Source organism: Camellia sinensis, chromosome 9 (genome assembly GCF_055761805.1).
Source record: "Camellia sinensis isolate YWXY chromosome 9, ASM5576180v1, whole genome shotgun sequence".
In the NCBI taxonomy this organism is placed as follows: Eukaryota; Viridiplantae; Streptophyta; class Magnoliopsida; order Ericales; family Theaceae; genus Camellia; species Camellia sinensis.
In genome coordinates this window covers 32,605,052-32,677,140 of record NC_138969.1, presented here as the reverse complement: position 1 = coordinate 32,677,140, position 72,089 = coordinate 32,605,052, and the positions used below count along the sequence as shown (strand labels likewise).

General features: G+C 38.2%; 4 protein-coding genes across 7 annotated transcripts in view; all 4 read left to right on the top strand.

Moving 5' to 3' along the window:
* Positions 1–22,616: 22,616 nt before the first annotated feature.
* On the top strand, positions 22,617–36,733 carry LOC114265527 (cyclic phosphodiesterase). 4 transcript variants are annotated; one of them, XR_003630394.2, is made up of 6 exons: positions 22,720–24,148; positions 32,868–32,922; positions 34,565–34,770; positions 35,465–35,537; positions 35,807–35,878; positions 36,562–36,733. XR_003630394.2 is itself a non-coding variant. In XM_028206347.2 (4 exons), exons 1-3 carry the CDS (start codon positions 23,867–23,869, stop codon positions 34,768–34,770), a joined length of 543 nt encoding a protein of 180 aa, XP_028062148.1. In that variant the 5' UTR covers positions 22,617–23,866; the 3' UTR covers positions 36,562–36,733. The 4 variants fall into 4 exon arrangements, 1 of the variants encoding a protein (XP_028062148.1); XR_003630393.2 differs by lacking the exon at positions 35,465–35,537; XR_003630395.2 differs by lacking the exon at positions 35,807–35,878.
* A 6,328-nt stretch (positions 36,734–43,061) lies between these two features.
* Positions 43,062–45,110, top strand: LOC145799335 (uncharacterized). Its single transcript, XM_082888892.1, has 2 exons — positions 43,062–43,778; positions 45,087–45,110. The coding sequence occupies exons 1-2, from the start codon at positions 43,062–43,064 to the stop codon at positions 45,108–45,110; spliced, it is 741 nt and encodes a 246-aa protein (XP_082745018.1).
* Positions 45,111–53,149: 8,039 nt separating this feature from the next.
* LOC114265526 (serine/threonine-protein kinase 12) overlaps positions 53,150–72,089 on the top strand; it is a 19,639-nt gene continuing 699 nt past the window's right edge. The window contains exons 1-11 of the mRNA XM_028206346.2: positions 53,150–53,830; positions 54,959–55,033; positions 55,174–55,269; positions 56,635–56,720; positions 56,812–56,932; positions 57,478–57,557; positions 58,502–58,564; positions 58,849–58,967; positions 59,516–59,601; positions 60,564–60,685; positions 62,471–62,582. Coding sequence (XP_028062147.2) covers positions 53,501–53,830; positions 54,959–55,033; positions 55,174–55,269; positions 56,635–56,720; positions 56,812–56,932; positions 57,478–57,557; positions 58,502–58,564; positions 58,849–58,967; positions 59,516–59,601; positions 60,564–60,685; positions 62,471–62,582 — 1,290 coding nt within the window. The 5' untranslated portion in view covers positions 53,150–53,500. The remainder of the gene's footprint in view (positions 53,831–54,958; positions 55,034–55,173; positions 55,270–56,634; positions 56,721–56,811; positions 56,933–57,477; positions 57,558–58,501; positions 58,565–58,848; positions 58,968–59,515; positions 59,602–60,563; positions 60,686–62,470; positions 62,583–72,089) is intronic.
* LOC145798536 (uncharacterized) lies at positions 63,530–64,118 on the top strand. Its single transcript, XM_082886494.1, has 2 exons — positions 63,530–63,908; positions 64,000–64,118. The coding sequence occupies exons 1-2, from the start codon at positions 63,530–63,532 to the stop codon at positions 64,116–64,118; spliced, it is 498 nt and encodes a 165-aa protein (XP_082742620.1).

Below are 72,089 nucleotides of genomic sequence, written 5' to 3'. Positions count from 1 at the left end.
ATTCTCCTTACTTTTATATAAGATTTTTTTTTTTATAAAAAATTACAAAAGTTAACTAAAATAATCACTGGCTAAACATGCTCTGAATATTTGATAATTCAGAATCCATTAACATTTGTCCTCAAATTTTTTTCTGAACGCTCACATTTCAACGTTGACCTTCATGTAATGTATCATGTGATCCCACAATCTTGTCGAGATAACTTAAGAAACTTTACAAAATTTATCAAATTTTTTTACTAAGGCTCGTTTGAGAATATATTTTTTTAATAATTTTTTAATTTTTTACAAATGGATGTGTAAAAAATAAAGAAAAAATTGAATATTTGACTTTTTAATATAGGTGGTTGGCTTTTTGATCTTTTTAGTGACTTTTTGACTTTTAAACTAAAGCGTGATGTTGCCAAACAAGGCCTAAATGTTGAAAAAGTCTACAATGAGCATCTCCAATGGATGGCTAAATCAGTTGCCAAAGCCATAATATAGCAGCTTGGGCAATCTTGGCTTCTCCAATGGCAATCTTGGCTTCTCCAATGGCATGCTATAACAGCTGCCAAATTTGGCAACTGCCAAATCATGTGTTGCCAAATTTGTGCCAAATCTGCTAAGTCACCCAAAATTAAACTATTTTCTTCCTTTCCTCCTTCCCTTTCAGTTGGGATTTTCTAGAATGCTTGAAGTTTTTTATTAAAGAAATGAAATTCACCATGCTGTTTAAAACAGAAATCATCACAAATTAATCAGAATGAACAAGAATTTCAGCAAATTCATTAACATTCATACCAAATTCATCAAGGATTTCAGCAAATTCATCTTTAAAAATTTCTCCAATATTCACAAATTCATCAATATCAATTTCTCCAATATTCCAACATTCACAAATTCTCCAATATCAATATTCACAAATTCATCAAGAAAAATACCTGGATTTGAAAGCCGAATTTACACTAATTTCTCCATTATTCATATTCTTCAGAAAAGCCAAATTGAAGTACTGTGACCATTGAGGTTGGAGAAGAGGGTTGAAGATGGGGGCTACGGCTTCGAAGGATAGGTGGATGGGGGGGTTAGGGTTTCGAGGGATAGGGATAGGTGGATAATCTGGTGGTGGTTCTGGAGAAGGAGAGAGAGAGAGAGACAGCTTCGGGTGAGAGAAGATGGGGGGTGGATGAGAGTTGGTTGATCCGAAGATGAAAATAAGAGAGTTTCATTAATTCGAAGATGAAGATGAGAGAAAGTCTCATCGATCTGAAAATCATTGATCCGAAGCTCTCTCTCTTTGATCTTCACTGATTCGAGAAATAGGGGGAGAGAGAAGGCGAGAACCAGCCGTTGATTAATGGGCAGAAGTGTTTCGAAGTGATGTTCACTTATCCGAAGTGTTTCGAAGCTCTCTCTCTCTCTCTCTCTGATCTTCTCTGAAGTTTATTTGAAGTGTGCTATTTTGTTCAATGGGCAGAGACACAGAGATGAGAGGATAGAGACACACAGACACATGATTGATCTCAGCCGTTGATTAATAACAATCCAACGGTTGAGATCCAAGTGTGCTACTTTATTCATTCAAAAAAATAAAAATTAAATAAAAACATAAGTGAAACATATCTACAACGGATATAAACGGTCATATTTTTATGTTAAAACGGCTATAAAAAAACGGCTCTTTTTTTTCCCCTATAAATACAAACCTTCTCTCCTCTCTTTTTACTCAATTTCATTTCACAACAAACTTTCTAAATTACATTTTTATTTATATTTTCTTTACACAATCGGTATGGAAGGTTCATCAAAAATAAAGAGAGGAAAATCATTCACCATTGCTGAAGATATGGCACTTTGTAAAGCTTGGTGTCACATTTCTGAAGACCCAATTGTTGGCAATTCACAATCTTATACTCACTTTTGGGGGAGAATTTATGAAAATTATTGCTCCCTTCAGAATGATCAGTCAAGAACACAAGTTTCTATCCAATCTCGACGGGATACAATCATGAAATGTTCTAACAAATTTCATGGATGTTTAGCGCAAGTCGAAAATCTACACCCAAGTGGGATGTCTCAAGTTGATCTAGTAAGATTTCATCTTCATTTATTACGTTAGTTTTTTATTTTTTTTATTTCGTCTCATATAAAAATTAAATAATTACTTAATTTAATATTTTATTGATACAATGCTTCAAGTAAAACTTTTATACCATCAAGATGAAAAGAAACATTTTGCTTTTGAACATTGTTGGTCAATCTTGCAAAACAATATCAGGTGGCAAGACATAGCTCCTATGAATACGGTGAAGTCAAGGATATATACACCATTTTCCCCTGATTCAGCCCCCGATTCCCCTATGGATAACTGCATTTCTCTTGAAGATGACACCAGTCCAAGTGTTGGTAACAATCCAACTATCGGTGAGGGCAGTGGCTCTGCAAGGGGTAAAAGGCCTATGGGTAGGAAAGCTTCAAAAGAATTATTTCAGAGAAATCAAGTGGTTGAAGCTGAAGTCCAAAAAATGAGCATACAATTTGAGACATTTAACCAACACCTTGCTGAGAAGGAAAAGAAAAAAGATAAAAGAGAAGAAATAAGGATTCAAGCACTGCAGGAAATGAAAGAACTTGGGATCAGAAAAGAAGAACATGAGATAATGACTACGACATTTCTCTTTTGGACCCTCAGACAAAAGCATATTACACAATGTGAAAAAATGAGATTTTTGCCAAGTGGTCCTCAAATGTCAACAGCCCAAATTACTATTTCCCCATGCCTCCTGATAAATAATTACGAGATAATGTATTTTTAAATTTAGCAATGTCATTTAATTTTAATTTGGATGGTTGTTGGTGGGTAATTGGTGATTGTTTATTTTGTATGTGTAGTTAAAAAAATTTATTAAATATATAGTAATATATTTTTTGGTGGGGTGAATTAATCAAACAAATTTTTTTTTTTCCAATTTTTCATTTTTTTTTATTTTTTATATTTGTCTAATTGGGAATAATATAAATATATAAATTTTCTAACAAACATGTTAAAAAATGTCACAAAAGACAAAAAATAAACAAAAATAAAATCACAAAAAAACCTATATCCAAACAACACTTACAAACTTGGAGGGAAAGTTGGTTGAGATTTGCCAAAAATAGTAAATGACCATTGGAGCACTATTGCTATAATTTGGCAAAATAATACTATTCATTGCCAAATTATAGCAATAACAATAGCGTTATAGCAATAATGGTTGGAGATGCTCTAAAAGGGCATATGATATGTATTTATTGTGTGATCCATATTGTGTCACTTCATAAAAAGTAGGGTAAATTACACTTACACCCCCTGAGGTTTGGGTTTAATATATATCACCCCTTGACGTTTGGGAAGTTACACTAACCCCCCTGTCATTGTAATTATTTAGACAGAATGAAGACATTGAACTCATGCTCTCTCTCTTTTTTTGTTTTGCTTTACTTTCTCTTTTTTTTTTTTCCGTCTTTCCTTTACTTTTTTTTAAAATATAATTTCCTCTGTTTTTCTACTAGGAGTTGTTACCTTTTATATAAGCAGAGGGGGGTTTGTGAAATGAAACTATTAACCACATGGGTGGAAATATAATTTCCAAAATGTCAGGGGGTGGGTAGTAATTGGACCAAACCTCAAGAGGTGTCAATGTAATTTACCCTAAAAAGTAACTTGCTAAACAGGTCATTTAACACGTTACATGAAAGAATTATAATTTTTTTTAAAATATCATAACAATTACTATAATGAATCATAGCAATGTCATAATATACATTACGGTGTCATAACAAAGATACTATCAATCATAACAATATGACAACAACTCTTAACAAATGTAGTTATTTCTAACAAATTATCGCAATATTTGAATCGTAACATTTTTTTATTATGATTCACCATAACAAATCATAACTTTTGGTTGTACAAATCATAACTTTTACTAATGAATCATAACCATAACACATTGATTGTAATTTGTAACTTTTTTTCCCACAATCATAACGATATTAACAAAATATCATAACTTTTACCAATGAATCATAACATAGTACATTGATTGTAATTTTGTTCCGAAAATCATAACAACATTAACAAAACATCATAACTTTTAAAATTTCAAACACAATTAATTGTGTAATCAATTGGTATAGCATATAAGAGTGAATGAAAAATCATAACTGATTGCAAAATCGATTTGATTCAAAGACCACAATTGATTATACAATCAAATTAGTAACTAGGGATTTGAACAATCACAATTGATTGTACAATCCATTAGAATATAAGGGAGATTCAAATATCACAATTAATTGTAGGGATCCTTGATATAATAAACATAATGGATTCAATAATCAATTAGTTTTTATACGCTACACTAAACCAATTAATTTCCAACTTATTCACAGTTCCCAATTAATTAGTAAAAGCCTAATCATTACTATCAATTTAGTTAAGATTCAAATAGTAATTGATTGGTTGATTGGTCACAATTTTTATGTAATTATGTTGTTGTGTTGCCATTATCTCAAACATTATCACTAACAAAAACGCATGACACTCCAACTAAGTTTTTCGCTCTACGATTCTCTCTCTCTCTCTCTCTCTCTCTCTCTCTCTCTCTCTCTCTCACACACACACACACACACGCATTATCTTCAATGTTAATGTTACCTGAAATGTTGTTGTTATGACTATCTCATCGACTCTCACTCTTTCTTTCCTTGTCATTATTAGTCAATTAGACAACAATGTTATTGTTACCAACTTCAATTAATCACACCCTTTGATCCACTGAAACACAACCATCATCATCGACTTAGACCACTATAATAGCATTGTTGCCGCTACTAGTGTCATGTTGTCTTTATGTCGAAATGATGACGTTGGCTATAAATCACTTTAACACATTTATGACTCTAGCACATACCAATATTAGTCCTTTTTAAAAAATAATAAATTGTATTTTCATTCTTAGATATATATTGTTTGTCATTGTACCCACCTTAGTCCCTATATTATTTGTCTTTTCTTATTTTGGTCCAATTGCTAACTTCTTAGGGTAACTTTAGAATTTAAAAAATTAACTTTCCTACTTTGATCACTTAGAAAACTTTATTTTCCCACTTCAAAATAGATAGGTCATGGCAAGTGGTAAATGGAAGTGTTCTACGATGGAGGATTGCATGTTGATGTGGTCTATAGCGGAGGTTTTCATACAAATGAAGGTGAACTTGACCCATGCCACATTTGTTACAATTTGGACTAAAGTGAAAAGAATATAATAGTTTTGAGACCAAAATGAGAAAGTATTCATAGGTAAACGGGGTGAAGGTATAATTTACCATTTTACAAAATATTAGCCATGCCCTAATCTGTGAAGAAATTGTTGATGTAATCAATATCATAATAATTAATATTTATTATTAGAAAATTTACTAACATAATTTAATATGGTGATTTAATAATTGTAATAAAGGTAAAAGAGGAAATATCATTTTGCCCCTCATACTATCATTGAAAAATTATATTAACCTCTGTTATTTTAATAATATTAATTTTACGCTTAGTTTATTTGATTTTGGATTAATTCTACCCCCTTTGTTAGCTTCTGTTTATAATCCAACAAAAGTTGTTGACATGGCAATGAAATTTGAAATTTCATTTTACCCTCCAAACTATCTATAAAATATCAATTAGACCTCCAAACTTCATTTTATTCAGAGAAATAATTGATATTTTCGGTGCCACATGAGCAACTTCTATTTGATTATAGACCGTAATTGATGGTGGAGTATGATTGATGCAAAATCTAATAGTTTAGATATAAAGTAGATGTTATTAAGAGAACAGTAGTTGAATTTTTTTTTGAGTTATAGTTTGAGGGAAAAATGATGTTTCTCAAAGTGAACTTTCAATAAAAAGTTTTTAAAAAAAATATAGTTTGAGGAAAATAAAAAATAAAAAGATATTCATAAATTTGCATAATTTTTTGACCTCACCAAATTTAAAATGGTGGATTACCTCGAGCCCCCATAATTTTGATTTGAGGGCATTGTTTGGACCCGTAGGGCCCATCACGGGTTCTATGTTGAATCCAAACCATTAATTTTGTTGGGTATTTTGTGTATTTCATTTACACAAAAAGATAAAGCAATTTGATAATCGTAACATATTCAATTTATATGTTTGTCACCAAAAAATGAACAAAATTGGTGTTTTTAAAATTTAATCATCAATTTTTGTAATGACAAACACGATAATTTGAAAAGGTTATGATTATTTGATCAACCTAAGTTTTTTGTGTGAATAAAATACATAAAAAAATAAATAAAGGGTTCTGACTATCGAAATGGGATCAATGGTTGCCCCCAAAAGGTCCAAACAATACGGTCCAGTCCAGATTGTGGACTGGAGACAATCTACCTCCATTAAAATAGTCATATATTTTGTTTCCAAAAAAATAATTTAAAACTTCCTAAAAACTCAACACATGCTTAATTTGGCCACCCAAAAACTGGAGTTTTGGAATAACACTCTTGTCTCTCACGTTGCTGGTCTCATATTCTCTCTTTCTCGTCTCATATTCTCTTTGTATCGGCCACTGTTTGATCCCACGATAGAGCTGCTGCTGCCACCACAACTATTAGCCAACACCTTTATGCTATGGAGACCTAGGGTATGTTTGTTTTTATTGTTGATATTGTGTAAGTTTGTTTTAGTCTAGGGTTTTATGTTTTTTTGGAGACTTAGTTGTTTTTGATGAGTTATATATGATGAAATACTCATGTTTTTGTTCATATTGTATATACAATACCCATTCGAATAAGAAAATTTTCAACTTCAAAATCTTCTACTATCCCTTTCTTTCTTTTCTCAATAATAGGTAGGTTAAAGTTTTAAATTTCTCTCTCATTGAGAAGTGAAGGGAATTTCAGTTTGTGCACTAAAAAAATAGGGGAAAATAGAGAAAAATGAAAAAAGAAAAAAGAAAAAAAAAGAAACTCCACACAAAAGATGGGGGAAAACATAGGAAATAAAATCCTAATTTCTGCTATGAGAGTCATTGATTATAGTCTTACCCCATCTTGTCAAATTTGTCACAGTATAACTACAAACTCTCAACTTAAGAAATAGTGAAACCATCATATTTTCCTAATTTTTACCACCAAAATGGAAAAATTCTTATGTTCTAATAATTAGTAGACTTAAAAAATAAAATAAAAAAATGAAAAATAAAAAAAGCTACGAAGGGAGAGACTAGTTTACAGAAAAACAAAACCAAATCGGAAGGAGAACTCATTGTTGCTGGAATAGTTATTTTTTAAATTTTATTTATGAAACCCATTAATCTGTACAATCCTTGAATTGAAAGAGAATGATTTGGAGTTTAAAAATGAGAGCAAGAGAGGACCTCAGTAAAGGGGGGTGATTGGGAAATTTGGTTGATTGCTTATTCTATTGGGAGTTGAAATGGATGACTCTTTGTTTCTATGATTTCTCTCTATCTCTGCAATATGTAAGTAATTAAATGAGTTAACTCAATATATTTAAAATTCAAGGGTTATATCTTCAAACAGTCTATATATTCAACTAGGAATAAAAATCCATATAATTTATTGATGTAATATCACCAAAAGAAAGACTAAAACCTAATAACAAACAACAAGAATTCAGCCAAGAACACCATTGATCGGATTCATCACATCATTTCGAAACAGAAACAACCTGTATAGCAGCAGCAACCATCACTAGGATCATAAACAGATCTTCAATCTATGGTTTTCTTGTTGCATTCTTTGGATTTTGTGTGTTTATTTGTTTGACTCATTTTTAATTTTTTTTTTTTTATAATCAATGTGTAGGTGAACAGTTTGTGTTTATTATTAAGTTTCTTTTGGTGTGTATACTTTTCTTGCACTGACTAACTTGATTTAATTTTGTCTCATATGATTATTTCACCTTTACTATGTAGATAATATATAACAATACATAATGAGCGAAGAAAGCAACAAACCTTGCATACACAAACGATTTACACCAGCATTTTTCTTCTACAAGTATTATTTCTTCACACTATTCAATGTATTATTTTAATTACATGTTTTATGTTGGGTTTAAATATTAGCCCTTATTATCCATTTGGTTGAACCTGTAGCCAAGATGAAAACAAAATCATGCAGGAAGCACAAATGAAAGTTACCGACACGATTTGCACATTGCCTACCTACCACATATTGTTTTCATATTTTATGTTCTCTTTATCTTTTATGTTCTACTTGCATCACTTATATTTACTTTTGAGGCAAATGTAGATGAAGAAGGACATAGGACATCAATGGAGAACCCGTGACGGAAGGAGGACAAGGAGTACAAAGAGATGGACAGGTGGACTATTGATAAGCAAGCCAAGTTGAAAGGTCCCCTTCCCACAAAACCAAGAAAGGTGAAATACAAAGAGAGCAAAAACTTATTGTTTCAATATGACATACTTCACACATTGTAATAACAAGTTTGAATTTGCATATTCTCACATAAATTGATTCACACACTATTGTTAAGTTATTGAAAGTGTCTTCTTAAATTATTCTAATACCCACTATATTCTTTTTCAATGGCATTTCCAAACGCGAATTGCCTTGAGATCAATTGTTAAAATAATAAAAAGATTGAGCATGGAACAACATGATGTAGTTACTAGTAGTGGGTTAGGGGGGCTCTTGAATCTCAGATGTACATACAAAGCTTGATCATCACCTTTGCAAATGGATGGTTCAAAAATTTGATCCCAAAACTCGTTCCTTGAATGCTCATGGGCGACAACTCCTCATTACTGAACTAGACGTTCACAAGTTATTAGGCATTCCTACCGAAGGAAAAACCATAGAACTAAAAAAATCTTCACAAGAATTTCCCAAGCTATTTGAAGAACTTAGAGTTGTCCAAGGAGCTATCAGATTGAATGCTTTGAGAGAGTATTTGACCAAAATAGAGGGAGCTGGAGAGGAATTTACAAGGATATTTTCCCTATACATATTAGGTGCCTTCTTATGCCCAACCACAAAGGATGTTGTTAAACAATCCTTCATTCACCTTATTCGGAATGTGGATGGCATGAAGGATTATAATTGGGCGAAGTTCACTCTTCAATTCTTTGTTCGTGATTTATGCAAGTACAATTCAAAAAGTCACTCACAACCAAATGGATGCTTATTTCTTATAATTGTATACTTCTAACCAATTACAAATTGTTTTGTTAGAAATACTTTATTTCAATGCCTTTTTCATTACGTAGTACATGTTAAATTCATACATTTTTGTGATGCAGTTGTTTTACTTTGATCGTGTTACTTTTAGGGGTTGTCATGTTGCTCGTGCTCGCTCGGTCCTTTGCTTGGTTGATTGGGGCGATGTAGAAATAAAGGAGACATTGAAACTATAGCAAAATTCAGGAGGTTACCAGAATGAGGAGGTCATTCTTTGTTTCCTTTCTTTTAAGTTTGGTTTTGTTTGTTCTTTTTCATGTTGAAATGGAAAACTAAATTGTTTACGATGTGTCTGTAAATTGGTTGGTGTTAATTTTGTTGTTAAAGAGCAAATGCAACCATCAGTACAAAGCGAGGGAATGAAAAATATCAATGATATTCAGATTTCAAAAATTGAGATGAATGTTTGTGACATGAAAAGTGTTTTGGAAGAGTTATTGTTAAAAGTGGAATAGCTAATTCTTCCATTCTCAAGGTCATGGGAAAATGTGAGCCACTACAAATGTCAAAACAACAGAAGGTGGAGCACGATCAATGTAAATGTAAAGTTGGCCTAGTTGCACTTGGAGTTTTGGTAGAATCTACAGTTGTACCTATAGTTGAACATGTCACCCTTGTACTCATGCCAAAACCTAATGTTGTGGCTGAATCTACGGTTGTACCTACAGTTGAACATGTGACCCATATACTCCTGTCAAAACCTAATGTTGTGGTAGCATCGAAAAATATGGAGGAAAATAGAATTTCACTCACACCATCAATCTTGAAATTGGGTGCCCATCTTGATGAGCAAACCAAACAAGCGAAGAACAAAATCAAGGTAAGATTGAACAACAAGCGAAGAAAGAAAATCCCAAAACTCCAACTTATTGATGAATCTAGTTCATCCACTGGTCCATATGGCGGTCCTTGCACTCAATGTTCACCTTTTACAGCCATTACTAGTAAGAAGAGGAAAGCCAATCAGAAAGTACCAACCAAGACAAAGCTTGATTTAGATGAAGTAGATTCGTCTCTCTATACAAAGGAGGATAAGTTTGATCAAGTAAGTCATGTACATAATATACGTGCTATACAATGTTGTTCTTTTGTGTAAATATATTTCAGGATTTTTCATTATTTATTGTGCATTGTAATTTGTTTTAGAGTTTGAACTTACTAAGAAAACTACTTGGCGTCAATTTTGAAGTGAAAAATCTCAAAATCCCCGAGATTTTTTTTGGGTGAATAATCCCCGAGATATTGATTTATGATTATGTGTCAATTTTAAGCAATAAATAACAATCCCAATCAAATAATTAAAGACAAATCAACACAACAATTTAACGTGGAAAAATCACAATTGGAGCACTTCCAATTGTGATAAAAAAAAATGGGCAAAAGCCACAAGAACAATCCACTAAGAAGACAAAAAAGAATTACACAAGTGTACCCTCAATTACTTAGCGAATCCACGCCCGAATTGAACCAACCCCTATATGCCTCTTCCACCACCGTCTTCACCTTGGAATTGTCTTGCCCAACGTTGAATCCACAACGCCAATGTCGAATCCATGACGATGAGCCACTCCGGAATCCACCAAAGCTTCAGGCCTAAATTCCACGGAATACACCGAAGAGTAACTCTCTCTCTTGTGAATAAAACAAAATAAACAAACCCTTTGATATAATCCACTCAATTCATGATATAAACTCTCAAAGATATCAAAGGAAACAAGTAAAGAAGCTCCAAGTGAAAACCCTAATACCCAAGAAGAAGATTTGGAAGTAGTTCCCTGAAATCTAACTGAAACACAGCTTTATACCAAACAGGGCCGTGATGGTCGCTTGAGTGAAGGAATGCTCATTCGAGCGAACAATAAACCTTCTCAGTATTTTTGCAGTCAGTGAAAACTTCTGGGACCAAAGATTTTTCGCTCGAGCGCACATTCTTTCACTCAAGCAAACAAACAACTTCGACTACATTTTTGTTTTTTGCTTCGAGGGCACTGCTCCTCGAACCCGCTTAGGCGTTGCCCCGGACCTGCCATGGGGCGCTTCCCCTTGGACTACCGTGAGCTGACCGGGTAGCTCGATCCCCGACATAGTCAGTGAAGTGGCAAACATGATAGGATTAAGATCACAAACTTCTTTGCATAGGCACAATTAGGGTTGAATTCGCATCTAAATACTCATAGCCTCATTGAAATAAAAGAACGAATAAAATTACAACTAAAAGGAGTTTTGTCAAAAGGAATGCCAATAAAAAAACTTAACATGATGCATCTGCTATTGCCGTTGAGGTTATTACTAATTTCGTTATTGTTCTTGATCTCTAATCCCTTTATTTTAATGCATTCTACGAAGTTTGACAGTTTATTATTTATATGTTTGGTTATATTCCCAAGTCATCCACTATATGAATCGTGAGGCCATGCCCTTTATCTGCTAAAGAACAGATTCTGAAGGCTTATTGTTTCGATAAGGATTTGGAAAGTAGGCAATTTTATTGTGTTTGTATGTTCCTCTCTATCAACAATAAGTTTAACTCTTCAATTTTTACATGATGCAGTGAGGATATATAGCGATCCCGGATTTACCCTTGTTGTACAGTGATCCGGGCATATGTCCGTGGATGTTGGTAGTTGATTATTATCTTGTTTACATCCTTTTTACTTTATATTTGAGTTATAGGATGTGTTGGGCAGGTTTGTTACAGGTTAGTTGAGTTTAGAAACCAAAACCAGTTGCCCAGATTTTGACCTGTCTGCTCAAGCAGGGGTTTTGGCGCTCGAGCGGGAATTGCACCCATCTAGTATTTCCTGTGCAGTGTTGGACACTCGAGCGTGGAGTTGGCCACTCGAGCGGGGTTGTGTGAGTGCCGCTCGAGCGGGGAGTTGGAAGCTCGAGCAGAGACCTGGTTCTGTAAAAGTTCTGGGAGTGTGTATCCGCCGCTCGAGCGGGATTGTTAACGCTCGAGCGGGAGTCTGTGAGTGACGCTCGAGCGGGGTGTTTGACGCTCGAGCGGGGCGACTGGGTTTAAGTTCCGAGTTTTGACTTTTCAAATCACTTTTTCACTTTCTCTTCTCTCTCCTACTTTTCCAAAAACACCATTGTTGAGCATCTCACTCTAGAACTCTACCTTCTCTCTAGGTTTTGATCTAGTAGGAGTGATTTGCTTATCTTTGGCCTTTACAAAAAAGTTGTTGATCGTCGAGGGCTACATTTTAATCTGAAAATTTCGGGATTTGGAGCACGTTGGGTTTTGTCATCTTCTCCCTTGGGGCTCCGAATTTGAGGTAGGGATATCCTACTCCTCTCTATGGATTTTGTCTTTAAATTTTGGTATTTTGAGATGTTGGGGTTGGTTTGGTAATTTTGTGAAAGTTTGGGGCTTTTGTGTTATTTTACAAAAGTTGGGGTTTTATTTATAATAAACCTAGATGCATGTTTGGTATAGAGAAATGGAATAAATGTTGAATCATTGATGAAAATGGGACCTAAGGGTTGTAATGTTAATTATGGAAAATGACCTAATTACATTGATTGATTAATTGGGATAATTAATTGTGAGAAATGAGGAAATGAAATGGAATTGTTGAGATTGGGAGTGCATGGGGTTAAAGGGTGTAGTTGAATTGTTTATCCCACACCGAATTGAAATGTTGATTGAATATCCATTTGTGCATTTATTTTCTGTTTAGAAATAACTGCTTTGGGCTATCGGTGGAGGATAGTCGTGATTGTTGTAGACAATGCATGATGATTAGGCAAACGAAAACTAATCAATGGAATGTGTCATGGAATTTGACGGTTGATAGAATACATTAACTGTATGTATTGAGTGATTGTATATAGAACCAATGTGTTTGTATACGTTATGTGTAGAGGAGGAGATGGGGGATGTACTCCGCGGTTTAGGGGAAGATGGGGGATGTACCTCTAAATCGGATAGTATTGGGAGAAGATAGGGGATGAACTCCGTAGATACATCTCATATGCTTGTCTAGAGAAGTGAAGATAGAGCTCATATGCTTATCTTTGTGAAGTGTGGATACAGCTTATATGCTTATCTGTGAATGTGGGATATTGTTGTTATACATATCTGTTGAGAATGTGGATATAGCTTATATGCTTATCTGTGAATGTGGGATATTGTTGTTATACATATCTGTTGAGATGATGATAGAGCTAATATGCATATCTGTTGAAAACGGGAAAATGAAAAGTAACTTGGACTCATAAGTCGGATGACATAAAATGTGATTTATGTGGATGTATCAGTGTTGTCCATCTATCAATTGCTAATCTTTTAGTCATTGTTCATGGTTGGTTTAGTGTATTTCTACTGGGCTGTGGCTCACCCTATATGGGAATATCATTTTCAGGTACAGGTAGCATGCCACCTCCAAGGTCATAGCTTGGGAGGCTAGAGGCGAGCAGATTGTTGTGGTTTTAGTTCCTTTTTGATGTATTACATGTATATTCAAGCCGAGGGCTTAATGTGTAGATGAGTTAGCACTCTTTTGTTGTAACCAAGTGTTAACTTGGAAAGCTGTAAGCCCGTAGGGCATTCTTGCTTTTGTTGTTAACATGTAATACTTTTGTAATGAAACTCTGATGAATAGAAGAATGTGGTTATTTCATTTGCCAATGAACGTCTTATTTGATGGGTTTAATGTTATTATTTTGAGGGCGTTACAGGATATTATGGTCATGGAGTTGTTTTACAAGCCGGTTGAATTAGCCACCCGCTTTCGATTTGTGCTCATTAGAACCAAAACCTGGATTTGCGGTTCCGTAAGTGTTCATCTCATGCATCAATATTGCTATGTGATGTCATTTTTAATGATATAGGTCTGAAATTATTATTCGTTGCATGTATTTTAGATTATTAATTTAGTTGTAGCACAATTGACAAATGCACAAAGAAGGCTCTTTCCCAATAAGTGTCATAGGACATGGTACTTTCCCACATATGTATCGGCGAGTAGTCTAGTGTGTCATGTTTATGTTTGGTTATTCATGTATACTTATTGATATATACTTGTGCATTATCGATTGTGGCAACATATTATGAATGAGGAAGACCATACAAAGCTATGGGATGAATATTCTGGGGAGTCCCGATACACTGGGAAGCTTAATGCCTGTCAAGAAGTAATGTGTCAAGCACTCTTATGTTTTGCAAGATTATTCTAAATATCCCCTCCATTTTACAATTATTTTTATTATGTTTTTAGGGTATTAATGTCATTATTATTTTGTTGTTTTTTATTTTTCTAAACCGGTTAGGCAACATTGCATGACCATTTTCTATTATTGTCACTTAGATATATATATTCCAATGAATGACAATGAAGAACATTGGTTTTGTGTCAACATAGATATGGCACATCACATGGCCTATGTATTTGACTTGAGTCCCAGTGATGTAGGACAAGATTTTAAGACTTTTTGTATTTTTAGTTTTAATATTTTTGATAAATTATTTTATTAGGATTCTTGTAATTTAGTATAAATAATTTAGAATTATTAGGTTTCTTAATTTTATTATTTTGGAATTAGATTTTGACTAAGATTTTAAATAGTTTAGAATTCTAGTTTCCTATTCTCTTAGGTTTTCTAATTTGTGTTGATTTAAGTTTCCTAATTTATTTTAAAATTACTTTTCCTACAAATATTAGGTTTAGTTTATTATAAATAACTATGTAAGCCTCATGGCAAAGATAACTTTTATTCAACTTTTATTCATTCAATCAATAATATTAAGATATTTTCTCTTCCTTGTGGATTCAAGGTTCTATTTTTCTCGTGGATTCGAGAGCTCCTTTCGTCTACTAGAACGATATCTAGTCCCTGTGTATTCCGCTGCGTCAAGTGGTATCAAAGCATAGATTCGCCTAGCTTGATGACACAAGACAATGGAGAACCCACAATCCCTATTGACGTTGATTGTAGGGTGTAAGCCATATGGGATGCGATTGAGGAACATCGGCTAGAGGTGCACGAACTTCGCAATGAGATTTGTAATCTACTTGCCGATTTGGGGCTAATCATCAACTAGAGGCAACCAATAGTTGATAGCAATTGCGCCGGAGGATTCACCTGAGGCCAACCTGTTAGCTTACGTTATTTTACACAAATTTCATATTTTAACGATTCAAGTAAGTTTCAAAAAGAAGATTTTCTTGATTGGTTGCTTGGTCTTGAAAATTTCTTTGAATTCATGAAGATTCCTCATGAAAAGAAGGTTATATTCGCATCCTACAAACTTGATAAAATTGCATTGAAGTGGTGGAATGGATTATAAGATTATCGAGTTTGTAAATGTAAAGACAAAATTCATTCATACTGATGTAGGACAAGATTTTAAGACTTTTTGTATTTTTAGTTTTAATATTTTTGATAAATTATTTTATTAGGATTCTTGTAATTTAGTATAAATAATTTAGAATTATTAGGTTTCTTAATTTTATTATTTTGGAATTAGATTTTGACTAGGATTTTAAATAGGTTAGAATTCTAGTTTCCTATTCTCTTCGGTTTTCTAATTTGTGTTGATTTAAGTTTCCTAGTTTATTTTAGAATTACTTTTCCTACAAATATTAGGTTTAGTTTATTATAAATAGCTATCTAAGTCTCATGGCAAAGACAACTTTTATTCCACTTTTATTCATTCAATCAATAATATTAAGATATTTTCTCTTCCTTGTGGATTCAAGGTTCTATTTTTCTCATGAATTCGAGAGCCCCTTTCGTCTACTAGAACGATATCTAGTCCCTGTGTATTCCGCTGCGTCAGGGGCTCTCGAATCTACGAGGAAAATAGAATCTTGAATCCACAAGGAAAAGAAAATATCTTAATATTATTGATTGAATGAATAAAAGTTGAAGAAAAGTTGTCTTTTCCATGAGGCTTACATAGCTATTTATAATAAACTAAACCTAATATTTGTAGGAAAAGTAATTCTAAAATAAACTAGAAAACTTAAATCAACACAAATTAGAAAACCTAAGAGAATAGAAAACTAGAATTCTAAACTATTTAAAATCCTAGTCAAAATCTAATTCCAAAATAATAAAATTAAGAAACCTAATAATTCTAAATTATTTATACTAAAGAATCCTAATAAAATAATTTATCAAAAATATTAAAACTGAAAATACAAAAAGTCTTAAAATCTTGTCCTACATCAGTCTATTTCGTCTACTAGAACGATATCTAATCCTCGTGTATTCCGCTGCGTCACCCATCCTCACAAATGACAAATGTCGAGAATTAATTAAAAAGTAAAACCTCCCTGGAGATGCAAGATTATTTTCTAGGGTTCTATAAAAGGAGAGTGTGAATAGGAGGAATTAATAATTAGACTTCTTGATAATATATAGATCTTAACTAGGTCAATAAACAAAGATATTAGCTTGAGCAAAACCAGATATGCCAGAAAATTACACTATTACTCTAACACCAAATCCAAGGCTACACAAGATCTAAGAAAACAAATCTAGCAAAACCATGGCGTGAGGCTGAGAAGCCTCCTGAAAACTAGCAAAATGAGGGGTATTGCCCAAAATCTAAGAAATAATCATCAAAATGAAGAAAATAAATTATTTACTATTGCAATCATAGCATCAAATTTCAATTCAAATAATCAGAATACATGAGAATACATACACAATCAATGAGCAGCCATACATGCAAATACATACACAATCAATGGATTAGGGCTTTGAAACTAATGAGAGAGAAAGGAAAAAGAGGGAGAAAGGTATCAAACCAGTAAAATCAAACCCATTTACGACATTAAACCCATAAAGCTCTAGAAATCAAACCACTTAAACCAAACCCATTTAAGAAATCAACACGAAATTAAACTGAATAAATCATATAAAACCCTATAGCAAGAGTTGACAGTTAGGGAAATAGAGGAAGGGGGAGGAAGAGAGAGAGAGAGAGAGAGTGAGATAGAGAGCGCGACCAAGACAGAGAATGAGAGAGAGAACCTATGATTTGCGGCAGTGGCAGTGGTGTTTTGCAATTGTGGTGGTGGCGATGTGCGACGTACGGTGAGCGACGGTGGTGAGAGATTGCGCTGAGATAAGGTAGGGTGAGGTTTGGTGGTGACTGATTCTCTGTGTGTGAGAGAGAGAGAGAGGACTTTTGTGTTTGTGTAAACAGAGAACAGAAGAGGGTACAAATATTATTATGGCATATTTAGCGACTAATTTTTTTTTAGTTGCCAATAAGTAATATATTTCGACTAAAAAAATTTAGTAGCTGTATGCTAAATCAACGCCGACTAATACATTTTTCAGTCACCAAAAACGTCACTTTTGGCAACTAAATTCCTTTTAGTCGCCAAATTTGGTGGCAAAAAATGTAAATTGTTGTAGTGATTAATGGCAAGGAAATTGGTAGGTTGTTTAATATATATATATATATATATATATATATATTTGTAAAATAATCAGTACAATCTATCTTACTATATTCATGCATAGGTTCAAACAATGCATTTGTTATTACAACAATATTTTGGAGACATTTATATTGCAAATGTGAAGGAGTTTGATTTAGAGAGGTTAAAAGACCCTTGTCTCCAACATAAAACCAATAGGCATTGTAAAATTCCTTCTTCGCTATTCAATTTTGGCTTTCTTATTAACATTACACGCAAGTTTGACCTTCACATGTATCTTGTCATGAAGCTATGACTGTGGTATGTTCGTCATGAAGTATATGCAACGTGTTGTTATGCCGACTGGCATACACAAGCTGATTGTTCAACGTTAAACCACATAATTACACTATTACAATTATATTGTCATACGATGGTATTGTTGATGGCATATTTTCTGTTTTATTTCCTTAGTTTGATACACTGGAAAGGTTTAGGCTGCTAGTTGACCTAGTGAACGATTTGGCTAACCATATTTATATTGAGGTTATGGATAGGCTCGAACGATACAAAGAGAGGTGCGTTCCCAAACCATGAACAACTTATGCCGTTCATAAGCTCAGCTGATTACTTACTGAATGTAATTTCCTTTTTAACAGGTACTCTAGGCTCCGGAAGGCTAGAAGGAAAAAGAAAGATTGATAACAAACATCTTTTTTGGCACTAATCTTTTTCACAATTATGAACATATTAGATGGTTGAAGAAACATGGATGAATAAACTAACCCAGTTTGGTAGTATTTTGTGGACGATTGCAGAAGCATATTAGTTTTTGGGTTTCAATTTTTATGGAATTTATAGTGTTGTTTAAGATTGATGTGATGAAACTATTTATGATATTTAAATGTATCACATTACTCTTAGTTGTTACACTTACAAGCCATCAAAAATTTCACACATGTTCCAAATCTTAGTGGGAAATTGTTTAAAAAATTGAAGTAAGAGTCCATGCATTACTACATATACAGTAGAATATAATTTTTTTTTACATAATGAGTTCATGTCCAACTAAAATTGTGCCATTACTGTATACTATCATATACACATTCAAATGCCAGGGAGGACAAGTCCTTGGCAAAGTAACAAAATAACTAATACATTTTCTCAATTTTCCATTTAAAAAAAAAAAGAAGCAACATATTGTTAATGTAGAGGAAGTGATAATTCATGTCATCTCCCCACCTAGAAGGCGCACAATGGTAGTTCTCTGCAAATTTTAAAAATACTAAGAACAATGACAGTATTTGCTACAAAAAAGCAGCAATACGAAATTCCTTGTTAGGAAGTAACACTTAATGTATCCTTCAACGACGTAGAAAAAAAGAAAATCTAAGAAATGGAACAAATTATCTCCTTCAGTCACATTCCGCGCATAAATATCATACTAAGTATTGGAATCAATGTATTCACTGCGTAGTCAATTGGTATCCATAAATTTCAACAACCTATAGATACATCATTGGCATTCCACAAAAAAAAAATAATAATAATAAGTAAATAAATAATAATAATAATAATAATAATAATAATAATAATAATAATAATAATAATAATAATAATAATAATAATAATAATAATTACTTGGACATATCTATCCAAAATGATGAAGTATCATACTAAATAATATTGTTCACATAAACCATCCAAATGTTGTCCATCACATAAGCCATCCATGAAGACTGACATTGTTTACAATTTTCTTTTTCTAATAAAGGGAAAAAAAGTAACACTGTTCGCAAAAAAAAAAAAGTAACACCGTTCGCAAAATAATGCTCACAAAGTTTGGTCAACCATCATTATCTGTGTCCATTTGTTGGCTTTCATCATGGTTGGACCCATCAGATTCCTGCTCACTATCATTCAAACTAGTTGAATTATCAGAATCTTCACCACAAAAGGCTTTCCGCATTTGTTTTAGTTCTAACTTGCTTTCCTTGTGTCTTTCTTGTGCTGCAAGTCCATCCTGGTCAATAAGGAGACAGCCTTGTACAAACGAGTTGATATGCTTTCCAATAAAGTTGGATCTTATCTTTTGCGATGCTTTCGACTTTGCCCTTGTGTTTTTCCATACGTTCCGCGACCTGTGTGGCTCATCTGCCCCTTCTAATCATCATCTGGTCGAGTTGGGACACGAAGCTTAAGTAGCATATTAGTCACGAGGAGGCCGAATGGTAATGCTGCATGTGGATTATTCGCTTTTGCGACAGAATCCACAACTTGCCAAATTATCTTCGAAACATCTAAAGGGTTGAAATTATGGATTGCATACAACATGAGCACTCATTCACAGTCAAAAGTGGATTTCATCCCCCTTGGGTCAAGATTGTACCACAATATAAGATGAAGAACAGCAAGGTCAGGGTTTATGAACTTTACATGATACTTGTCCAATGATATGTCTCCTTCAATGTACAAATCATCAACAATTTGGACTTCCTATTTGGACTTCATTAGGAAGGTCAATACTAGGAAGGCATGGATATTGTATTTTGTCATCACGTGTCGGTCGTTAAATGTCTAAGAATTTTGATATGCAATCCACGGAAAACACCACATCTTTCCCTCTTACTTTTGTTTTTAAAATCAAGTTCTCTATATCGGTTCTCTGTATAAATGTGTACATGATGTGCACTATTTAATGAGGTGCACATTATATAAGTGAGAAACTCACATGATCGATTTAATAAAAAAAATTTTAAAATTTTTAAAATCTCTACTATTACTCCTACATGTACACCTTATTTACGGGTTAAGATCCTCTAAAGTGAAAAGGTAGAGTGATCTCCTACAGTAATTTATGAGCACGCGACACCTATTCCACTAATGGAACCAACATTGAGATCAATCCCCCACCAAAACGGGAAATTTCAAAAAAAAAAAAGAAGAAAAAACGTGAAAAGAGAAATGAAGAGAGAGAGAGAGAGAGAGAGGACACACAATCGGAGTTCTTCTCTATCTTTGGTGTACTCTCCTTCACTCTGGTGGCTGCAGTCCATCTGTGTACATCACATATTGTCTAATTTATTTATTTATTTCAATCTCAAACCCACCCCTCTTCTTTACCCCTAAATTACCTCCTCATCAATTACGGCAAGTCATCACAATCAAATATAGATACCATCTTGATCAAATGTGTCAAGCACTACTCAAATGATTTGGGGAAAATGTAAACCTTCTCAACATTGTCCTAACAAGACTGTTATGGAAATTTTGTTGAAAACCTAGAACCTAAATGATATTCTCCCAACAGTTCCCCCCATTTTTAAGAAGATTTTTAATCTAATCTAATATAAAACCCGTACCGAATCGGAGATCTTTGACCACAACAACCTAAAATTACCAATTTTTTACTCTCCACACCAGCTGTACTACAGTACTCAAACCCACGAATTTGCAAGAACTGCAAAATAGGAGATTTAGACCTTTTCCTTCTTGGATTTGGTCGTCGATCGCAGCAGATACCAGAGTTTGGAACCTGATTCGCTGCAAAATCAAGGTCAAAAACATTGGAAATACACACATATACCAATAGAGAGAGAGATTAGAGCATAGGTTTTGGTATCAGTGGCTGAAGATTGTTCTTTGACAGAGTCCTCCGTGAGAGAGAGGGAATTCATTTTTTCTTTTTCTTTTTTCAATTTTTGCACCAAAACGGCGTGAGGAATTGATTTAGTTTCATTAATGGGACATGTGTGGCACCCTCATAAATTACTGTAGAAGATCACTCTACCTGTTTTGGATCCACTTCCTCTCCTGCAGTGTTTTATTCCAGTACTAATGGCAACGGGGCGGGGCGGGGCGGGGCCGGGGATCGCACTCCTCGTCCCCGATCCCCGATGGTAGAAATCCCCCCGGCCCCGGCCCCGAACCCTGACGGGAAACCTCTCACCGTCCCCACCCCCGCCCCCTAACGGGGATCGGGTTTCCCCGACCTCGAACATTCCCCGACCTTAAAAAAAAAAAAAAAAAATGTTCAGCCACACAAAACAACAGTAACAGTTTGGTATTTCTGAAGCTCCTTTTCGTCAAAACAAATAAATAAATAAACAAAAGATCAATTCAAAAACCTATTTTAGAAATTGGGGTTTTCCAGTTGAATTCAAGCTCAAATATTTTAAAATTAGACAATCCCAGCTCAAATTGGGGTTGTCCAGCAACATCAGTGACTTCATCATCATCAACATTATCATTATCACCAACAAAAAATAATTTTAAAAAAAAAATCAAACAGATGTCCATTTTTGTACTAGATCGTACCAGATCTGGGGGTTTTGAACTAGATCTGAGGAAGATGGGTGACTGTGACGGACGGCGATGGGGAGGGGGGAGGAGGACAGCGGCGATGAGGGGAGGGACGACGGTGATGGGGAGGGGGAGGAGGACAGCAACTGTGTGGAGGAGAGCCAACGGACAGCAGCGATGGGGAAGAGGCCGACGATCGGCGGTGATGGGAGGAGGGAGATCGGCGATGGAGGGACGACGGTGACGCCGTGAGAGCAGCTGCATAGAGAGAGAGAGAGGGGGCAGAGACAGAGGCTGAGACCATGAGAGACAAACGAAATGCATCTTTTGAAATGTATGTGAGTGACTCAGAGTGAGGCAGAGTCAAACATTGCATATATCTATGAGGAATATTCGGAGAATATCCGGGGAGTTAAGTGGGGATATTTCGGGGACGGGGCCGGGCCGGGGCCGGGGTTGGGATACCTATCCCCGTCCCCGGCCCGAAAACAGTCGGGGATTTTATTTTTAATACCATCCCCGGCCCTATGGGGATAATTTTCGGAGAAAAACTGTTATAATCGGGGTCGGGGATCAAGTCCCCGTCGGGCCAGGTTGAAATTGACATCCCTATATTCCAGCAATTTCAACGAGATCGTGACACGAAATCCAAAGGGCTGGGAGTTGCCACGTTGCGGAGAATGAAATGTATTTAGTAGAACGGCGTGGTTTTGGATAATACCACGTCGTTTTCACTCAAGGGATAGCACTAACGGTGTGTTTGTGTTTGTTGGTGTGTTCTCTCATACACTTCCAAACAAATCTCCAACTACAAGTAGTAAATTTTTCTCTCTCTTCTTGTTCTTGCTTACTGTACAGATCAAAGATGTCCTTGGAAAAAAAAAAAAATTACACTGAAGTGGGTTTTGGGTGTTGATGTTTTTGACAAATGTTGGAGTTCAAATGTGGCAAGTCATTCACAAGTGACGATGATACATACATGGATTGCTCTGTTTTTGTATCCAACTTGGAATGTGATAAAGATGAAGGTCTGGTTTTGGAGGTAGAGCAACAACCCATTAAAGAGGATTACTCGAATTTGATCATGGAAGATTTATGTTCTGGTAGCAAACAAGTTCCATCCATTGAAATTCATCCTCAACATTTGGAGTTCTTTATTGGCCATGATGGTTTTGGAATGTTGAAAGCAAATTGTGAGAAGTTGTGGTTGTAGAAATCTCTACCACCAAAAACGGTGTCGTTCTCTTCATGATTTATTTCTCTGCGTTTGCCCAAAACGATGACCAATCCCACATTTCATCTATGGAGATTTTGTATCCGCTGCTACTCCTCTGTTCTTCCCTCATTTCATCTTTGGAGATTTTGTGTCGTTCGTTAATCTCGGTTGACGCCGCTGTCACTCCGTTCTGTCATTTCTTTGCTTTTGCCGTCAATGGAGATTTTGAGGATCTAAAAGAAGAGTCGTCTTTGAATTTGTGAGTTTAGCCTCCGTCACATTTGAAAAACGTTATTTCTCTGCGCAACGTGGCAACTTTCAGCCCTTTAGATTGCTTCTTGGCGACGTGTCACGATCTCGTTAAAACTGTTGGATAGTGCTGGACGGAAGACTGCAGGAGAGGAGGCGGATCCACCTTTTTCACTCTAGAGGATCTTGACGCCTTATTGACACCCAAGTCCAACATCCTCCTTCAGCTTATACCATTTTATGTCCATTTCTGATTTCGACTTCCAAATCACATCTCACTCACAAACACTACACGGTTGATACTCTGCGTTTCTTCTCCAAACAAACAAACAAACAAACAAAAAAACCCAATACAAACAAAAATCACCAAAAACAAAAACAATTCAAAAAATTGAAACAATTCTGATTTGTCGCTTTCTCTGTTTCGATCTTGTCAATTTTCATGGAGGGTGAGCCAGTGAAGCATGCGTATTCGGTGTGGGCGATTCCACCGGAGAACGTGAGGGAGCGGCTGAAGAAGCTGATGTTGGCCCTCCGATCGGAGTTCGGTGGGCCCGAATTCGAACCCCACATCACCGTCGTCCGCGCCATCAGCCTGACGGAGGACGACGCGCTCGACAAGTTCCGAGCCGCCTGTCACGGCGTCAAGCCCTACACTGCCACCGTAGAGAAGGTCGCCATTGGAACCTCGTGCGTTTTTCTTCTTCTCCATCCTACCTCTGAGGTAATTTTGAAATCTCTCTCACTCTCTCTCTCTCTCTCTCTCTCTATATATATATATATATATATATTCATACATAATTGATAGTGTATACGTGTGCATAGTTTTATATGAAATTTGATTGAAGTATAAGGATCAGCATTTTGGGTATAATTTGGTTTATATTTGGGATTGCTAAGTAAATTATCAATAGGTCTTTATAGTTGGATATAATTTTCATCAAGTATTATTTTTTATAAAATTATTATTAAAAATAATTTTTTATATTGATTTTTTGTAAATATCGTTAAAAATTGACAGTTAGCAATTTTTTTTTGTCACCATTAACCGTTAGTGATTTTTTTTGTCACGATTATTATAAATTGTCACTAAAACTTATAATCTGACAAATTTTTTAAATTGTCACTGGAAGTTAAAAATTAGTTATATTTTTTTGTGACGATTTTTTTAAACTATTGCTAGAACTTATGATTATTGATATTTTTTGTGACAAAATTTTCAAACTGTCGCTGAAAATTAACAATTACTGATGTTTTTTAGTAGTGTTTGATAAAAAAATGTCATTAATTATTATAGAACTTATTGAATAACAAATCCACGTATTAAGACCTACACGTAAGTCCTCCTTTGTTTTATATCATTTTGGATATAATTGTTACAGGCAACCCTTTACACTTCAAATCAAATTTCAATCTTACCTTCCTTCCATGTACAGTTAATAAAGCCAGAGAAAATTGAAAGTAGAGAGCCTAAAGTGAGATTTTGGTGAAACTGTAAGAACTAAAGTGAGATAATAGTAAAAGTGTAAGGTGTTGACGAGACAACAAAAATGTAACATATGGTTCAAATGACAAGTTCTCTCAACTTTGTTAACGGGGAGATCATTGGAAAGGTAAAATTGTAACTTGACTTAATGGGTGGGGAGTTTTTTTTTTTTTTTTTTTTTTTATCAGCAAAGAAAAAGGAAAACTTTATTGATGAAAACACGCAAGTACAACCATCAATTTACATCAATAAAGGAGGGAAGTGCAAAAAGCATCATAGCTAACACACCGTAATCTCAACTAAGTTGGCACCAAGGAGGAAGCATAATCATATGCTAGCACTAAACTCACAGATTGGCGAGACACCAATCCACTAAACCCACAGATTGGCGAGACACCAATCCACAAACAGATATACAAAAAGAAAAAAAAGAAAGAAAGACCAACCAGCCACACAAGAAGGACATCCACATATCAGGACTAATACACCAGCACCCTCCTCCATCTGCTTACAAACAACTTTTGACCTGCTTCAGATTAGCAACAATATCATGCACTGAGTATTTAGCACCCTTCATATTAGACTTCACCCATAAAGCAATTCTGACTTTCACCAACTCCCCCAATCCTTCAAGATCAGCATGCCCTTCCTTAAATAGACAGTTGTTCCTTAGTTTCCACACAGACCACAGCATAGCCAAAGGGACAACCTTCCAAATCTCCAACTCCTTCTTCCTCCATTTCATTCCAGACCACCAGTGCATCAAAGTCTCCACAGAACCTGGTGTTGCCCATCTTACATCCCACCAATTCACCAAGACAGACCATACATTCCAGATCAAAGGGCATAACGGCACATGATCAGCTGTTTACACCACTGCCGTGCAAAACACACAAAGAGAACTAACATTATCATTCAATAATCCAATCCTATGCATTAACTCTGCAGACTTTATTCTCCCTCTCCAAGCTAACCAACTAAAAAACTGAACCTTTGGAGGTGTTGAATTTTTCCACACAACCTTTGAAATGCTGAGCATTGGCCCTTTAGTTGCCTCCACCCTTTGCCATACCGAAGCCACAGAGAACTCTTTTAAACTGCTTGCCAGCCATAAACAAGAATCCTCAGCAGTAGGATTTAGAATAGGTGCCTCTGATAACAATTTAGTAAGTCTTTGAACCTCCTCTTCCTCCCAAGCTAAGAGGGATCTTCTAAACTCCAGCTTCCAATCTCTGCCCTGCCCTTTCCTGTGATAGAAAAACTGCAATGTTCCTTCCTTATCCATTGAAAGACTGAATAATCTAGGAAAATCATTCCTCAGACTTCTACCATTAAACCACCTATCATTCCAAAACTGTATCCTCTCCCCATTTCCTATAATGAGTTTAAAATTTTGTGTAAACAACTCAGCCACAGCTGTATTTGATGAAACAGATGATACAATCCCCTTCCATACTGAAGACACCATAGCAGATTCCACTGTTGCTGGAATCCACCTGCCCCCAAATCCACCATATTTACTGCACACCACCTGTTTCCATAATGACTGTTGCTCTCTACCGTACCTCCACCACCATTTTAATAATAATCAAACATTAACATCAGTCAAATTTCTCACACCCAACCCACTTTGGGCTTTACTTTTACATACCTCCTTCCAACTTACCAGATGAATTTTCCTTCTAGTCGCAAAATCTCCCCATAAGAAACTAGACTGAATCTTGTCAATTGTTTTAGCAACACCCACATGCATTTTAAATAATGATAGAAAGAACATAGGTACACTTGACAAGACTAATCTAATCAGGGTCAATCTACCAGCAAAGGACAAGAACTTCCTCTTCCATGATGCTAATTTCTTCTTAAACTTTTCCACCACAGGTTGCCATGTACTTCTACTCCTTGTATTTGCACCTAAAGGTAGACCAAGATAAGTAAGAGGTAATCTCTGACTAAGGCAATTAAATTTTTGGGCAAACTCCATAACCCTCATCTCCTCCACACCAATCCCACGTACAATACTTTTATGAAAATTAATCTTTAACCCTGACATTACTTCAAAGCACCTCAGTATTCTTTTAATCATAATGATTTCCCCCCATTCAGCTTCGCAAAAAAATGATTGTGTCATCCGCAAATTGCAAATGAGAAATCTTCAACTCTTTTGGACCAATTGAAGCACCTCTTATCAGCCCCCTTTCTTTTGCTCTCTCCAATAAAAGGTTTACCCTTCAGCCACAATATTAAAGAGGAAAGGTGAGAGTGGATCACCTTGTCTTAAACCCTTTTCAGGAGAAAATTTTGCAGTGGGTGACCCATTAACAAGCACTGATATCCTTGATGTAGAAATACATGACTTAATCCACCCCACCCATTTCTCACCAAAACAGAAGTTCACCATCATTGATAACAGGAACTCCGAATTTACTGAATCATAAGCCTTCTCGAAGTCCAATTTAAGGATGATTCCTTTTTTCTTTGATTTCCTCCACCAGTCCACCACTTCATTTGCAATTAACACCCCATCAAGAATACATCTTCCTCCAAGAAAAGCAGTCTGAACTTCTCCTATAAGTTTAGGTAGCACTTGTCTTAGCCTCTACATAGCACTTTAGCCAACACTTTGTAAACAGAGCTAACCAAACTAATAGGTCTATATTCACTCAAATCAGAGGGCTTCTCCTTTTTAGGAATCAAAGTGATGAAAGAACTATTTACCCCTTTAGCCATCTTCCCATTACTGTGAAACTCCTCAAAAAATTGAAGAAACTCACCTTTCATGATAGACCAGCATTTTTGTATACAAGACAGATTGAACCCATCAGGCCTAGGGGCCTTATTACCATCGCAATCTTTAATGGCTGCCCAAATCTCTGCCTCCAAAACATCCTTTGAATCAGTCAGACTAACGGATAAAAATGGACTTGACAATTTAGGCCTAGACTTCCAATTTTCAGTAAACACACTGGCAAAATGATTCACAACTACTTGTCTCACCGTAGTTGGATCTTCAAACTCAACACCATTCACCTTCACTGAGCCTAATAAGTTTTTCCTTTGCCTTCTACTTGCCATCAAGTGAAACAATCGAAATTTTTATCACCATTCTGTGCCCATGTCAATCTTGATTTTTGTAACCACATCCTCTCCTTATATCTACTGAGATTCCACACATTGCTTCTAATCTCTCTTCTTCTTTCCAATTCTGTCTCCAACAGAGGCCTGACTTCAGCTTTCAAATCCCACTCATGCAATTCATCTTCAGCTTTCTTAAGCTGATCATCAATATTCCTGAATACCTCCCTATTCCACCTTCTCAATTGTGATCTCAACATCCTCAATTTATACATGATTCGAAAGCTGGCCCATCCCAAAATCTGAGACACCTCCCAAGATTTCTTCACTTCTGTCTTGAATTTTGGGTGAAGTGCCCAAGCATTAATAAACCGAAAAGGTTTTGGACCCCAATCCCTTTCATCCTCCATTAGCAGAACTGGGCAGTGATCAGATATACATCTGGATAATCCCCATTGTTTCAATTGAAACCTCTCCAGCCACACAGGGTCAACTAGAAACCTGTCAATCCTACTCCACCCGTCTCCTTCCATTGCATTACACCAAGTGAATAATCTTCCTTGCATAGGTAAATCACTTAATTCCAATCTATCAATAAAATCATTAAAGTCTTTCATCCCCCTCCCCCTTCTTAAACATCCCTTCCTTTCACTCATAAATCTAATTTCATTAAAATCACCTCCCAAACACCACGGGTTGGGGTAAGAAGATTTAATCTAGATAAGACTCTCCCAAAGATGTCTCCTTTTCAATACATCAGTCGGTGCATAGATATTAATAATAACACAGTGGAAATTTTTGGAAGCAATACCTGACAGAAGAATGAAATTCCTACAGCTACAGCAGTCAACCAGCTCAAAAATTTCTGGATTCCAAATGCAAATAAGACTGCCTGCACTGCCCTCAGCATCAACCTCCACAAAACCCATTTCCTCTAATGGCCACAGTGATCTTACAAAACTATCATCAACACTTCCTCTCTTCGACTCTTGAATCAACAAAACATCTACTTTCCTTTCCTTTACCAAAGCTTTAATCTTACCCCTTTTTTCAGGTCTTTTAAGACCCCTTACTTTCCATGACAGCAGCTTCATGAAACCCATATCACATCTCCAAGCCTCCTTGTTGCTTTCAGCTTGAGCCGCCACACCCCTCCCTGCAACTCTGTCTAGATCTTTTTTCTCCAAGTCAATTATTCTTTCCACCACTTCATCATCCTTCCCTTCACAGTTTAACCCCAGAACTTTGCCTACTTCCATCGTGGCTTGAGCTTCAGTAAGTAATTTTCTTCTTCTGCTTGAATTACTACTCTGTGAAACTGATAGAGAGATAGCAGCAGCTGCTGTTCTAAAAATTGCCCCATTTTTTAAACAATTCCTGGACAGGAGTCCCATCTGGTTTAGCTGGGCACCATTCCTCCTTCCTTTTCGCTGATCACCTCCCTTTCCCTTTGTAGCTTCCTGGCTTCTTAAGATAGCTCTAGCCCTCTTCGATGGAGCACCCCTCTCTTTCTTCCCTTTGGGCTGAATTTACCACTACATTCAAAGGTACAGATTGGGCTACATAATCATGCAGAGTTGAATCAGACTCCAATCTTGACCTATTAGCTATAGGCTCTATTTGGGCACCATTTAAAACAACTTCTAAGTTAATATTGGGCCGAACACAGTCCAGCCCATTCAAACTTTTCATGAATCCAGGAGTACAAACCTTATCTTATACCCTTTGAACTGTCCCATCCACCACTTGTCTTGAGCTACTCACCTGCACCACCCCCTCCTCATTATAACAGCCCCCACCGTTTGAGTTCCCTATAGCGCACACAGATTCTTTAACGACTGTATCTGACATACAATTACTACCTCCTTCCACATCATCTGCCTCCCTTTCCACTGTGTTGTTTCCTTTGCTGGACACCTCATCACTTGCATCCACATCATCATCATCATCTTCTTCCTTCGCTGATTCACTACCTTCCTCTGCATCCCCATCTTCAGTAGCCTCTGCATTTACCTCCTTCCCAGTTTTATCTTCCACTGTATTTGCAGCAGCCTTGCCTTCACCTTCCTCAATGCCCCCATTTTTGGAACACTGTTCAGCCTTTTTTTGCATGTTGGATTCAATTACGGCATTTTCCTGGCAACTATAATCACCTTTGCACTGGCAAATACTGGGTAGGAATTCTTCATACACTCTCACTGGATAAGTGCTCTCATTTCCTTCAAGATTAATCACTGTATTTATGAACTCCATCTTCATTGTGATGATCCCTACTCTTCCAAACATAAAATGCTTGCACCCAATTGTGTCTTCATCATACTGGACCACCTCACCCTAGACATTTCCTATATCTCTGAAAGTTTTAACACTCCAAAGATTGGGAGGACACCCACACAAGTGATCCAGACACACCTTTCTTGATCCATGGATTTCCTTTCTTCCCATTCTGAAACCTGGTCACTCCATTCAGATAACCACTCCTTCATACTTGCTCTTCCTTCCTTCAGCTGTTGTTTTGACTGAAAGGTTAAAATGGCTAACCTCCCTCCCCCTTCTCTAGCAACCACCTCATTTCCCTTCCTCCGCTGTAACTCCTTTCTGAAGTCATGAAAAGAACAAAATGCTTTAAGCTTCACCAATAAACTATCATACAACCAACCATTGCCAGCCTCGAAAGCTCTTACGGACACTTTTCCTTTGTCACACATTCCTCCATTTTGAACTGCCTCTGCATGTGTTTTACCTTTGTTCCCCAACATAGGTTGTATGGGATTCCATTGCATCTTTTGCACCATACTTCCATCCCTTTTGCTTACTTCCATCTGCTTATTCTGCTCCGATTTCCTATACTCCGCCAGTTTTACTTTCAATACACTGTTATCACACCATAAACCACCTGCTTTCTGCACTGCCACCTCTGCTGCCACCTTGCAATCATACCTCACAAACCCAAATCTTGTCCTTGTTGCTTTCCTTCTTTTCATTGGTATAAATACATCCTTAACAATACCAAACTTACTGAAAATATTAAACAAACCTTTAGGGTTCATGGATTCTGGTATTTGATCCACAAACAGAGTAACCAACTCATTCTCCTTGAATCGACCAGCTTGATTACCCAATTTTCTTCTTCTAAGAATCGGAGTCCAGCCCTCCACTCTCCATCTCACTTAATGGGTAGGGAGTTAACTGTTACAATTGAAAGTGAATGGACTAAAGTGACATTTTAGTAAAAATGTATGGGTACCAAGTGTTATTAATCTTTTCTATTTCTTTCTGTTTTTTCAAGAAATGAGTGGGAAGAGCTAAAAAGTAAGAAATGTCTTCAATGCGCTTGCGTCTTGTGTACCGGATGAAGAAGCTTTGTTGGAAGTGTTTGCCCCCTCAAAGGAAGTCAAGTAACATGGGGTAATCCCAATGAGGTGGTTTCAAACAAAGAGAGAGGATTAGAAGGAGATGGGGTAATCAAAATGGGCTAGATCTTCACGTCTTAAAGGGCTCGACAGAACTTTATAGATGGGACATTGGTTGTTCCATGGTCAAATACAAAAACACGAACAAGCTCCTTGATCGAATTGCAAATCTTAAGCTTGCTAGAGAGAATGCTAAATGGTTTTGTTGGTTGGTTAAATTTTGCTAGTTGTATTTTTAGTTGTCGTTAAGGCAAGGGTTGGACTGATGAATTTCAAATCAAGGTATTTCATGTTGGATTTTATAAAGCTAAAGGAGATTAAGCAATTATAGGTGGATTGAGAAAATAAAAGGGAGATAAACTAGAGATGGAAGAGAAGTATTTTGTTTTAGGATCCAACTAGAACCCTTAGCATGACGATTTTCAAATAATTACTTTTACATTGTTATTTCAAATTAATATTGACAAAGCTCTCAAATTCAATCTTGAAATCCATATTTAAATTTTCAAGTGTAAATTTGAATTATTCTTCTTTGAATGAATATTGCAAGCTCCTTTCATCAAATCCTTAAATCCAAACATAACCTAAATGTCAATCAAAGTTTATCCTCATTCTGGAAATTGGAAAACATTTAGTTTTAACTGAGATATAGATACAAAACGAGTGTATTGATGCTATTGAAAGAGGCATAAATCCTTGTGATAGAAATGATGATTACACAAATCATTTTTTTATTTTTCACTTGTGAGATTCACAGATTTCTAATTCTATTGAGCATGGATATACTACTTTGTGTTCAATACTACTGTTTTGAACAGAATCTACTCTTGCATGGCTCTAAAGAAAGCCAGTTCCTTTTGGTTGCCTGGAACCTAAGAGGACAGGAATGGAAAGTTTTTCTTGTCCTTTAAATGTCCTTTGTTGCTATGTTCCTTCACCAGCAAGGGAAATGATAAAAGAAAGGAAAAGGCTAACCTCATCCTGGGTAGAGAGTTGGATTAGCAGAGTAGAATGGGGTTAAACCAACTGGCGCTGGCTTCGTTGGCCAGAACCTCTCAACTAGGAGGTCAGGAATTCGAGTCTCCCTTCTCAGGCTGTGATGTACCCCCCCAAACAAAAAGAGTAGAATGGGTTTCCAATTTCTTAGGTATCCCAAAAATAAGAAATTTTATGATTCTGTATCAATATGTTTCACATATTATAATTTTCTTATGATTATAGTTTGATATACAGAACTCTTCATCGAATAAACCCTTCTTTCTGTAATTCAATATGAATCCTCAGAAAAGAATATCATATTTTGTTTTGTTGTACTTTTCTCATAACCAAAATGAAGCATTAATAAATTTTAATTAAGAATCACTAAATTTTGTTTTGCTGTGTTCTTCATTGACATCATAATCAAATATAGCAAGCATTATATTCCATCATGATCGATATATTTTGGTCACTTGATTGTCGTATTTCAGGCAGCGGAGGCTAGTTCACACTGCACCGGTCATTTTGGTCACAAGACCTCAACCCGTAAGTCAACATCAGGCTTTGCAACTTTGACAATTATTTGAAATGATTTAGTTATATCAATCAAATGCTTATTATATAACCAATTAAAAGAAAGGAAGGAGCATATTCTATTATTTTGATATTGCTATTAGACTAGGTTGTAATTCTGACAATTACTATATGATTTGGAGCAAAGTTTTCATAGGCTTTACCGAGGCTCACCGGCAAGGTTAAGGTAAAATACATCAAGGCTTTGATTTTTAGGCCACTATCTCTGAAGGCAATGAGGCATGCGCTTTAGGTGCGCCTTGTATGCATATGAAGAGATTGCCTTAGACTCTTGTTAAACTTAGTCTAGTAGATAGTTTAAACATCAAAAAGTCAAAAATAAAAAGAATCCCTTTTGTGACTATATTCTATAGAAAAAAATTAAGTAAATGAACAATGAACAAAAATTACAAAATTACAAAGCTAAGAATGTCAATTTCACTTTCAATGAAGGCAAGCTTCATTCTCTAAAGTGAAATGCTCGATGCCTTAAGGAGAAAAGTATTTATACCTTTATATTTATTTTTTATTTTATTTTTTCACTATTTCAAAATATTTAATTTATTTACTAAATATTAAAATTTAAAATTCGAAAATGCTTATATCTCGACGACTTATGGCTTACGGCTCGCCTCATGAGGGGTAAAATGCATTGAGTTACGCATTTGCCTTTAAAAACTTTGATTTGGAGACACGATAACAATTTCTACACTTGGTAATATAATGGGTTCATTCAAAATCCCGTGTCAATTTGCCATCAATTGTTACAAACATACTTATGATGACACAAACTTTTGAGAATCTATTCGACAAAGCTTACAACAGATTTTGGAATCCGGATCCTCTAGAGTGATTTTTTCTAGAGTAATCTTAGAGTGATTTTGTACTGTTGAGATTTAATTATGCCAAAGTTGAGGGTACAATAGTACTAATAGCAATAGTCACTTTAAAAAAAAAAAAATCTCATCCATAAGATCACTCTAGAGGATCCGGACTCCAGATTTTGTGGGCGGCAAAGATAAATTAATTTAGTTTAATAAGAGGATCTCCAATGGACTCTTTAAACGAAGCATGTTAGTTATTTTAGCTAGTATTGTCATATTTTAGTCACTCCAACGAGCTAGCTATTACAATAGTTATTTTAACAAAATTCTTCAATGTTAGCTACATTTGAAGAGTCTTTGGAGACTCTTTAAACAGTTTGTGTGTATAAATAAGTAAATAAAGAGTAGCATTAGAGTACATAGATAAAAAATGAATTAGATAAAATAGAGAACATACCATTTTTATATTTTAGCTTGTAAAAAATAAAGAGTGGTTGAAGTTGCTCTAAGTCCGTACTACCTTGGAGCTTAATGTTGCAGTTGTCTTCATATCTGTGAACTAGAAGGTGAAACCCTAAGTTTATTGGTTTAGATCCTTTAAAACATTTTGGACAAATTTTATAGGTAAAGCTATTTATATGCTTATTTAAGAATGCATTATGGAAGAGTTCAAGATCCAGTAAAATTTAACTAGATCTTGCTTCTAGAAAACAAAAAAGATCCCTCTATATGTCTTCTCGGAGTGATTCCAAGTTGTGTTAGTTGATTATCCACTTGTATAAATCTTGCAGCTTATATGCCGCATCTGAGTCTCCTTTATGAGGATTTATCCGATGAGGAGAAGAAGAAAGCTCAAGAGAAAGCGAATGTCCTTGATGAGAGCATCGGCAACCTGAGCTTCGAGGTAACTCGCCTTGCCTTGTACGAAACAAACCCGGAAGACAAAACTCTCAAATCCTGGAAGAAAATTGCTGAATGCAACCTTGACGCTAATTAGGTACATGAATGCTTCTATATTTGTAACTAGACTTGCTATTTGCCCTGATGCTAGTTATTGAAAATAATGGCAATTTGCTGAGTCCTCTTACTCTGTACTGTACTGATTTGGTTTTATCAACTAATTGGTCTAAATATATGTGTTTGCTTTTGTTTATGTTAATTTACCACTTTCAATTTTTTGGTTGAGCCCTCTTAGACCGTACTGTGCTGTTTTTGGGAATTAGTTAACAATTATGTTGCATATTGCTACTTAGCATGAAGAATAGTAGTAATTGTGTTCCTACTCTTGCTATTGGGTTTATAAATTCAACAAAATTAATGGTAGCTGATGTGTTGTATGCGTGCCTTGGGCCGTCTTTGTTTGGGGGATTAGTTTAGGGGACATATGATGAAGTAAGGATGAGGGGCTGATGGCCGGGGAAGGGCTATAGAGGAGCGGAGAGGATAGGAATGAGGCTGAGGGGTGGTGCAGTTGGTGTGGGGATGATGGGCCGAGGGGTGGTGGGGTGTTAGGGATGGGCTGCCAGAAGTGGTGGCTGCAAAACCCAAGTTATTTATAGAATTATTTTTGGATAGATTAATAATTAAAATAAATTGTGTGGGTAATTTAGTAATCTTAAGAATTAGGTTTTTTAACCCTTTTAAAAAGAAAAAAAAAAGGGTTTTCACGTTGTGGTATCACAATATTACAGAGCTTTCAGAAGAGAGACTACCATAGAGATTGAAGGCTCAAAATTGGTGATATTTGGACACCCATTGGTGGAGGTAAAAGTTCTCCTATATTACTGATTATTAGTTTTATTTTGAGAATTGGATGTTGGGTGCAACATGTAAGAGTAGAGCAATTTGGGTGGGTGTGTTTTGACTTTTGGGTTTTGTACATTGGATAAGGTATGTTTGGCTATTGAATTGGGTGGATAGATTTGGTGTCTCTTGGATTTAAGAATATATATATATATATATATATATAAAATGGGTTCTTGTTGATATGTGAAAGACATCAAAATATATTTATTTGAGGTTCTATTTATTAGGTTTGTGTGATTGAATTAGTGGAGCTGGGTGTCTGGAGGTAGTGTGGTGGAATATTATACTAAGCGTTTGAGGTAAGCAACCCTCTATCACTGTTGATACATTTTTTATTCCTATTGAATCGTTTAAAAATTATAAGTATTTATTCATAGCCTTCATGTTCTCTGAAAATAAAATATTGGTCAAGCATAAACAACATCGAATATTGTTATGAAAAATATTTGAATATTTTATGGAACTATTATGAAAATTGTACTAAATGTTTATTCTGAAAATATCGAATATTTTATTTAAAAGTTGTGTATTGTTTGAATTTTGAACATCACTCTAGTCTGATTACGATTTGGACCCTAGCCAATAGGGGTTATTTATTGGTAAGAAATTAGTTTCTTTTGGGGTTTTACCACCGGCCTATGTGTGGTTTTGGGCCTTGTCATGGGCTAAGTTACCGTAGTCACCAAGACTTGGGTTTTGTAAATCAAATCATTGAACCATCTGAATATTGAACCATCGATTTGAACAACGAATTTACTTTCAATTATCTTGTTGGCTTTTCAATTAAAATGTATGGTACATTGTTTATTTTTAGCTATGAAACCATCTTACAAATAATTGTTCATTTATTGAATTGTAGAAAAATTATATTTATTGGTTATCGACTATTTATTTATTTATTTTTTGTATACTTGATCCAGCTAATAGTGATGGTTGGTTATTTATTGGGTTGTCTAGCTTACCCTTATTTTTTTTTTTCCAGATTCTGAGAAGTAGAGCTGCGTGGGATTTTTACTTGTGGGAGTGCCGAGAGTAGGACTATGATTTAAGTACTTGGATTATTGTTTTGTTAGTGGATTTTATTAGTGGACTTGGTGGACAATTTCATATGATAAGAATTATCAATTTTTTTATAGATTTTAGCATTATGATAATTAAGGATTTAATTTGAGTATTTTACATTATTGGTTATGTGTTGGACTCATAACCTTGCATACTCACTTAAATGAGTGTGCGGCGTTGTCATGAAACTTGGGGCGTGACAGTGGCAGTGGTAGAGGCCATCGCGCAAACATGTTAGGAATAAGAATAGAATTAGGAGTAAAATAAGGCCAAGTTTGGGAAGACTAAAAAAGTGTACTTTTTGTCTTTTTGGACTAAAAAATTGAGGTTGAAAATATGGATGTTTAGGTTAACTTTTTGACTTTTTATTGAAAAATGTGTAATAAAAAATTGTAAAAATTGATTTGTAGGGAAAAATTTGAATTGGGAGTTGTGCAGCCGTAATTGTTGACTTTTGGTGAATAGTGTTAACTTTTTAACTTTTTGAGTAACTTTTTGACTTTTTAGCTTTTTTGGAAGTACCCAAACTTAGCCTAAGTGCTCAAAGAGAAGAAAATTTCAAAATCATGAAGTAGGGCTTCAAAGATTCCAAAGAAACATGGTGGAGACTATTACCCTAAAGTCAGCAACCTTTGCCTACAAATTTGCAGTTGACATTTCGTCATTCTGTGTGTCCAAACTTTTAATGAAAGTTTGACACAATCTTCTCAATCTCTCAAGTTATTTCAATTGACTTCTAAGCTCAAAATCTTGCATGATTATTAGTGGTGTGTGATCTGTCCATGATCAATGGTTGTAATAAGGTTGTTCACATGATGAGCTTTTTATTTATTTCTTTCTTTTTGTTTTATTTATTTTTATTTATTTATTTTTATTTTTATTTTTATTTTTATTTTTTATTTTTTCCCGGGAACAAAAACATGATGGTGAGCTTTAGCTAGTTAGAGGATCAAACTTTTGAAAATTTCCATGTGAATTTAACCTTCATTGTGAGCATCACAAGGTTTGGATGCTAATATAACGCGCACTCAACTGACGACCTCCTCATTACTTTTCATCAATATTGAATAGCTAGGGGTTCAAAGGTCAAACCCTCCATATTCTACTATCATGAAACATCAATCTTTCATTAGATTCGTTTCATATCATTTCTGTTTGTATTATTAGTTTTGAGTTATTAAGGAAAGGAAAAATAAAACAAAAATGTGGTTAGTAGTTTTAACTCATCTAGATTCTCAAAAATCAAAAATAAAGCATAAAAAATCAAAAATAAAAGTGAGGGACTAAGTCAAAAAGCTTTCCGTTATATTGAGGGTGTTTGGGAACTCAAAGTTGAGGTTAAAATAGTCTCAAATACCAAAAAACAAGAAAAAAAAAAAAAAAAAAGCCAAATAGGCTCAAATAGTACCTTAAACTAATAATTTATATTTATTAAAAAAAAAAAAAACAAAAACAAAAACAAAAACCAAAGCAGCCGGCAGTGGGCAGAGGTTAGGCACAAGGTAGGGCCAGCCTACTCCCACAGGCTGAAATGACACTTTTGCCTCTAGACCAATTTTGAAAAAAATGTAGTTAGGGATAAATTTGTCATTTCAACCTCAAATATCATTCAAACACATTTTTCAATATAATAATTTAAATAAAAATACATTCTATCTTCCCAAATACAAAAATTAAAATAGTCAAAAAATCAAAAAGTTCCTAAAATAGCCACTTTCCAAACACTCACATTATGGGTTTGTTTTGAGAAGTGGTTAATTTAGTTGGGTTTTACGAAAAGATGGGTTTTACAAAAAGATGTATAAAAAGGTGGAGAAAATAGTTTATTTTTTTGTAGTAATTTTTTGACTTTTTAACTATTTTAGGTGCTTCCCAAAACACCTGCATTTCAATTTGTGTGTCTAAAAAAAAAAAAAAAAAGGCAAAAAATAAGCATGTCGAATTAATCTTACATTTTGAAGTAACGGTGGTATTACATGCACCAATTAGTGTATTTACTAGTATACCAACACTAGTTATGACAACTCTACTCTTTATACAAATTACAAATATCTAAAATTTCTTAAATTATGCCACATCATTAATTGGTACACTAGTTAGTACACCAATTAGTGCATATATCATTATTTTTGAACTAATGCTTTGTGACATGTATAAGCCCATAAAGGCCATGAATCACCTATGGCCTTTCACTTGAAGCCCAGTGCATAACCCAGCTGACGAGGTCCAGGACAGCCGGAGTCCAACATAGCATAAAGAGCCAATGACATTCAGACACACGGCAAGAGAAGGACGAACTACATCAGCAGACAAAGATCTGTAAAGTTATTGACACTGCACATCACCATTAATGCAGCCCATCACAGCATTTATTACGACAACACCTCTCCGCCGGAACAGGACCCCCTTACCCTGAGCAAGGTAAGCTACAGCATAGGCTTTCGGCAAGGAGAGCAGGTCGGAAGGGACAGCGAAATGATTACCAAAGGATACAAGCGAACGTTGTAGACAAGAAAAATGTTAAGCTTTTCTATCCCTAACCTCTCCCTCTACACATTACTTCTCTTCCTAACTTGCTCGTCGGAGAGTTCACTAGGGGACTACCCGTTCCCCGTTGAACTTGCCTGCAGGTTATTCGGTGGGCTTGATCATTTGGACGCAGGCTTGAGGAGCTTGGACCTGCCCGATCCATTCACTGGGACGAACAACATTAACAGTTGGCGCCGTCTGTGGGAACGCTTTGCTCCTCGTGCCAGTTGTGTTCACTGTCGCCGGAGGCCCCGTTCCAACAACCTTTCTCTCCTACCCGTCAAAGTGCATGGTCGTGACTAGATCCATGGTTTCTCACAATAATGCTGCCAACCATCAAGTCGACCCCCCCAATCCAAACAACCTACCACAGTACTTTATCGAGCTTACCAACAGCATCAACCGCATGGCCGAGCAAAACCAGGCCTTGATAAATGCTTTACTCCAAAGGAACCTTCCGATTCCTCCTCCACCACCTCCAGATATTCCCCCCAACCAAGAAAGAACCCCGAGCTATACTGCTCCACAACTCCATCCACCCAACCTGGAAGGTTTGCAACCTCTCCACCCGCACATAAATCCACCACCACCACCCCCACACCCGTCGGTCGTAGCACCAGCCCCTGAAGGGGGGGCTAGCAACGTCCAACCTCTATTGACTGACCATGGGGACCACGTTCCACTATGGGACGCTGAGCTCCGAGCAATGAAGCTCCAACTCCAAGGGGTCATGCAGAACATTGAGCATAAACCCTCTACCACGGCAAATTCACCATTTATTGCCTCCATCCGGGACAAACCTTTGCCCGCCAAGTTCAAGATGCCCACCATAGACTCCTTTGACGGTACGACAGACCCTGTCGACCATCTGGAGACCTACCGTACCCTCATGATCCTCCATGCCTTCACTGACGAGATCATGTGTCGGGCTTTCCCCGTGACACTGAAGGGGTCAGCCCGACTGTGGTTCAGTCAGTTACCAGTGGACTCTGTCTCCACTTTCCAGCATCTCAGCGACTTCTTCTTCAGCAATTTCATTGGAGCCTAGCGCCAACGTCGCCCTGCAACCCAACTCCTCAATATTCGTCAGACCGAGGGGGAGTCGCTACGTAACTTCGTTACCCGCTTCAACACCGAAGCCCTACAAGTAGCGGAGAATGACGATAAGGTCATCCTTACGGCTTTCATGGCCGGGCTGCGATCGTTCGATTTCCTCTTCTCCCTCTCCAAAAACCCCCCGACCTCCATGGCAGCCCTATTATCCAAAGCCCAGAAATATATGAATGCCGAAGATTCACTAGCCGCTCGCCAAGATCCAATATCCAAAAACCCACCCCCCAGAGAAAAAAGAAAAGACTCGGAACCCAGAAACACCCAGTATAATAGCCAAACGCCCCAATACCCCGACCGACCTCCTCGCACTGACTGGTCGGCACCGACCCGACCGCTCGGTCTGTTCGAGCAGTACACGCCCCTCAATTCTCCCATGGAATAAGTCCTCCACCAAATCCAACGGGATTACCCCCTCAAATGGCCCCTGCCTTCATGGACCCCTTCCAACCGGAAAGACCAGTCCAAATATTGTCGCTTCCACTAGGACCACGGCCACAACACTAATGACTGCATCAACCTCAAGGATCAGGTCGAGACCCTCATTCGTCAAGGGCGTCTCAGCTGGTTCACGGACACCCGCCCACAACAGAGGCAAAGAACCGAGCCCCTTAGAAACAACCGCCAACGTACCCCACCTCGGCAGCCAGCCCAACCTGACCAAGGCCATGACCGCCTCCCACAACAGCCCCGGCCCCCAAGTAATCCCCCTCCGCCAGTTGGTGAAATCCGAGTCATTTCTGGTGGCCTTGCTTATGGCGGACCATCCCGCTCCGCTCAGAAGGCAGAGCTCAGGAAAATAAGGCAAGGCTCGAACAAAGCAGTGGACACGGTAGACCGACCTTCCAAGCAGCCCAAGCAGTGGACAAAGCCCATCACCTTCACGGACGCCGATTGTACAGGCATCCGTTATCTTCATGATGACCCCTCGTCATTTCTGCCCTTCTCGCCAACTATAAGGTCAGACGGGTTCTCATCGACAACGGCAGTTCGTCAAACATCATATTCCTCAGTTGCTTCCGCCAGCTCAAAATTGGGGAGGAAAGCCTGTCCCCCCTCTAAACCCCCTTGGTCGGTTTCACTGGCGACCGGGTGACCTCCATCGGCTCCATCGACCTCCCCATCACTATTGGCGAATACCCACGGCAGACTACCAAGTTACTCACCTTCCTTGTGGACGACTGTCCCTCTGCCTACAACAACATCCTCGGTCGCACCGCCCTCAACGCTTTCCAAGCTATCACTTCAACCTACCACCTCGCCATAAAGTTTCCCACCGACCAGGGGGTCGGGACAGTACGGGGAGAGCAGACCATCGCCAGGGAATGTTATGTCGCCTTACTCAAGGAAGTCAAGCTGAAAGAGGCCATGATCATTGAAAGACTTGACGCCCGAGATAAGGACGAGCTGGTCAGAGGCGAACCGGTGGAGGAGCTCGTTGAGATTCCCATTAATCCCACCAACCCAATGAAAACTGCTAAGATCGGCAGCCAGCTATCCTCCCAAGCTAAGGTCGACCTTACTGCCCTTCTGACCGAGCACAATGATGTATTCGCCTGGACTCATTCAGATATGCCAAGCATCGACCCTTCTTTCATAACTCATCGCCTCAGCATTGAACCTCATTTCCGACCTTACCGCCAGAAGCAGCGCATCTTTCATTCGGAGCGCAATACCCTTATAGCCGCAAAGGTCGACAAACTCCTTGAGGCCCAATTCATCAAAAATGTCGACTACTCTAAATGGTTGTCAAACGTGGTCCTCGTCCGCAAGAACAATGGCAAATGGCGACTCTGTGTCGATTACTCTGACCTGAACCGAGCTTGCCCCAAAGACAACTATCCTCTGCCCCGCATAGATCTGTTGGTCAACGCCACGGCCGGTCATCAAATGCTCAGCTTCATGGATGCTTTCTTTGGCTACAACCAAATCCTGATGCACCCGTCCGATCGGGAACATACATCCTTCATCACCGACCGAGGTACCTACCATTACCGAGTAATGCCATTCGGATTGAAGAACGCTGGGGCCACCTACCAACGTTTGGTCAATGCCGTCTTCCATCACCAAATAGGTCGGAATATAGAAGTATACGTTGACGACATGCTAGTAAAAAGCAAACTCTTCGCTGACCATCTGACTGACCTGCGGGAGACCTTCGCTACCCTACGCAAATACCGAATGAAGCTCAACCCAGAGAAGTGCGACTTCGGCGTAGGATCCGGGAAGTTCCTTGGTTTTATGGTCAGTCAGCGGGGCATTGAAGCTAACCCTAAAAAGATCAAGGCCTTGGTCGAGATGCAGTCACCCAGGACGGTCAAGGAGGTTCAAAGGCTTACTGGCTAAGTTGCAGCCCTCAACCGTTTCATTTCCCGCTCAATAGATAAGTGCCTACCGTTGTTCAAAGTTCTTCGGCAAACTTTTGAATGGACAACTGAATCTGAAGAGTCTTTTCAGCAGTTAAAGCAGTGCATGGCCAATCCACCCCTCCTTTCACAAGCGATTATGGACGAGTCCCTCTTCTTCTATTTAGTCATCTCAAGCACCGCCGTTAGTGCAGCTCTTATCAAGGAAGACGACTCTGTCCAACGGCCAGTCTACTACATCAGTCGGGCTCTTAGGGGAGCTGAGCAGAATTACCCCCTGTTAGAAAAATTGTCCTTGGTCTTGGTCACCGCCTCCAGACAACTTCGTCATTACTTCCAAGCCCATTCCATAGTGGTCCTCACCGACCAACCCTTGAAGAAGGTCATGCAGTGACCAGAACTTTCCGGCAGACTTATGCAGTGGTCTGTGGAACTCAACCAGTTTGACATCTCTTACCGGCCTCGAACAGCAATTAAGGGACAGGCTATCGCCGACTTCATCTTGGAATTCACTAACCCTACCCCAACCACTGCCTCTCCACCCCTTCCAGCTCCCACCGAGCCAGAAGACCTTCACTCTTGGACTCTCAACGTCGATGGATCATCCCGCATGCAAGGTAGTGGGGCTGGCCTCATTCTCACCAGCCTTGAGGGTGGTTATTTCAAATGTGCGCTCCGTTTCTTGTTTAAGGCCAGTAACAACGAGGCCGAATATGAGGCATTGATAGCAGGCCTTCGCTTAGCCAAGGACATTGGTGTTAGCCACATCCATGTGCTCAGCGACTCTCAGCTTATAGTCGGACAGATCACGGGCGAATTCGACGCCAAGGAGGGCACAATGTGGACTTACAGGGATCTTGCACTTCTCCTAGTTCGCCTCTTCAACACCTTCCACATCAAGCACATTCCTCGGGCGGAGAACTCTAAGGCAGATAAGATGGCCCAACTGGCTTCCGCAGACCAGTCCGCCCTTAGCAGTGGTGTCCGCCTCGAATACCTATCCCACCCCGCCATTTCCCCCGACCAGCATGAAGTACAATTCCTCCAAAATGAGTCCATCTCTTGGGTGTCGGACATCTTTCGATTTCTGACAGCGGGGGAACTTCCAAATGACCACCAGCAAGCCGCCAAAGTCAGGGCACGATTGTCCAATTACATCCTTGTCGACGGCATCTTGTACAAACATGGTTTCTCACGCCCCTATCTGCGGTGCCTCAATCCGACTCAAGCAACTTATGTGATGCAAGAAATTCATGAGGGAATCTGCGGCAATCACTCAGGCGGCAAGTCTCTAGCCCACAAGATACTCCGTACTGGTTATTTCTGGCCCACTCTTAATCGCGATACAACCGATTTTGTGCTCAAATGTGATAAGTGTCAACGTTTCGCCAACATCCCCCATGCACCCCTTATAGAGTTGATCATACTTTGTAGCCTTTATCCGTTCGCCAAATGGGAGATCGACTTGGTCGGTCCACTCCCTACTGGCCGAGGCCAGACCAAGTTCGCGATCGTCGCCATTGATTACTTCACCAAGTAGGTAGAGGCAGAACCCCTTGCCACCATCACCGAGCGGAACACAGCCAAGTTCATTTGGCAGTTGATCGTTTGTAGGTTTGGCATTCCTCAGGCCATTATCTCCGACAACGGTAAACAATTTGACAACGCCAAGTACAGGAAGTTCTGTGACGACCTCCAGATTCAACCTTGTTTCTCATCCCCTGGCCATCCCCAGGCCAATGGCCAAGTTGAGGTCACCAACCGCTCTCTCCTGAAGATCATCAAAACTAAGCTAGAAGCTGCTAAGGGACTTTGGGCTGAGGAGCTACCAAATGTACTCTGGGCTTATCGAACTACAGCTCGGACTCCCATTGGGGAAACCCCTTTCCGCTTAACATACGGCACTGAGGCGGTTATCCCAGTAGAAGTCGGTTTGCCTACTCTCAGGGTTTCACATCCGGATCCAGCACTAACCGAAGAACTCCGTCGGGCTGACCTCGACCTAATTGAAGAACTTAGAGAGACCACCGCTGTCCGACTGGCCTCATACCAACAGAAAATGAGAACACACTACAATCGCAAGGTCCGACCGAGGGAGTTCGCTGTAGGGGATCTTGTCTTGAAAGAAGCAACTCTTGCTACCAAAAATCCGACTGAGGGTAAATTGGCAGCCAAGTGGTAGGGACCTTACATTGTGAAAGCCCGACCCCGACCAGGCACTTACCGACTTTAGGACATGGAAGGTCGAGACCTCCCCCACCCATGGAACGCCGAACACCATAAACGTTACTTTCAATAAGCTCCTATTTTTGTATTGCTCAGTTATTGTATTTTCTTTTCGGGAAATTCACACATTTTTGATATTCCCCCACGCAATGTAACTTCTTGATTATATATCTCAGTTATCTATATGTTGTCTCAGTAACATTCTTATTTGCAGCACTTAAAGCCTCAGCCAGACTGAGCTAGACAGAGCACTTAAAGCCTCAGCCAGACTGAGCACTTAAAGCCTCAGCCAGACTGAGCATGAGCCGCCTCGGACAGTCCGACCGTTAACACCCTCTACCGAACCGAGCACTAAAAGCTCCATCCAGACTGAGCGTGAAGCACTTGTACAGACCTAACATGTAGGGCTCGGTCAAAACCACCCATGCGAAACTTCATACTTGTGGAATTAACTAACACACTTAGTCACAATTCCAGGTCCAAGTCTTCACACCACTCTTTGCTTAGTCAAATTCCAAAGACGTTCTTATCATTTTATTACATTTAACTTTCTCAGGCCTATCATTTTATTACATTTTAAATTTCACTCTACGTTGGGGAGTTCTTAAATTTCACTATCATTTTATTACATTTAACTTTATCAGACCTATCATTTTATTACATTTTAAATTTCACTCTGCATTGTGGAATTCTTAACTTCACTCTGCATTGAGTCCTTATTACAAGCTTCAATTTCACTCTTATTAACAAGGAGTTCTACACACACTTCGCCCACGCCTCATTTATCTAAGATCCACAAGCAGAAATAATCAAACAACAAACACAATTGAAATTTTATTCATTCACAACTTTGTACAAAAGTTCATTACAGCAATTCATGTACAAAAGTTTATTACAGCAATTCAAACAACAAAAAAGAAACAAAAAAAAAAAAAGACAAAACAACAAAGTATCTTTTTCTCCATCCTCCCCGGTTACTCCTCCTCACTGGAGAGGAGGTCTTCTTTTTCAATGCCCTCATCCAGGGGGGTCTGGGCCACATCGTCTTCGCCAATCGTTACACTACTAAGGTCTAAGTCTGGGAACAACTCTTCAGCTCTACGTTTGAACATCTTCCAGCCACTGTCCCAGTACTCAGCCATTTCGTGCTTATAAAAGTCTGACTGCTGGAAGCTCTCAATAACTTCTGCTTCAGTTCTGCCTCCAGCGGTCGTCCTCGATGGGCCAACCTCCCCAGATTCTTGCCCAGCCAGGCTACTCGCGACCGCGGCATCAACCGCCGTCTGAAATTCGGCAGACCCTTTGAATTGCTCCACTGCTGCGACGCACAGATCGGGATAAGCCGCCCTTTCAGAGGCTGCCTTTGCCCTCTCTTCGTCCAGCTCTTTCTGCAGGGTCGCCCTTTCCGACGCCGCCTTTGCCTTCTCCGCCTCCAGTTCCTTCTTTAGGCTCTCATTCTCCGCCGTCGCGTGTACTCTCTCTACTTCTAACTCCCTCTGAAGCCTCCCTTTCTCCTCCACCGCCTTGGCGCGCTCGCCCTCCAGTTCCCTCTGGAGATCGCCCACTTTGCTATCAGCCTCATCTTTTTGCCTCATCAGCTCTTCATTACTACTCACAGTCTCTTCATGTCGCTCGACCGCGACGGCGCAGGCTCTTTAGGCCTCGTCCAACTTCTTCTGCTCGCCAGCAAGTTGGAACTCGAGCGACACAACCTGGCGGCGTGTGTCCTCCAGCTCCGCCTTAACCGCTGGCAGCTCAGTGTGGGCACTCTCCCAACTTGCACTCTTCTTCTTTAACTTTGCCAGCTGAGCCTTGGCCTCATCTGCCTTGAGTTTGGCAGCCCCTGCCTTCCTCAGCAGGGCCCCTGCTAAGGTGGTTACCTCCATTTGAGCAGAGTATAACCTCCTTAGCAGTTCAGCCTCGTTGAATCTGGAGGCCGAGTGCAGGGTTGCCTCTTCTATAATCCCTACAAGACGGTCTGCCCCCGCCTTGGCTGGGCCTTCTTCTCCCTCCAGCCGCCCCGCCACCGCATGAGCATGGTGGATCGTCGTGGTCGCACCGATTCCTCCTTCTTGAGGTGCAAGCCCCCCCTGGGGCTGTTCCCCCCTCCTTGGCCCAAGACTAACAGCCTTGTCCTCCACTTGCCTTTCGGGGGTGGCCTTTGCGACACCGGCGGCGATTTCCGCAACCACTGGCACCACCTCCATGCCCTCTGAGGCAACATCCACCACTTTTGGGCCACCTACCTTTCCTGGGACCCCTTCCACTTCTCCCCCTTCAGCCCCCTCGGCCGCACTGGTTTCCTTCACACTCGTCTCCCTCCTCCTCTTCTGGGCAGGCACTTCCTCATTTCGACTCACTCTCTTCTTCTTCTTCCCCACGCCCAACGCCTCCATCTCCTTCAAGGACCTCTCCTTCAAAAAGTCTGTTGGGGGCGGCCGCGGCACAAAATCGCCCAAGTTTTTCTCTTCTAAGGGTTTGGGGTGAGGTCGAATCCTTTCCCTCGCAACCGGTTTTGGTGGTCAGTCGGCCTGGGACTCTTTGAATTGTTGGGCTTTAGCAAGAATGGCCTGATCCTCTACTTCCTGAACCCTTCTCCTCGCCTCTAACTCCGCTCGGTCGAGGTCCCCACTACTTGGTTTTGGCCCCAACCCCGCCTCAAACAATGCCGACGGCTGAACGAGCTCGTCCCATTTGGCCTTTTCTCTCTCCCTCCACTCCTTCACCCTCCCCTCCGCAGCTGCCCCCAATTTCAGCTCCACAGACCTGATGGGTACTTTCCAAACGGTGCGCGCTCCAAGCCCCCCATTGGCAGACACGTAGAACCATCACGGTCACCACCCCTTGATCGACGACGGCAGACCCACCACCAACCCCTTCCCCACTGCTGCTTGCAGAGTGACCCACGTCTCCTGCTGTCCCGAAGCCTTATAACACGCAAAGAATTCGTCTACCGTCATGGCCTCCCCTCCATTTGCCTTCGGCCACGCACTTGCACAGGCCAGCAGGATCTTCCATGCATTGGGCATTAGTTGCCCCGGTGCTACCTCCAGACGGTTAAGCACATCCACCACCACTTGCGGTAGTGGCAACCTCAGTCCACCCTTCAGAGCTTCCTCATAAAAGGAAAACTCTTCTAGCCTGGCGTCAGACGGCCTTTCCGTTGATGTCGGCAACAATAACTCCACTTCCCCAGGGATCTGGTATTTTTCGCGGATAACCTCCAACTCCGCCTCAGTAATCATGGATTTGTCAGCCTTCGTGTGCCAATGATCTGGTTCCGCCTGGCTGATTGGCTTTGGAGCTGCTATCATGGTGGAACCGTGGGATCGTACCACCGACTCCCCCATCCTCTCTGTCATATACTGTGCCGCTAGCTCCACAGCATCATCCTCTCCAAGTGGGTCCACCCTGACAATCGCATTCCCTTCTTGGGCCATTTCTGTGGTTTGTTTGCGAATCGCTTCGGCGGTTGGAACAAGGAAATCGAAAAAGTGTTGCAGAGGTGTATTGTGAGCAACAAAGGAATCCACACTTGGAATATTTTGATTTTTCGTAAATAGGTAGGTGAATCGAATAATGCCAAAAGCCCACGGTTTGCCTGTATTCTAAGGATCCCAATTAATTTCTGCCAGTTTGAAAACTTTTCAAAATCATCTGCCAAAACTGTCTCCTCAACACCCATAATGACTTACCGTTTCATTTCTGATCCACTGTCTCACCTCCCCCCTACGGGATGTTGCCACGTGTACGTCCACGATCCACTGTCCCTCCCCTTACCCTGTCTTTTCCACTTCAACTCACCACGTGACCCGCCGCGTCTCGAGCCCTACGCCCCTCCACCTCTCCCTTCATGGTCGGCCCTCCCCGCGGTCAGCCCTCTTGCTCGGCCAAACGCCACGATCGGCCCTCCTCGCAGTCGGCCCTCCCAGTCGGCCAACACCGCGGTCGGCCCTCCTCGTGGTCAGCCCTCCCACTCAGTCAAACCCCGCGGTCGGCCCTCCTCGTAGTCAGCCTTCCCACTCGGCCAACACCGCGGTCGGCCCTTATCGCGGTCGGCCCTCCCAGTCGGCCAACACCGCGGTCGGCCCTCCTCGTGGTCAGCCCTCCCACTCGGCCAAACCCTGCAGTCGGCCCCCCTCGTGGTCAGCCCTCCTACTTGGCCAACACCGCGGTCGGCCCTCCTCATGGTCAGCCCTCCCACTCGGCCAACACTGCGGTCAGCCCTCCTCGTGGTCGGCCCTCCAACTCGGCCAACACCGCGGTCGGCCCTCCTCGTAGTCAGCCCTCCCGCTCGGCCAAACGCCGCGGTCGGCCCTCCTCGTGGTCAGCCCTTCCACTCGGCCAAACGTCGCGGTCGGCCCTCCCAGTCGGCCAACACCGCGGTCGCCCCTCCTCGTGGTCAGCCCTTCCACTCGGCCAACACTGCGGTCGGCTCTCCTTGTGGTTGGCCCTCCCACTCGGCCAACCACCGCGGTCGGCCCCCCCTCGATCACCCCTTCTGCCAATCCCTAACACACTCATCTATGTCACTAATATTCCTTTCGTTGGTTTGAAGCTGCACTCAGAAATGGGGGACTACTGACATGTATAAGCCCATAAAGGCCATGAATCACCTATGGCCTATCACTTGAAGCCCAGTGCATAACCCAGCTGACGAGGTCCAGGACAGCCGGAGTCCAACACGGCATAAAGAGCCAATGACATTCAGACACACGGCAAGAGAATGACGAACCACATCAACAGACAAAGATCTGCAAAGTTATTGCCACTGCACATCACCATTAATGCAGCCCATCATAACATTTATTACGACAACACCTCTCCGCCGAAATAGGACCCCCTTACCCTGAGCAAGGTAAGCTACAGCATAGGCTTTCGGCAAGGAGAGCAGGTCGGAAGGGACAGCGAAATGATTACCAAAGGATATAAGCGAACGTTGTAGACAAGAAAAAGGTTAAGCTTTTCTATCCCTAACCTCTCCCTCTACACATTACTTCTTTTCCTAACTTGCTCATCGGAGAGTTCACTGGGGGACTACCCCGTTCCCCGTTGAACTTGCCTGCAGGTTATTCGGTGGGCTTGATCATTTGGACACAGGCTTGAGGAGCTTGGACCTGCCCAATCCATTCACTGGGATGAATGGCATTAACAAATTGAATACTTTCTTATATTACATTTCAATAATCGTTTCAATTATTTGTGAGTGTGTTGAAAAAACGTATTCCTTCCGTCCTAAAATAATGGTCTCTTTTGGAGAATCTAACTTTTTTTAGTAGTAAAATTATTACACTTTAAAAAAATTAATTTTTCAAAATTACCCTTTGATAGTGCATTTTTTGGAAAATATTAATGTCATAATTGTACTTTTTATGTTATTAATGAATTTAAAAGAAAGGCAAAATCGAAAATTTATATTATTTTTGTACTTGATTTTTGAAAAGGGACTAATATTTTGGGACAATGAAAAATAAAATAAGGAACTAATATTTTGAGACAGAGGGAATACAAAAAATATGCCCAAGAGATCAAATATTTGTTTTTACATTACATTTTCATTTTGTAGGATTGCTTTAAATGAAGTGCAAAATATATGTCTCGGGAGAATTGTAGAATAATTACAAAAATTGGTAGGAAATAAATTATAATTACAATATACACGGGAACTTGAAAAATCACTAGAAAAATATCATAAATTACATTTTTCCCCTTACACTCTTCTTTCTTTCCTCTCCTTCGTTTCTTTTCCCCACAATCTATAATTGGCGACCATCTCTTTCCTACTCTCCTTAACCATCAGCTACTACTCTCTTACCCTTCCTAACTCCAACCTTCTCTCCCGTTACAATTTTCCCCATCTCAACCCTTTTCATAACAGTCTAGTGACATCTTAGCCCCTCATTACCTCACCGCGACACCCTTAGCCCATCTTGGGAACTATATATCTTCAACCTTATGCTTTTGCTATTCTCTCTCTCTCTCTCTCTATATATATATATATATATATATATATCATGATGTCCATTATGGTGGCAACAAATGAGAGAAGTAAGGTGAGGAAAGGGTTAGGGAGGGTTAAAATAGTGGCAGCAGCAACAATAGTTGGAAAAGGGGTTGGGGCTGTATAAGGAGGGTTGGAAACTACAAGGGAGAGGTAGTGAAGGTGAGGTTAGGATTGGTAGCGATTGGGAAGACATGAGGAAGAGAAAAGAGAGGAAGGGAAGAGAAAGAAGAGGAAGGGAAAAGAGAAGAGTATAAGGAGCAAAAATGTAATTTTCTTTTATATATTTTTTAAATTATTTTTAACTTCTTAGGTACATAGAAATTATCTTTGATTCTTCATTCTTTTGTTTTTTGTTTTTTTTTTGTTTGTTATTATTTAAGTTCTTTTTATTTTTTTGCAACTCTCCTTCAAATCAAATACTTTCTTACACTAAATTTGAATAACAACATTCCACAATAATATTTATATAACTGATTTTATGATAAATTAAAAATTCAACTGATTTTATGATAAATTAAAAATTCAACCTAAGATAAGTGGACAATTTTTAATGTGCCTTAGGAATATGCTCATGTTGTTCCTTAAACAACCCAAAGTGCTAATTAAAAAATGAATAGACATAACAAGGCCGGCTGCCATTACTTTTATTATTCTCTTATCTTATTATGTGTTATTTTAGAAAGTTGATAAAAAGTTAAGTTTTTGATTTTTTTAATTTACTTTATTTTTTTATGAATAAAAAATATGAGAAGCGATTTAACTCAAAATAAATAAAAAAATTAAAAATTAATTTTTTTTTTTTTTTTCCCTTCCCAAAAATCCCTATATTGTGGAACCATATTATTCAATTAGGAATCTTGTGACTTTTGATCCAATCACAGACACTAGTGATTCTTTGACCCAAACGCACATGGGAAATATGAGTACTGTCTTTTGGCATTTTAGAAATATTTTATTCAAGTTATTTGATTTTTTTTCCCTATGCCTCATTTTTGGCGGTTTTCGTAATTTTCTTACGAATAATAAAATTATAGCTGAGGAATTTTGTTTTTATGTCAATTAATTACGTATAATGTATATTATGTTATTTATATCATATTGAATATTGTAAAAAAAATAAAATAAAATTCATTACATATAATTATAAGTATAAAATTAATAATTAAGAAAATAATACTGTCATTTGAATATAAAAAATGATTTACAAACAAAATTATTATACATAAAATTGATACACAACAATATGACATTGTTATTTTTATACTTTGAAGTCAAAATAATTGTTATTTTGCTTCCAAATGAAAGGACACATGAAGTGGCTGCACTATTTTATAATTTTTTGTATAAAAATTCAACTCGTATAATATTATCTTTTGAATGTTACTTAGGAGTTGTTTGGAGGATTCTAAATAAGTGCATTTTTTGTATTTTTAGATTAAAAATTTGAAGAAAAAAATATGGATGTTTGTGTTAACTTTTTGACTTTTTATGAAAAAATGTGTAATAAAAAATTATAAAAATTGGTTTGTAGAGAAAAATTAGAATTGATAATTGTGCAGCCGTAATTATTGACTTTTGGTGAATAATATTAACTTTTTAACTTTTTGAATAATTTTTTGACTTTTTGACTTTTCTCAAACTTCTCAAACTTGGCCTTAATCTTATAAGTGCAATTTTTTGTGTGTTAGTTTGTGTTTAGATCCTGAAAAGTACATTACTGTGTTTGTTTCAAATTGTTTATTTGTCACGAAAAATAAAAACTTAAAAATAATATATCATTATGTCAAATTTATAAAAAAAAAAAATCACAAAATTTACATGGCTATTTTTAAATTTTTTTTTTCTAAAAATATATTATTTTTAAGTTTTTATTTTTGTGTGCTGGACAAATAATTTGAGACATAGATAATAAAATATTTAAAAATATATAAAATGTATATAATCTATTTTATTTTGTTTATGGAAAAACTACATGTCAGTGGGATGCACAATTATTTTTTTTATAAAAAAGTGAAAATGTTTATTTGTATAGAAATTAAACATAAAATAAGACATAACCATCTTATAAAAGATGAATTGGGTCTTCACAAGAGGTCTGTATTCCTAATATTACTAATAATTAAAATCATAAATTTTTTAACATTTTTGTAAATTTTTTGTTTTTGCATTCCACTGACGTATAATTTTTTATTTTTATTGTTTAGTTATTTATTTATTTATTAATTTTTATATTGGAACTTTAATTTAACCAACACACACCCGGTGGTTGGGAGGGAAGACCCAATATTGTAGTACTTTTGTGAACAAATTTAAACCCAAAACAAAAAAGAACGTGTGAAAAAAATTGATCAGGTAAGGTTGAGCATACGGTAGCCGCGTGAACCTCATCAAACTCGTCAACGTCTTCCTTCCAATTCCCATTGAAGCTTCAAACTTCAACTCTCTCAATACGTCTACTTTATCTGATTTCTCTCCCTAGATTCCCCATACAAATCTCTCTCTCTCTCTCTCTAGAGCTACCAAATTCAGATCCAATCTAGGTTTCAAAACCCCTCACAAACCCCTAGGGTTTAACTAGTGCAAACCAATTCAACACAGTTTTTGTTGTTTTTTGATTTTGGGAGATGGATTTGAAGACGACGCCGGTGAGATTCGCGCTGGGGAAGCAATCGTCGATGGCGCCAATCCGCGGGGGCGATGAGGATGAGAACGGCGGCGAAGAGTTGGTGGAGGAGAGGGAGATTGATCCGAGGGTGGGATTGATGTATTTGGCGAATGAGGGTGATTTGGAAGGGATCAAAGAGCTATTGGATTCTGGCACTGATGTCAATTTCAGAGATATCGATGATCGGACAGCTCTGCACATCGCTTCGTGCCAAGGGTTTAGTGATGTTGTTGACTTCTTGCTCAAGAATGGTGCCAAGGTTGACCCCAAAGATCGCTGGGGAAGCACGGTATAGCACACACTTCTAAACTCTCTCTCTCTCTCTCTCTCTCTCTCTCCATAAATTACACTTTTCACCTTCAAAACTTTTTGGCTTTGAATTTATTATTTAATCATGTTGATCCTTATTTTTTTAATTGTAACAGTTAAATACGCAGACATTTAATTCATATTTCAATGGATAGAAAATTTTCAATTGAGGGTCACGTGAGCACATTTTTAGTATAGGGAAAAAAAAAATAAAATTTAATCGTCAAACCTTCACTTAAATTTTATACAATGACTGGAGGATTATATTAAAATAAGGGTTGAAATCTAAAGATTTATTTGTTGCAATTAGAAAATGAGGGACTAAAGTGTAATTCAAGTGACAGTTTGAGAGTAAAAAATGTAATTTACCGTATATATAGATCAGCTTTTAAATGGGTGTGCACCTATGTAACGTGCAATATTCAAAATAAATTAAATACCTTGTTGGATGCCCGACACTTGGATATGGTTGGATAATAAGGTTGTGGGATTTGTGTATGATACTTTTCATCGGATATTTGTTATATATTTGTATGAAAATTGATTGGTCCACTAAATTTGGAGTCACCCGGATTGCCCGAATTACGTAAGCCAGATGACCATCTGAATGACCGGCGTCATTCTTGTCAACCGCGGATGTCAACCTTGTCATCTGGCATCCATTCGGATGACCGACTAGACGACCGACATGCACAAATTTGGGCGGGCCAAAATTCGGTGGATGTAGGATTACTATATTTGTATTTAACACTATGTATGTATAAATTGTTGTATAATTGCTATAAAATATTTTTTTAACAATGCATGTCACAAATAACACCATTTTATCTCACATAATAAATTATAAATATAAAAATATGACTTCTTTTGCCGAGTATGCATACTTCAAATTTTAAGTTTGTTTGGCAACTTGAAGTTTTAGCTAAAAAGTGAAAAAGTCACTATAAGTTATACATCACTCTCTCTACTTTTATGCATATCTTTTCGTAAAAAATCAAAAGTTATTAAATAGCATGTTTCCAAACCAAGCCATACACACCCTTACCCGAATCCATTAGTATAGGTGTGCACTGTATATATATTAATTACAATCTAATGTTGTGAACAGCCTCTTGCAGATGCAATACATTATAAAAATCATGATGTGATCAAACTTTTGGAGAAACATGGTGCAAAGCCTCTGGTATGTTCTATAGTTTGGTTTGGTAGTTGCTATGAAATCCCCTCTGCTAGTTATGTGTCATTGATTATATGGACCTTAGTTTGATGTTTGTCACATTGTTTGTTGGGTGTTCTCTTTCTTAATATTATCTTACAACTTAGATGGCGCCCATGCACGTCAAAAATGCCCGGCAAGTCCCAGAGTATGAAATTAATCCAAGGGAGCTCGATTTTACAAATAGTGTTGATATTACTAAGGTAACTAGTATTTCTTTTCAATTTGGGTTGTTAATGCATTTATGCCTTGATTTTCCCTTATTCTCAGTTTAGGAATCATTTAGCATAATTCCTGGTTGCTTTTGAAATTGCATTTGTGGTGCCTTAATTATTATTAGTCATCACCATGGCTTGATTGGATAGTATGTTTGTTACTGTCATAATTTCTGTGTCTTGTTCGATGTTATTGTGCAATTTTTTGGTTTTAGAAATATGGGTAAGGAAGAAATACTATATTGAGATTTGAGATCGATAATTACAATAGAAACCTATTTATAGGCTTATTAGAAACGAGAGGCAACCAAGAAATCTAAGGAAATAGGTAAATATAGAAATACAATATTATGGAAATATGGAAATACAAAATTCTGGAAATATTCTCTGACATTATGGTGTTAGTGCTGTTAACTCTGAAGTTGATGAGCCTAGATTAACTTGAACACATAAATAATGGAAAATGCTTATGTGATGACAATATATTTTGAGTGTCGGAGAGGATATGCCGCTGTTGATGTACTTTAGTTTGGACAAGTCACGAAATCTCTGCTGTTATAATGTTTCTCATGACATGCTAGACCATTGTATTTTTCTATTTCTCTCTCGTATTTATGGTTGGCAATGTGTTTAGGGAAATTGATGTCCTTATTTGTTTATCCCATTCAAGTTAATAAGCGTAACCAAATTGGAATGTAGCTTATGACAATTTCTTGCATATGGAATATTCCAACTTAGGCAACTTATTAATATTGTTGTGTAAGTGTTGGCATCGGGTTGGCCTGGCCTGTGAAAGCATTCTCAATCCTGCCCGCAGGCTTAGTTGAATGAGCTTTTTTTTGGTGAGCTTGGGCTTGGGTCTAGGCTTGGGACAAAAATGTAAGCCGAAGCCTGCTCAACAGGGGGCAGACGGGCAAATGTGCTACCAGGACTTGATTTGGGCTTTTTCAGGCATTTTAAAAAAAAATTCTCCTTTCTTAAAAACATAATGTATGTAAAAGTTTACTATAAATGGGTGACAGCCTAATCTTTTCTTTTTGTTTTTTATCATTGGATTGTGTTTTTAATATAAAAAAAACCTCAACAAGAAAAACATTAGCGATTTTATTAACCTATTTCAGTTTCAAGAATTTAAAGTGTCTAACCTCTTATATTTTGGTGAAACACTGCCTAAAATTAATGTTTCGTAACAAAGAGACTAAACATCTGTACTGACTGAGTCATAGGTGTAGTTTTAATTGGCAAACTCAGGTTGTTGATCTGATTACTTTATGTTGCCAATCATACTTCTGCTTCTTTTTTGTCTTGAAAGTAGTAATTCATCTTTTATAAACTAACTGAAACATATCCCAGGGAACCTTCTGTGTAGCATCATGGCAAGGAATAAAAGTTGCTGTGAAAAAACTTGGGGAGGAAGTGACTGCTGATGAGGATAAAGTGTGAGTTGTCCATATGATGGCATTTTCATTTTGTTTTACATTATGTTCTGAACTTTTGGTTTTCATTCTGCTTTTTGCTGATTTTGTGCAGGAGGGCTTTCAGAGATGAGCTTGAATTGCTTCAGAAGATAAGACATCCAAATGTAGTCCAATTTCTGGGTGCTGTAACACAAAGTACTCCAATGATGATTGTGACAGAATATTTACCCAAGGTCTTTCTCAAATTTTTGAGTACTCACTTCTTATTAAGTGGCACTTGATAGTCTTAAACTTTTTGCTGATTTCCAGCTTATTAGATTGCAGATTTAATATTCTTTATTGTTTATGGAGCAGTAGGAGTTCTTCTCGTCCTAGCTATTTATCCTTGTAATTGCAGTTGGTGTTGTTTTTGCTATTTCCAATTCTTTCTTACCCTTTGCTGAATTTGACCTTTTCTTAATACTTGTATTTCAAATATATATTCAATCTTTGAACTTCAATTTTTATGGTGGTTCATGTCAACAATAGGTGAATTCTTTTGATATATGTCTTCCATCTCAGAATTGGACTTCTATTTACACTGAGCAATGCTTTTTATATCTTTTAACATGTCATTTAATGCTGTATATGGATGTGAAGATTCCATCTAGCGAGTGCTTCTCGTTTTGAGTTTTTCATACAATATGCAACTGACATGATCCTTTCACTCATCTTGAAGGGATATCTTGTTATGTTTTCATAGACTTGTTCTCTTATCCTAATGCTATGTAAATTGCAGGGTGATCTTTGTGATTTCTTAAAGAGAAAAGGAGCCCTAAAACCTACAACAGCAGTGATATTTGCTCTTGATATTGCAAGGTTCATTTTCTGTTTTGTACTGGATTACCATTGCTCAACATGCCTTGTTTAGAAGATTTTGTCAAATGATTTGACTTTTGTCTTCGATGTTTATTTCCATCTTTTAACTAAATTTTATTGCCATTGGCAGATATAATTACATATTCAAAATAAGTGGTTTGAGCTTGTTGAACTTGACTAATAGTACTAATAGGTTGCAACAGTAGCTTTAGAATTTTATGTAATTTTTTTTGATGGAAAACAATGCTGAGTTAAAGGTTAACTTTGACAGGGATTATGGATATGGTTGATACCATTGGTGCAAAACATAACAATCCATTAGTGACAACAACTAAATAGTAACACCAATGTATATGTAGTGGTTGGTAGAAATGATTTTTGGAGTTGGGACATGTAATGTAAACAGCTCTGTTTTATTAATAGGGTTGCAAGTAACAAGAGTTGAAAATGATTAAAGGGGCTGAGATTTTGATGCATTTCTGCAAGAGACATTGCTGGAATTGGGAATCTTTTGTGAAGCTTGAACAACTGTGAATCTCACACCCTACATTTGTAGTTGTCATCTAGTTCCTCGATAGAATTCACTTTAATACAAATGACCTGGACAGGTTGATGTGTATCAAACTTTGACAACAACACTTTTTAGTAATCTATCTGAAGTTCTAAACAATTGATTTTGTTTATTTAGGCCTTGCTGTCTTTCCTTGAGGTGTTAAGATGCCAAAAACCTCTTTTGAGGTTCTAGATTATTTGTTTGAGAATGCAAAATTACTTTTCAACATTATAGCGGACTAGGACATGTGCCAAAGGTTCAATCAATTTATGGCTCCCTCTTTTTTTTTTTTTTCTTCAGCTCATTGAATGCTGAAGATTATATTTATTTGGTGTTACCTGCAGTTGGCTTCAATACTTGTACTTACATAATTTTTTGGTGATTTTTGCAGGGGGATGAATTACTTGCATGAGAATAGACCTGGAGCAATAATTCACCGTGATCTTGAACCTTCGTAAGTTATCTGGATAAGCTACTATTTTTTTTTCCCTTCTATTCCAACCCCCTCTTTTTTTGTTTTGTTTTTTGTTACCAATCTCTGCCTGTATATACATGAACAAATGTATATACTGTCATGAAGATCAGAAAGAGGAGTCAAATGTAGAAGAAAAGGGTCCTGTTGTTTAGGTTCTATACCTTCAAATGAAGCGAAAAGAAAAGAAAAACTTATTTTACAATTTTGTTGTTTAGCGTCTAAATATGGGCAAACTTTCTTATGTCGTTTGAGTAAGATAACAGAAATATATTGCGAGATGATTCTGGGCATCTGAAAGTTGCGGACTTTGGAGTTAGCAAGCTGTTAAAAGTAACCAGCAGAGTCAAAGAAGATAGGCCTTTGGCCTATCATGACACTTCTTGTGAGTGTGCTGATCTTCTGCATAGCTTTCATATTACTCACTGCTCAAATTGTACTCTAGTTTCTTCAATTGCAATTAATTAAGGATCATATCATGGTTTCTAATAAATTGTGTGGATATTATTGTTGATATGGTGACATTTACATATTTCTGCTGTATAAATGTAGATTGCTTTTTGTACACAAGAGGCAGTGAAATTTTTGTTCCTGGTCCCTCTTCGTTGTATTTCTTCCATGCATTCATTTGATTATTTATTACTCTCACACACTAGTTATCGTTACCTCTTGAATTTTTATTAGATTGCCAAGGGGCTGCATATTAGAAACTGGCATTCCATGATAAACAAATTGAGAAGAAGGCATCTATGCCAAAACGTAACGAGTGTAGATTGTTGTGTATTAATGGAAGAAAAACTAGAAGTAATTGAACCATGGTTTTCCTTATTCTAGTATTCTACCATATGAAGTAACCCTCATTTTCTGTAAATTGACTTCGCTATTTATGGAATTATACCTGTTTAGCTGACACGAATAATACTTTATGAACAGGCCGATATGTGGCTCCAGAGGTTTTCAGAAATGATGAGTATGACACCAAAGTGGATGTATTTTCATTTGCTCTGATTTTACAAGAGGTAAAGGTTTTTCATCCTTTATTTCTGCATTAAATACATCTAGAGAGAGCTTGCTTTTCACTCTGTTCGTATTTCTGCCTACTGTTCACATTTTTTTTTGGGTTCAGTATGTACTGATCATGGAAGAGTAATATTTAGATATGTAATTATATGTTGTGCTTTCTACTAATTACCAGAAACATTGACCTTCACAAGCCTCAAATGTCAACTTGTCAGCCATCATGCTCTAGATGTGATGAGATATTAGTTGCATACAATTGAAGTTCTTAAACTGACAAGATTAATGGGCACCAGGTGTCTGCTGATTACAACACTGATTACAACTTACAAGTACAAAATAATTCAAATATATATGCAGAACTAGAAAAAATAGATTTATGTTCAAGTTGGTATTATGTTAGCAAAAATTCGTCTGGGGAACAGAAGAAGTTAAAATTACTGATTATTGCACATGATTCTGTTGTTTAATGTAACAAAAAAATTGATGCCTATTTTGCTGGTTATTAAATGAGTTTAACATGACCAATTTATTTAGAAAAGGCTCTAAGGAAAAAGAAAATTCCTTTGTTTATCCAAAAAAAAAAAGAAAAAAGAAAAAGAAAAAGAAAAAGAAAATACCTTAACCTGTAGCAAAAATAGTTAGAATTCTGGTTTTAGGGAATTTGGTAATTATCCCTGGTTCTCTGTTATCTAACAGTTTGTTGTACTCCTTGTTTTGTTTGTAACTTGTTGAATGCTTGCCACTTATTATTTTTTGATTGTATTTCATGTACTTTGGACCTCTGGTTGTCAAAACTATTTGAAGTTTCATTATATATATAAATTAGAGAAGGAAAATGAAATTTAAAGTATTCAACGATGATATTGAATCTTTTAGAATTCTAGCTTATGCATTTTTGACATTCAAATGGTCTTAACAGGCTTATAACTTATAAGTTGATATTTGTTATGTGATACCTTAGATGATTGAAGGCTGCCCCCCATTTTCTGCAAAGCAAGAAAATGAAGTTCCTAAAGCATATTGTACAAAAAAGCGCCCTCCGTTTAGAGCTCCAATTAAGCGTTATTCCCATGGACTTAAAGAGTATGTCTATATCTATATCTTTCTTAAAATTTTGTTTTAATCTTGCGATTTGTTTAATATAAACTTTCTTTATTCTCTTAGCTTTATCTCAAATGTGCAGCTTTTGGTACACTTCTTGGTACTATTTGTAATCTTTTCATTATTGTCTTCAAAAAGAGTATCTACTATCTTGTTATCTAATATGATCTAGCCAAAAAAAGAAAAGGAAAAAAAAGAAAGAAAGACATAATATGAAATCTCTGACCTTAAGTACTGTAAATGAAGATAATGAGATATACTGTGAAGTTCATAAAAAATTGTGATTGAATAGCATTCACACTCTTCCATTGATTATCAGTTTCTATTTGCGAGTCAATTGAGTTGGATTAACATTGATTCTTAAAAAGGTTTTGCGGCATTTTTATTTTTCATGACCATAGCAATAGTATGCTATCTTACTTCATTGAATGCAATGTTTATGTTTTCTTGGTTGATAGATGACTAGTTCATAATAATAATTCCTGCTCCATCAATCTTGTCCCTAGTCATTTTTTTTATGTGATACCGTTTCTCTAAAATGCACAAAATAGGTTGTTTTGATTTCTGATAGGAATATCCAACACTGGTCAGTTATATTTGTTTCTTTTTGTCAGAAGAAAATATATGAGAACAAAGAAAAATCTGAAATTTATTAGAAAATCTGAGAAACTAGAAAAGAGAAGATGGGTGATAGCGGAAGAAGATACAAAAGAAAAAAAGAAAAAAGAGTAATTAAGTTGCTTGTTCTCTTTCTTTATTACTGCAAATACTCTTTTTCTATGTTACATAGACTCGGGTACGGATGTCTGGTGTGGGTGCGTATCTAGAGGTCGGACACACCAAATCTGAAATTTAAGGGTAATGGCAAGGATTAAAATTAAAATCAGACCATCTTCTCTTTTCTCACCACAAAATGAATGTTTTTCATAAACACCTTTTCTAATTCGTTTCCAATCCACCTCTCCATAAGGAGTTACCTCCATTGTGGTCCAACTACCCATAATTTCCAAGGAAAGGAAAGAAAAAACATAAAAATAAAAAGTGAGGGCCCCATGAATACAGCTTTTGTGGAAACAGCATGTGAGGTCTCAGTGCAGTTGATATAGTGATAGGTCTGTGATGGAGGCGACACTCTCTGTATCTCTCACACATGCTCACACACACACAAGACAAACCGAAAAATTAGGAGGAAGAAGCACATTGCAAGTGAACAAGCAGAGTAGCAAGGATGAAGATTCCCGCATCTTTTCTTTTTTCTTTCTGTTTAATATCCAGTTGGAGAATATGGCTTGAGAGAGTTGAGATTCCCCCTAAAAAAATCTTTATGAACCCCAAGGAGGGTCTGATACACTGGATTTTTAACCACACTACAAAGCTGAAGTTGTTATGCAACCACAAAACAAAAGTTACCATGTCATTTACAAGCCTACTTATCCTCCAAATTTCTTTAGTACTTCTCAGATTTTTCGTCACATTGTTTTCATTATGCATTGTGTATTAGCTTCAAACCTGAAAATGTTAATTATAGAGAGATTTCTTGACATTGATGAAGAACATTATTTTTGTACTGTAGACAATGCCTAACTGGTCCAGACACTGAAACTAGGGTTCATATTTTTTTTAATTTTTTTTTACTCTATTGGGTTGGGTGTCTGATTGTTCTTGTTTTTGGAAGAAATGTTAAAAGGGTCATCCAATGTCGGTCAACATGACATTGCAATATATATATATATTTAAGGAAGTCTTGATCCTATCTTTTTCTTGCAGGTTGATTGAGGAGTGCTGGAGTGAGGAACCAGCCAAGAGACCAACATTCAGGCAAATAATTGCTAGGTTGGAGAAAATCTATAGCAGTATTGGTCACAAGAGGCATTGGAAGGTTTGTTTCTCCTCTCTCAAATCTTTGTTTCTTTCTTGGTATATATAAATGAGATCTCCTTTAACTTCTTGATATATGCATGTCAAAATATCTACGAGTGAACACTTTTTTTGATGGGCAAAAGAAGAACTTTATTGATGAAAAGTAAAATACAATGTACAATGCAAGCATCAATAAAGCAGGGGAGAGCCCTAGCTGTTAGAATGTGTTAGGATATTTCCCATTTTATTCTCATTCAGTCTGTAATGGGCCTTTATTTAGGCCTTAACTTATGTTTGTGATTTAATATAAAAGGGTATGATTAACCACTCATACTCTAACCTTTTTCTCTTCTAAAACTAACATGGTATTAGAGCAGAACTAGAAGGAGAGAAAAAAAAAAAAAAAAAAAAAAAAAAAAAAAACAAAACAAACAAAACCAGTCGACGGCAACTAGGGTTCCGACAGCCACAGCATCACCACCCCAGCCTGCAAGCCTCCGGCGAAGCCACCTAGGGTTCCGACAGCCCCAGTCGACGGCAACTAGGGTTCCGACAGCCCCAGTCGGAATCACGACTCCAGTCGAAGGCACAACCTAGGGCTCCGACAGCCCCAATCGAAGGCACCTAGGGTTCCGACAGCCCCAGTCGGAGTCGCGACTCCAGTCGAAGGCACAGGCTCATCTCTCTCTCGGCTAGCTTGGAGCCCTGTGGTCTGTCCTCGACGACATCTCTCTGTCTCTGCACGTAACACCTTCGTCTTCATCTTTCTCTCTATCTTCGTAATATCTGCCTCTCCTTAATCTGTCTTCTATAAAAATAAATAAATAAAAAAAAAACAGAAAATTCAAAAAAAAAAAAAAAATGTTCTCTTAAATTTTTATTTTTTAAATTCATTATTGTCTTCCCATCTTTCGGGTTTGTGATTCACTCTGGATGTGTTTGTGAGGGTTCCGTTGCGACGTCATTATGGCCGAATTGACTAGTGAGTCTGCTACTTCGCAGCCTGTTACACAAGGCGCGAGTCCTGTTTTGACCACTTTGATGACCGATTCCCTCCACCCTGGCCAGAAAATCACCACCTCTCTCTTTAATGGTCAGAACTATCTAGCGTGGTCGCAGAGTTTGACTATATTTTTGAAGAGCAAAGGGAAGATGGGATATGTTGATGGGCGTGTTCAGGCTCCCAGTATCACCGATACAGGTTATGATCAGTGGGAGATTACCAATTCTCTTATCATGGGTTGGTTGATACACTCTATGGTTCCGGAGATCGGTGAGGGATACTTGTCTATGGACACAGCACAGGATATTTGGGAGGCTGTGGCCACTACGTATTCTCGCAAAGGTAATTTCTGACAGACTTTCGAGTTACGACGCTCTATTGACCGGTCTGTTCAGGGTGAGATGACTATTCTCCAGTATTTTACTTTCCTTAGCAATGGGTGGAAGCGACTTGATCATCTTCAAGACTACAAGCCTGTCTGCCCCACAGATTCTGCTGGTTATCGGAAATTTGTTGAACAAGTGCGGGTCTTCAAGTTTTTGGAAGGTTTGAATGTGGAGTTTGATCCTGTTCGGAGTCGTGTGCTTGGTATGGATGCTCTTCCTTCTCTCCAAGAAGCGTTTGCTTATGTGCAGAATGAGGAGAGTCGTCGTTCTGCTATGCTTCCGGCTGCCTCTTCTGATCGATCTGCCTTAGTTTCTCCCCTCTCTTGAGATGGGGATTGTGGTTCTCGCCCTCCTTCTGAGAAGGATACTCTCTTCTGTGATTTTTGTCGTCGCCCTTACCACACTCGTGAGACTTGTTGGAAGTTGCATGGGCAACCATCTGGCGGTCGTGGAGACCGTTCTAGTTCTCGATGGGGTCGCTCCGGACAGTCTCGAGGCCGTGGGCCCACTGCCCGAGCCCATCATTCTGATATAGTTGAGCCACAGTCCACAGCTCCAGTTGATTCATCTGCTGATATCTCAGGGTTTTCTACTTCTGAGTTGGAGGTTGCTCTTCGCCACTTGCTAGACCGTCGGGCCTCTAGTTCATCTTCAGGTAATATTGCCCAGTCAGGTAACTTAGCTTCTTCTACAAGTGCTTTTCTCTCTCATCAAACATTACCTTGGATTATCGATTCTGGTGCTTCCGACCACATGTCTGGTTCTTCTGATTTGTTCTCCGCGTATACCCCTTCTTCAAGGCAGGATCAAGTTCGCATTGCTGATGGTACCATTTCTTCTGTGTCTGGGAAAGGTTTAATTCATGCCACTGCTTCTCTCCCTTTATCTTCTGTCCTACATGTTCCCAATTTTAGTGTTAATCTTTTGTCTTTGAGTCGTATTACACGGGACTTAAATTGTAGTGTGACGTTTTTCCCTGACCATTGTCTGTTTCAGGACCTTATCACGAGGAAGATGATTGGCAGTGGTGGACACGAGAATGGTCTCTATATCTTGGATCAAGCAGCCAAGCTGGCTCACTCATCCATTCAGTCTCCATCTACCAAGGAAGACATCTGGCTGTGGCACCGCCGTCTTGGGCATCCATCTTTTTTGTTACTTAAGCATTTTTTTCCCTCTGTTTTTTTGAAACATAATGTTTCTGAGTTTCATTGTGAGTCGTGTCAACTTGGCAAACAACACAGAGCTTCTTTTGCTCCTTCTATTAATAAAAGTTTAGTTCTTTTTTCTTTGATTCATTCTGATGTATGGGGTTCCTCTCGTTTTGTGTCTTTAAAGGGTCAACGATGGTTTGTCACCTTTATTGATGATTGTTCTAGGACTACCTGGGTGTATCTTATGAAGGACAAATGTGAGGTGTTTTCTGTGTTTCAAACTTTTCATAAAATGCTTTGCACTCAATTTGGGGCAGTTGTCAAAATTCTGCGTTCTGCTAATGGGGGGGAATACATTGATTCTGGACTTGCCAGCTGTTTTGCCACTCATGGTATTATTCATCAAACTTCTTGTACCAATACCCCTCAACAGAATGGTGTTGCCGAGCGTAAAAACCGGCATCTTCTTGATATTGCGCGTTGTTTATCCTTTGAAATGCGCGTTCCTCGATCCTATTGGGGGGAAGCGGTTCTCACTGCTGCGTTCCTCATCAATCGGCTTCCTACCCAAATTCTTCTTAAACAAACTCCTCTTCAGGTTTTGTTCGGCTTCCAAGCTTCTGTTGCCTTCTCCATTCCTCCCAAAACCTTTGTGTGTGTGTGCTTTGTTCATAATCATTCTCCTACCCGTAGTAAGTTGGATCCTCGGTCTCTTCGGTGTGTCTTCTTGGGTTACTCCGCCACTCAAAAGGGCTACAAGTGTTATCATCCCCCCTCTCACAAATGGTTTGTCTCTATGGATGTGTCTTTCTTTGAATCCCAGTCGTATTTTCTCTCATCCCCGGTGTCCCCGTCATCTCTTCAGGGGGAGCCTTGGTGTGAAGAGACTCCTGTATCACTACCATCACCATCAGTTATTGCGACTCCTGAGACTCCTGTATCACTACCATCACCATCAGTTATTGCGACTCCTGAGACTATTATTACTGATGATCCAACTATTGAGAATACTGACTTTCCATCTGCAGTGAAAGACGGCAAAGTGTATGTCAGGGACAAGGGTAGACAGAAAGTTACTTGGGTACAAGAGACTAATTCAGATTCTCCATTGCTATCTTTTTCTTCTGATGAGTGTCCAAAATCCTCTTCTTCTGGTCCAGGTAACTCAATTATTTCTGATCTAGATGTTCCCATTGCTAAAAGGAAGGGGGTTAGGTCGTGTACTCAACATCCTATTTCTCATTTTGTCTCCTACACTAATCTGTCTTCTTCCTATAAAGTTTTTTTGTCTAAAGTTTCTTCTGTGAGTCTTCCTTCCAATTTTCAGGATGCTCTTTCTACTCCTGAGTGGAAGCATGCCATGATGGAGGAGATGAGAGCGCTTGCTAAAAATGGCACTTGGGAATTGGCTGCGTTACCTAAGGGCAAACGACCTGTTGGATGTAAGTGGGTGTATACTGTAAAGCACAAAGCCGATGGTTCAATTGAACGTTACACTTAGAAAATATAAAGAAGCAGAACTCCGAAAATATGAGGAAGAAGGAATATATTTCTGTTATATTCAAAACTTCTTATCTTACAAGACCAAATGACACTCCTTATATAGGAGATATTACAAACATCATCATAACCCATTACATGCCACTTACATATTATATATTACCACTATCTACCACTATCATATTATATACATGCCACTATCTACCACCAACACCACTATCATATTCTATACATGCCACTATCTACAACTAACACCACTATCATATTCTATACATACCACTATCTACCACCAACACCACTATCATATTCTATACATGCCACTATCTACCACCAACACCACTATCATATTATATGCATGAACACAATTTCCAGCACTCCCCCTCAAGCTGGTTTGAAGATATCTTCCATAGCCAGCTTGCTAGTCAGCTTATCAAATTGCTTCTTGTGTAGTCCCTTCGTTAGCACATCAGCTAATTGTTCACCTGTTGGAAGGTAGGTCATACAGATTATGCCAGCATTGATTTTCTCCTTGATGAAATGTTTATCTACTTCTATATGTTTTGTGCGATCATGTAGAACTGGATTATGAGCTATAGATATAGCTGCTTTGTTGTCACAATAGACCTTCATAGGTGTCGGGTGAGAAAACTTTAATTCTTCAAGAATTCTTTTAATCCACATTACTTCACAGATTCCATGGGCAACAGCTCTGAACTCTGCTTCTGCACTACTTCTAGCTACCACATTCTGTTTTTTACTCCGCCATGTAACTAGGTTCCCACCTACAAAGGAGCAGTATCCGGATGTTGATCTCCTGTCTGTAACACTTCCTGCCCAATCTGCATCTGTGTATACTTCAACTCTCACTCTGTCCAAATCACCACCATCCGCCTAAATGGTGATAATTTTCTCCGCTGGTCACAATCTGTCCGGATGTATATCCGTGGGCAAGGAAAGATCGGTTACATCACTGGTGACAAGAAGGCTCCTGCTGTTAATGATCCGCTGTTCGACAATTGGGACGCTGACAACTCCATGGTTATGACATGGTTGGTCAATTCCATGGAGGAGGATATAAGCTCTAATTACATGTGCTATACTACTGCACAAGAATTGTGGGATAATGTTAGTCAGATGTATTCTGACCTAGGAAATCAATCTCAAGTTTTCGAATTAACTTTGAAGTTGGGAGAGATTCGTCAAGGAGATGATTCCGTCACCAAATATTTCAATTCGTTGAAAAGGTTGTGGCAGGATCTTGACATCTTCAACACATACGAATGGAAATCGGTTGACGACTGCAACCACCACAAGAAAACTGTGGAAGACAGCCGTATTTACAAGTTTCTTGCCGGTCTCAACATTGAATTCGATGAAGTGCGAGGAAGAATTATTGGCAGACCTCCTCTCCCATCCATTGGCGAAGTATTTGCCGAAGTCAGAAGGGAAGAGAGCCGAAGGAGCGTCATGCTTAAGAAAAAAGGTAATGGTGAATCAATTGAAATTTCTGCTTTAATTAGCGATGCTGCGGCCAACAAGGCTGCAAATTACCAGCGCAGGTTTGATGATAAGCCACGGGTCTGGTGTGATTTTTGCAACAAGCCTCGCCATACACGCGAAACGTGTTGGAAGATTCATGGCAAACCTGTCAACTGGAAAAGTAGCAAACAAGGAGAGAAGAATCGTGGCTTTCCTACCGCTAATGAAGCCGATTCAGGTCCCTTCAACAAAGAGCAAATTGATCAACTCTTAAAGCTGATAAAATCCAACTCCTCAACCGGTACTCCTAGTGTTTTGTTGGCACAAACAGGTAGAAATCCTAAAGCCTTCTCTTGCCTAAACTTCTCTCCGTGGATCATAGATTCCGGTGCCTCCGATCACATGACTAGTTTTTCCCATTTATTTAGTACCTATTTCCCTTGTTCTGGTCATGACAAAATCAGAATAGCCGATGGTAGTTTTTCACCTATTGCAGGAAAAGGATTTATTAAACTAACTGAGAAAATTAATCTCAATGCTGTTCTTCACGTCCCCAACTTAGCCTGTAACCTTTTGTCTGTCAGTAAACTATCTAAGGATTCTAATTGTCGTGTTACATTTTTTGAATCCCATTGTGAATTTCAGGACCAGAACTCGGGGATGATGATTGGGCGTGCTAGGATGCTTGAAGGTCTTTACTACTTTGATGAAGTACCTGTTAGTAATAAAAAAGCTCAGAGCTTTAATAGTACCAGTTCAATCTCTGTTCGAGAAAAAATAATGCTATGGCACTATAGGCTAGGACATCCTAGTTTTCTTTATCTGAAACATTTATTTCCAGAATTGTTTAAAGGGATTGATTGTTCTTCTTTTCATTGTGAAAGTTGCATTTTTGCAAAATTTCATCGCTCTACTTATTTGCCAAAACCTTACCAGGCTTCAAAACCTTTTTATTTGATTCATAGTGATGTTTGGGGCCCTTCTAAAATCACTACTCTTTCTGGTAAAAGATGGTTTGTTACATTTATTGATGACCATACCCGCTTATGTTGGATTTATTTGATGAATAAAAAATCTGACGTGAAAAATTTATTCACAAATTTTTACAATATGATTGAAAACCAATTTCAAACCAAAATTGGTATTTTACATTCTGATAATGGAACAGAATATTTCAATGAGCAGTTGGGTGAGTTTTTGGAAAAAAAAGGGAATTTTTCATCAATCTACATGTCGGGATACCCCTCAACAAAATGGCATTGCAGAACGAAAAAATAAACATCTACTTGAAGTAGCACGTGCTATAATGTTTTACATGCATGTTCCTAAATATTTATGGGGTGAAGCAATTTTAACAGCCTCTTATTTGATAAACAGGATGCCTACAAAGGTGTTAACATACAAAACACCTTTTGATTGTCTCAAAACTTTTTTTCCTGACACGAGGTTGTTTTCTGATTTACCCGCCAAAGTTTTTGGATGTACTGCCTATGTTCATGTTCCCAGTCAATTTCGTTCAAAACTTGACCCCCGTGCTATAAAATGTGTTTTTTTGGGTTATTCCTCAAACAAAAAGGGGTATAAGTGCTTCGATCCTCAAAACAAGAAATTTTATGTGAGTATGGATGTGTCATTTGTGGAAACAAAATCCTATTTCCCCAACACTTCTCTTCAGGGGGAGACAAGTGGAGTAGAAGACCGTTTTTGGGATATTTCTATCCCGCTCCCCAATGTCATTTATCCTACACAAAAACCACATCTGTCTGATAATGATCACTTAGGAGAACCAAGTTCTATGGTGCCTAGTCAAGAAGATTCTTGTTTAGGGGGAGAAGTACTACAAAATGATCTAAATCCTGAGCTTCAGGTTTATACTAGGAAGCGATTTCATCTGAGGAATAATGACCCGAATGTCCATCCTAATGACCCGAATGTCCACCCGAGTTCTGGCATCGAAATTTTAGGTAATCCTATTCCTTCTATTTCCGACTTTGATGTACCTATAGCAATTAGGAAAGGTGTCCGAAATTGCATTAAACATCCTATTGCAAATTACCTCTCCTATCAAAGACTGTCTAAAAACCATAGAGCTTTCACATCTAGGATTTCACACTTGTTTGTTCCAAGGAATATACAGGAAGCATTGGATGATCCGAATTGGAAATTAGCAGTTACAAAGCTAGATTGGTGGCCAAGGGTTTTACTCAGACATATGGAGTAGACTACCAGGAGACATTTGCACCGGTTGCTAAAATGAATTCTGTCAGAGTCCTTTTCTCCCTTGCCTCTAATCTTGATTGGCCTCTCTATCAATTTGATGTAAAAAATGCTTTCCTCCATGGAGATCTGGCAGAAGAAGTGTACATGGACATTCCCCCTGGCTTTGAGGATGTTAAAACCACAGGAAAGGTGTGCCGGTTACGCAAGTCACTTTATGGCCTTAAGCAGTCTCCTAGGGCTTGGTTTGAGAGGTTTACTCAGGCCATGCTGAGATATGGTTTCAAACAAAGTCATGCAGATCATACTTTGTTTGTGAAACACTCCTCACATGGTAAAACGACAGCCCTCATTGTCTATGTGGATGATATTGTACTCACAGGGGATGATGTTGAGGAGGTTCCTCGATTAAAGGAGTATTTGGCTAATGAGTTTGAAATCAAAGACTTAGGCAAACTGAAGTACTTTCTAGGCATTGAGGTTGCTCGGTCCAAAGATGGTATCTTCATATGTCAACGAAAGTATGTGCTTGATTTGCTAATAGAAACTGGAATGCTTGGAAGTAAAGCATGTGATACACCACTAGAACTCGGACTAAAGCTTAGTGAGGATGAAGGAGGCGAGCCTGTAGACAGGGGGAGATACCAGAGACTAGTGGGTAAGCTTATTTACTTATCCCATTCGCGGCCTGATATTGCTATTGCAGTTAGTGTGGTTAGTCAGTTTATGCATGCTCTACGTGCAACTCACTTAGAGGCGGTTATGCGGATTCTGAGATACTTGAAATCTTCTCTGGGTAAGGGTCTTTATTTCTTAAAGCATAGTCATCTCAATGTGGAGGCATATACAGATGCTGATTGGGCTGGTTCAGTAACTGATAGAAGATCCACCTCTGGCTATTGTACCTTCGCTGGCGGAAATCTAGTTACTTGGAGAAGCAAGAAACAAAATGTTGTTGCGCGGTCTAGTGCAGAGGCCGAATTCAGAGCTATGGCTTAAGGTGTGTGTGAGCTTTTATGGATTCGATTATTATTGCGGGATTTGGGGATTAATCACACAGATTCTATGAGACTATACTGTGACAATAAGGCCGCCATTAATATAGCCCATAATCCGGTTCAGCATGATCGGACCAAGCATGTGGAGATTGATCGGCATTTTATCAAGGAAAAGCTTACTAGTGGCACTATATGTATGCCTTTCGTGCGGTCTGGGGATCAATTGGCTGATGTTCTTACCAAAGGATTAGGGATTAAACCGTTCCGTGACATTCTCGACAAGCTGGGCATGAGAGATATCTTTGCACCAACTTGAGGGGGAGTGTTAGAATGTGTTAGGATATTTCCCATTTTATTCTCATTCAGTCTGTAATGGGCCTTTATTTAGGCCTTAACTTATGTTTATGATTTAATATAAAAGGGTATGATTAACCACTCATACTCTAACCTTTTTCTCTTCTAAAACTAACACTAGCATCATAGCTAAAGTGAATGATCGCAACTAGGTTGGCAATATACACCTAGCCCAACCATGTGCTTGCTCAACCCCAGGTTGATGAGAAACCAACCAGAGGAGAAAAAAATAGCAAAAAACCAGCAAAAACCTCCAAACCCCACCCAGCTAAACCACCCAAGAACTTATTCAATAGAACACACCAGGACCAGACCTCCCACCCTCAGAAACCCCCGTCCCAGCTGCAGAAGCAGAGGAGCACAACCATAAATGCACACACAAATCAACACAGTAAAGCATGTTCAAAAACCAAGCCTCACCTTCTTAAAATACAT

What these genes read in the sequence shown, in the direction of transcription:
- LOC145799335 (XM_082888892.1), top strand. Translation starts at nt 43,062, where the DNA reads ATGCAGTGGTCTGTGGAACTCAACCAGTTTGACATCTCTTACCGGCCT. An exon ending in ACCACCAGCAAGCCGCCAAA is followed by an intron (nt 43,779 to 45,086) that starts GTCAGGGCACGA and finishes TCTTATTTGCAG; the next exon opens with CACTTAAAGCCTCAGCCAGA.
- LOC114265527 (XM_028206347.2), top strand. Translation starts at nt 23,867, where the DNA reads ATGGAGGGTGAGCCAGTGAAGCATGCGTATTCGGTGTGGGCGATTCCA. An exon ending in TTCTCCATCCTACCTCTGAG is followed by an intron (nt 24,149 to 32,867) that starts GTAATTTTGAAA and finishes GTCGTATTTCAG; the next exon opens with GCAGCGGAGGCTAGTTCACA. An exon ending in TGGTCACAAGACCTCAACCC is followed by an intron (nt 32,923 to 34,564) that starts GTAAGTCAACAT and finishes TAAATCTTGCAG; the next exon opens with CTTATATGCCGCATCTGAGT.
- LOC145798536 (XM_082886494.1), top strand. Translation starts at nt 63,530, where the DNA reads ATGGCCGAATTGACTAGTGAGTCTGCTACTTCGCAGCCTGTTACACAA. An exon ending in CACTACGTATTCTCGCAAAG is followed by an intron (nt 63,909 to 63,999) that starts GTAATTTCTGAC and finishes TACTTTCCTTAG; the next exon opens with CAATGGGTGGAAGCGACTTG.